Below are 72089 nucleotides of genomic sequence, written 5' to 3'. Positions count from 1 at the left end.
CAGGGAGAGACCCTCTCCTCCTCGCAAAAAAATAAAGTTATGGACAAGATCCCTCCTCGTAGACATCAACATCCTCGACGAGACTACACCCGTCACTAGTCGAGAGCGACTCCCTCCTTGGACCTTTACGATGGAACGACCGATCTTGACGAACACATCCTTAACATCGAGACCAGGTATCAACTATCGCATTGTTCAAGGAGCTATCAAATCATGCATCTTTCCCACTACTCTAAGGAAATGCATGATTATTTGGTATAAGATCCTGCCACCAAACTCTATCCACTCTTGGGCAGAGATGAAGGCACAATTCTCCAACCACTTCAGTGTATCTCACCAGCATCTAAAATCAGAGGCATCCCTGGAAGCTATCGTTTACGGGGCCGATAAGCCACTTCATGCATACCTCGATAATTCCAATCGGGAGGCCATCTAAATCTCCACCACCGACGAGTTGAAAAGGTATCTCCTCTACCGGGAACTGAATCTTGGTAGTGATTTCTAAAAGGCCATTGGAATCGAAAAATCCCAATCTATGGACGCTGTCCTCCTCAAAGCACAGTCATACATTGTTTAGAAGAAAAAGAAGTAGCGACCAAGCGGCGACCAAAGACCCAAGTTATTTTGAGGGGTACGAAATACGAAGATTTTAATCCTCCTCGGCGTGGTGGGGAAAAAAAATAAGGGATGACATGGCTCATGAACGGAAAAAATAGATGGGACCCTTAGGTCGCTATACCGAGTATGCCGCACAGATCTCTTCCCGCGAGCGTATCTTTGTAAATTTCCAGAACACTTAGTTTAAAGACTTTAAGGTAAGCTTCTCTAAGGCCACAACGACCAAACCTAGAGTCGAAAAAACCAAATATTTTTGGTTCCACAAAAGTCATGACCACGTAACCGAGGATTGTGTCCACCTTAAGGATGCAATCGAGATATAAGCATGTCATTTGGGCCAACAGTGTGTAATTACACGTGAATTTGGAGTGCTAAGGGAACTAAAAATTAAGTGTTTGTAACAGAAAACAAAAACATATTATTGAAGCTACCTAGGAAACATTCATAGAGATTTAGTTGGAGGATAACACGTCATGTTTATATAAAAGGTTAGCTATTCCCAAGATGAAATGGAGTGTATGAAAAGCCACTATAAAATAAGGCTTGGAGTAATGGTATTTACATGATGTGTTAAATTTACTACTTGTACTACCATGGTTTTTACAAGATGTGTTAATTTAATTCGACAGTTTTTGTAGTGTGTTGACAGGTTCATTTTCTTCACAAATGTAAGCTATGGGCAACCTATATGTACTTGTGTTTACAGGGTTTGAAAGGTCAACCCGACTGAACAAATATATGCAGTATATCATGTAAGTGCTGCACATGTGGTGTCAATCATTATTTTCTATGATGCAGATTTATTTTCTATGAAAGCATCTAGGTAATGCACATGTGGTGTCAATCATTATTTTCTATGGGCAGTTCAGTATATGTATATATTCCAAAACAGTGTGATCCATTCAATGTGACGAAAATTCAAACCAACCATTATGCTTACATCAGTTCAAAGTACACAGTCATGGAAAAATGCATACAGGGGCATATAGAGGAGGATATTCCAATCACATATATAGTAATATTATTGCTGTCCAAATCACTAAGCATAACAGTCCAATGTTGCTGCCCTACCATGTCCTTTGCTATCCAAGAATTGACTAAAATGGCACAACAATAAAATTGCATCAGATAGTTATGATACTTCTCATCGAAGAAGGCATGGTTTGGTTGCTTTTGATCCAAATGAACAAAACTATCGAAAATTTGTTTTGCAAGAAAACATAATATGGTTGGAACAAACTATTTATAGGGACAGTTTGGTTTTTCCTAATGAACCCTCAAATCAAACATGTTCTCATTCTTTTTTCGGTTCCCTTAAGAAAATGTTGCTCAGATTTTCACACACCATCTTGAGTCGTTTCGCTTGTAATGCTACCTCTAGGATGATGTTGTGAATCAACAAAAAGAATCGCGAGGTTGAACGTGACAAAATCACCCTTGTCAAATCCAACAAAGATCATTATATCGATCAAAGAGAAGTGAGAGGATAATTGTTAGGTTGATGACCTTGTGATGACGTCTGGATCAGAGATCTTCATCTTCTTTCAAGCAAAATTGTTTTTGTTGATACATGATTTTAGAATCAGAAGGATCTGATCAAGGTAGTTCGTGTGAATTAGAAATCAATTTTCACATACGATGCCACTATTCCATTCTAGAACTAAAAATGGTAGAAACTAAGTGTCATACCCCAAATTTTGACCCTAAGATCATACATCATTTGCATGTCAATCATCAATCAAGATCACAGTCTTGAGGTATCATTTTTTTTATACTCACTTTGTCTCTGAGGGGAACCACCGTATATTTATATTTGTCTAATTTATTTTATACTAACCAAAATCCAGAAATATGCATTTTGTTTATTTTTTTATATTTTACAAGTAAAAGATCGGGCAAAAATCAAAACAGTGCAAGAAAAGGAATTTTTGAAAATTTCACTATGGAAATCGATTTACCCATATAGGAAATCGACTTCCAAGGACGAAATTTGAAAAAAAAAAAAAAGGGAAGCATGACTTCATTTTGGTACCAAACACATTTTTCTTGATTATTCTTTGTCATTTACCAATATTCCACCTCACCACAAATTAATTTCTTTCATTAACCTCACTTTAACCCCACTTTATCAAATTAAACACAAATTAATTATCAAATTAACAATTACCAAATTGCCCACACCTCCACCTCCAATTCTATAAATAGAGGCCTTCACCTCTTCATTTGACAAGCTTGGAAAGCCAATAAAACTCTTGCAATTTCTCTCTTCATCCCTACAAAATTCACCAAAGCTCTTTTTCTTTCATAAAGTTAGTGAGTCACATCTTGAACCTCACTAACATTAAGTTAAACCACCATCCATTTCACTCTTTTTTCTTCAATTGTTGAGAGATCGAGATTTGTGTTGGTGATTCTTGAAGTGCATCTAAGTTTTGTTCAAGATTTGGTAATTTTCTTCATCCTTTGATTTTTTTTTGCTTGTGTGTGATGCATCATTGATGTTATATTGGTGACAGTTCGTGAAGATTTGATGGAAAATTTGTGTACATTGATGTATGGGAATATAAGGTGTTTGTATTTTTGCCTAAATAAGGTTTTATACTTCATAATGCTGTTTTTTTTTTAAAACTGTGCGCAGGAAATCGATTTCCACTAATATGTGTTTTGCGCCAGATTTGAAATCTGCACTCAGGAAATCGATTTCCTATAGAGGTAAATCGATTTCCACTGAAGCAGGATGTTTTTTTTTGCTTTTTTTTATGCTTATTTTGCCTTCCTTCTTCCTCAACTTCATTCATATCATTGGATCTAAGATGTTGATAGGTTTGAAATGACCAAATCCATAATATTAGATGAATGATATTAATGATAATATGAGTAGATTTTACTTTATGCATTTTATTCTTCTTCTCCTTCCTTTTTCTTTTGATCGATGAAAGTCTCAATACCTTGAGAATTCTTATGGATTCTTGGTAAAGACTAGATCGCTACCTATTTTCTTTTCGTGTGGTATTGTTTTTGGAGAGCGATCTATATATCGCTTCTCTCGCATGCATTAGCACACAAAGTTTTGACCGACCTTCGTTGTAGGGTGATTTCTATATAAATCACTTGTTGATCTGCTTAAAATAGCGCAATATTTCAGGTCCTGAATAAAGAACAGATCAAACATGGAAGAGAATTGTATGCGGTTGATTTAAGACTTATGGAAGTTTATCGTGTAGTCGCTATGATTTTATCAAACTTCTGATAATTTTCTGTTGAATTTAAATCCGAGAACATCATTCACTCACCATCGATCTTTATTACTAACTTTGATAACATACTTGACAAGTTTCAAGATGGGTTATCTTTATCATCTAACATTTAACTTTAATTTCCGCACTTTATTATATTGCTCATTATATTTCACGCTTTATCGCTTTATTTTATCAATTCGTCATGTTTATGTTTCCGCCATTTTCGCTTTGTCCATTTGGACGTTTACATTCCGCTTTTTTCTTTTTGTCCATTTGGACGCTTTGTTTATGCTTCCCCTATTTTCTTTTTTTCCACTTGGACCATACTCTATTTTTGTGCTAAAACACTAATAAATAACAAAAATCTAAAAAACACACTACAACATTTTTGGCTTTAGGCAACGGAACAACAGTCAACGGCTTAAAAACGATTGCTTAAAAGGTAATAGGCCGCGGTTTTTACGCGTTGTTAACTTTCTAGATATTTTGTTGAAAACCGTAGTATATTCACCTTAAACTACAGATTTAAAAGTGTGGGTAAATTAAACCGTCGCTTATGTACATTAAGCTACGGTTTTCAGCCGTGGTCATTTGTTGTTTCAGAAGGCAACAATTGCCAAGCGCCACCTAATATTAATGACTACGGTTTGCATAAACAAAATCTTGTGAATTTAAATAAAAGGTTTTATAAAAAGTTCACACAACAAGATTCGAACCGTGTAAGTAGCCCATTGTATTTCTCTTATATTTTAATGATTTTTTTATTTCTCTTATATATTTGTAATATAACTACTATTATTATTTTATTTTTTTTATAATACATTAATTGTTACGTATCTTTCCAGCAAAAATAAATTTTCCACACTGTTACAAATCACAATTATTCTAATGTATAACTTTGAATGTATTTTGATAAATCAAGTATATTTAAAAAATTAAATGTTTGTGATTGTTTATAAGTATAAAAAAATCAACTTTTTAATTTAACAAAATTTATGAAACAAAAAATTATTAGAAACTTGTTCTAAAATAAATAAAAATTGAATAGAGAGAATTTTTGTCCTATCTTTTTAAAATAAACAAAAATTATGATTAAATAATAATTTCTTGTAAAATCAATAAATTTTATAAATAATATCTATAATATCTTTTTATATGCTCATAAATATAAAAAAGTTGCACAAAATTAAAATAAAATGAGAAATTAGAGATTTTGTTCAATGAGATGTATTTTATATCTTTTCAAAAGATGTGTTTCTTTTATAGGAAAATAGAAAAAAATTAGTTTACAATAATATCTAAAATAACATTTTAAAATAAATAAATCTTATAACAAAATAAAAATTTGTTGTAAAATTGATAATTATGTAAATACTAATATTCGTAATATCTTAAAAATTCTTAATATAAAACATCTGAAATATTTAAATGATTTTGATTTGAAAATATGTAGCAACTTATGATATTTTATTTAATATAATTAAAAAATAGTTTTATTAAAATTAGTTTTAAAAATTTTTCATCACCGTGTAAAGTACTTTTTTCCTTTTCAATTATTTTTCTCTTCTAAGCTCAAAAACGATCCTCTCCTGCCAAACCAAGTTCTTCATCTTGTATCTCTTCTCACAGCCAAACCCTAAATTTCAAATTGCTTTTTTCTAACATACCTGCAACAAAGATTAAAGTTAATCGAAGGATAGATCCTCTCGTTTCTATCTCCGTCTCCCATCTATTGCACAATTAGGTCGATCTATCATACGCTTTAATGAAGATTGAAAGGCAAACGAAAAACATATTGTTGTTGTCTTTGTCTCTTGCCATTGAAGAACCATAAGGGCTCACACACTTTCGTGGTCCTTCAATTGAAGGGTAATTTCTCCCTCTTCAATTAAAGGTACTTTTCATTTTCAATTTATCTTTTCAAAGCTTTCGATTTTAATTTTTTGGTCTTTTCATGTTCCCCATTCTGAATAAATTATCTCTCTATTCGTAGATTTCAAAGTTGTAGAAAGTTGTAGAAATTATCTCTCTATTCGGCCATATCATTCACCAGGTCTCTAGTTCTTTTTGCTTCTATATTTAATTTGTTGAACAAGCTTCTAACTTATGACATTGAAAAGGTTAAAGTTGTTTGAGCTTCATGAATTAATTTGCTAATAATTTGGTCTCAAAGTATTAAGAATAACAAATCTAATGAGAGCATAACTATATAATGTATATGTTATCAGTAAGTTTAATTTCTAAAGATTAAGTGCAATATTTGTTAGTCTCCTAACTTGTTTTTTTGTCATATTTATTTGTCTTGAAACTAATCTTATTATTGTGTTTTCAGGACAGGAAGGGGGGAGTCAAATGAATGATAATGAAATTAAATTGTGCTCTTTTTATAAGTTATGGCAGGTACTTCAAACAAAATTGTGTTTGAATATGGAAATTTTAACTCAATGATATTTTAAAAATAATGAAAATGTTTTTTAATATGTGAAGTTTTATGTATGGTTATCAATAGGATATTGAGTATGCAAATTGTATCTTGATTCAATACAAAAATAAACAACCTTGAGATGGATCTCTAGTGTGTAACTATTTATCTATTTTATACATGAATCTTATATTGAATCTCAATTCATTTTAATGAATTACTATCAAGGTTTTTGATGTAGTCTAACTGATGTCTATTTCTTGTATTCATTGGGTGTTGTCCACTTGTAAGGTTTGATCGAGAAATCGAGAAATTAAATAAGTGTTATAGTATTGTTGACTAAGGGTATTGTTATCTTCATTACTTCTAATGTTGTGTTGAAATTTTAATTGCAGGGACAATTTCTACTTTCTCTATTCTTGGAACAATTGAAAATAAGGGTGGTATTTTATACTCAAATGAAATTGAGGACTAGCTCCAATAACAAAGCACCTGTAATTTTTTATATTTTGTTGACCAAGTGTATATGGGAATACAACAAATCTTTAGCTTTATATTCTATATTTTTTGTAGTGGAATTTTTTAATATAAATAATAAAATTGAATTTGTTCATTAAATTGTAAGTCATTATTTAAACAAATCATTTCTGGTTAAAAAAATGAATTGCATTAAAAATGTTGTAGTATTAAAAATAGGCAACACTTTACAAGGATGGCCTAAAAAAAACCGTGGACTAAAACTTTGAAAGAAAAATTTGATCTAATGAATAGACTGCGGTTTAAAGGTGTAGCTTAATCAAACCGCGGTCTAAAGCTATTTAAAGAACCGCACCTTATTTACACACTATAGGCGATGCTTTTTGGTTTTTGTGGGCGAAAGTGCAAAAACCGCAGCCTATGAGAATAGGCAACGGGCGCATATTCCACGCCTGGATAACCGTAGCCTCAAGTCTTACGCTACGCTTTTTATACATATGGCCACGATTTTTCAGTCATTGCCTAAACCAATTTTTGTTGTAGTGACACCTAAGACCATATGGACTTTGGTTACAATCCCGAGCATCTTGGAGGAATGGACTTATGGACTTAGTACCTCTGGACCCTGTTATTTTGTTGTTACTCAGTCGTGATTCTGTCTGTCTAGTATTGGATTGTTGTTTGTTTATGTATGCAGGTATTTTCCCGAAAGCCCTTGATGGTTAATTCCAAGGCGCCGTTATAAGGATTTTACCCGAAAACAGCCATTACTCTGCCCGATTTTCGTCAGAATTTTAATGTGCTTAATGCAAAGTGGTGCTAAAGTTAATAAGTTCATCTGGATCCCCAAGTGGTAATTTGTTAGTATTGATAGTCCAAAGGATGGGAAATCTACCTTGACTCTTAATGTCAAGTGTTGCCTTCTTATTTCGGTTAGACCGTTCTTTCCTTAGCTTTTACTTTACGCATTAAGATAGCCTCTTCATCTCCTCCCCTTCTTAGATTTTCAAAATCTTCTCCCTTTTTCAAAAATCTTTTTATGTTTGCAAAACCTCTTTAAAAATCTTTCTTTAAAAAATATCTTTTGCCCTTAGTGGTTTTTCTTTCAAAGTTTGGACTCGATTTATTGTTGTAACGAGTGGCGATACCCCACGATTTTGAAATTGATTAATATGATGAGATCTTTTCCGCGTTAGAGAGATAATGTCATACTCGTTGATTTCCATCCGAATTGGATCCCTTCTTTCATTTGCGATGCAAATGACTCGTTTGTTCTCATGCTTAAGATGATTGGCTGAGTTTTTCTCTCCGACGACGATAAAGTGTCTATTCGGTTTTTTTAAAACGCTTCTCCCTTTTAAGTGGAACTACATTAGCTCTGACTTCTCCATTACACCGAGGAGGTATGTAGGCACAAGGCCTAGCGCTTTGCCAAGCTTATTTTAAAATTTCAAACAAACCCTTTTTTTAGCACACACAACACAAACTTCAAAAAGGTTCCTACGGTATTGCTTTCGGAGAGTGATCTATATACCGCTTCTCTCGTATGCATTAGCACATAAAATTTTGACTGGCCTCGTTGTAGGGTGATTTCTATATAAGTCACTTGGCTATCTACTTAACATAGCACAATTTTTTCTTTGTCCATTTGAACGTTTTGTTTATGTTTCCACTATTTTCTTTTGTCCACTTGGACCATACTCTATTTTTGTGCTAAAACACTAATAAACAATAAAAATCTAAAAAATGTTTAAGGCCGTATGGACTATTGGTTATTATCCTGAGCATTTTGGAGACTTGGACTTTTGGACTTAGTAGCTCTGGACCCTATTATTCTGTTGTTACTCTATCGTTATTCTGTCTGTCTAGTGTAACACCCCATATTTTATATTTATTAATTTAATTGGAGTTTAAATTAAACTCTTGGATTATTGGTATGTTAAATTGGACTTAAACTGGAATTTTTGTAAAATAAGATTATTGGGCCAAGTTGTGGTTAGTAATGGAGGGGGTGTGATTTATTAGCTTTGAAGGAATCTTTCAAAGATTGTGAATGGATTATGTGAGGCGATTTTAATGCTACTAAAAATGGTAGAGAAAGAAAAGGAAGGACGGTTGCGGTGAATAATAGAGAAGAAAACTTATTAATTAAAGTGAGTTGGTGGACATTCCTTTTAAAGGGAAAACATTTTCTTGGTATAGTGGAGATGTGAAATCAATGAGTAGAATTTATCATTTTCTTTTATCAAGCAATGTAACTGATCGGTGGGAAGTTACCAGTCAATTAATTAGAGACAGGGATATTTCAGATCATTGTCCAATTGGGTTAATGAAGGATAACTCAAATTGGGATCCTAAACCTTTTAGGTTTAATAATGAATGGTTTTCTTTTGGCTCTTTCATTCCTTTTGTGGAGAAAGAGTGGAAAAACATGAAAGTGGAAAGAAGAGGAGATTTTGCCTTAAAAGAGAAACTAAGACTTGTAAAAGACAAACTTAGAAGATGGAATGAAGAAGTGTTTGGGAAGATTGATCTAGAAATGGAGGAAGGAGCCCACGATATGAACAAGGCCGATGAGAGGTCAGTGTACGTTTCCAATTCTTCTTCTTCTGATGAAAATCTCGTTTTTAGAAAGGAATCTTGTAGTAAATTTTGGAGGAATTTGAGGATTAAGGAGAATATGATTCTTCAAAAGTCTAGTTTGTCTTGTCTTAGAGAGAGAGATGCAAATAGTTGTTTTTTCATAAGGTGATGAAGCAAAGAAGAAGACATTATCATATTGGTCCGATTATTTCATCAGAATATATAGTAGAGTCGGTGGAAGAAGTTAAAGAGGCTGTTTTTAATCGCTTCGGGAAAAATTTTACTGAAATGGAGGAGGTTAGACCTTTGTTGGAAGGTATACCTTTTAAATCAATTAGTAAGGAGGAGGCAGTTGGGCTTGAGAGACCTTTTCTTGAAAGAGAAATTAAGGAGGCGGTTTAAGAGTGTGGTGGTAATAAAAGTCTGGGACCAGATGGTTACTCTTTTCTCTTTACTAAGAAATGTTGGAATTTTCTTAAAGAAGATTTTATCCGCTACTTCCACTACTTTTTTGTTGGAAGATCCATCTCTAAGGTCATTACTTCTTCTTTTTTGACTTTAGATCCGAAGTCTTCTAATCCTAGTTGTTTGGATGATTATAGGCCCATTTGTTTAGTGGGTTGTATGTATAAGGTAGTCGCGAAACCTTTGGCGGGGAGACTAACAGTTCTGCTTAATTCCTTTATTTTCTCTTGTCAAAGCGCATTTGTTTCCGGTAAGCAATTGCTTGACAACATGTTAGTGGCAAATAAAGTGGTGGATTATGCTAGAAAAAAAGGTAGTAAGTGTATTATTTTAAAAGTGAATTTTGAAAAGGCATATGGTTAGTTGGATTTTTTTGAAATATATGCTTAAAAGGATGGTTTTTGGGAAAAAATGGATGAAGTGGAAAGAGTCTTTAGTATTTACTAGTGGTATGTCACTGCTTGTCAACGGCAGTCCCGCGAAGGAGTTTAGTGTTTATAGAGGTTTGAGTCAAGGTGATCCTCTCTCTCATTTCCTTTTTGTTATTGTAGCGGAAGGTCTTTCGGGTCTAGTTAGACAATCTATCGAAGTGGGGGAATTTCAAAGTTTGCTACTAAGGGTTCGTGTTGTATGGAGATTTTTCAATTCACGGATGATACCTTAATAGTGGGAGATGGTAGTTGGAAACATGTTTGGGCGACAAAAGCAATGCTTTGGGCTTTTGAAATTGTCTCGGTGCTTGGTATCAATTATCATAAAAGCAAGTTGGTTGGCATTAATACTAATATAGGCTTTTTGAAGGCGGTTTCCCTCTTACTTTCTTGCAAGGTGGAGGATTGTAACTTTTATTTTCTTGGTATTCCTATAGGTTTCAATCCGAGGAAGGAAGCCACATGGAATCCTTTTTTGTTGAAAATGAAGAATCGGTTGGAAGGATGGACGAACCGCTCCTTGAATTTGGGAGGTAGAATTATTCTTTTGAAGTATGTGCTTAGTTCCTTGACCGTTTTCACTATTTTTTTTTTATAAATTGCCTAAAAAAGTGATAAAAAGGATTAATGCTATGCAAAGTAAGTTGTTATGGGGGGAGTGGAGGAAAAGAGGAGAATTCATTGGGTGAAGTGGGAGGAAGTTACTTTATCTTTTGAAAAGGGAGGATTAGGAGTCAAAAATATTGCTTTGTTTAATTTGTCTCTTCTAAACAAGTGGAGATGACGAATTATTTAAGGGCATGACACTTTGTGGTACGACCTGTTGAAAACACGTTATGGAGACTTATCTTTAAATGCATTTGTGTTAGCAAGGAATTTAAAGTCCATCCCTCTTGTTCATTTTGGTGGAAGGACATGATAAAAGTTAGTTTATCTTCTTCTTTGGATCCTATTGTGGACAGTAGTAGTCAAGTATGTCTCTGGATCCTATTTTAAAGGTTAGTTTATCTCCAGCAACTGCAATTGTCATAAATTTTATTATAAGATTTACAAGAATATAGCATTTATTAAAACAACTATTGAGAATTCATCCAACAGAAACACAAAATTAATTTTAATGGACATTCTTTTAAAAAACTTATTTTATAAAGATAGTACATAGTAATTTTTAACCTGGACGTGCTTAAGCCCCATCTTATTATATCATTCAATTATCTCCTGAATATGCAACTTAAGTTTGTCAAGTAGTTTTAATTAATTAGTGTTGAGCCTTATAAACAAGAAAATGATACTGGTGTATGAAGTATGAACACTTTTTTTCATTCAGAAGAAATTATTGATTAGAGATGATGTGCGCTATAAAGTTTTCTCTACTGATATTTGATCGCGGTGGAACGTAGATACTTACTATCACACCCTCTATTACGATGGACCTTTAATTGTGGTAAAATATTTGTCCCAACTGTGGAAAACAAATATATTTTGTAGTAGTATTGTCTACCTTTTCCTCTCAAAAAGATCCATCATCAATGAAAAAGATTGTGAAGTGAGAGGATAATTGTTAGGTTGATAAACTTGTGATCACGTTTGGATCAGAGATTCTTATCTTATTTCTAGCAAGATTGTTTTTGTTGATACATGATTTTAGAATCAGAAGGATCTGATCAGGATCTGATCAGGGTAGTTCGTGTGAATTAGAAATCAATTTCCACATACGATGTCACTGTTCCATATTAGAACTAGAAATGATAGATACTATGGAGTGATTTCACTTGGAACAACAACGGTATACGATATAATATGGTGGACCTCCAATGTTAGCACTCTAATGCACAAGTCCGTGAAATGTAATAAAAAGTGATTATGCAAATAATTGCGAAGGCATACCAAATATCAATGTGTTATGGACTTTATTTACGGAAGAAGGTAAAAATCGTCTCTTGTTCCACGAAATGAGATGTAAGGAATCATCTGATTGAATTTTCCGATATATGATCTTCGAGTTATAGGGATTAAGTATTTGGTTCCGTAGTTATTTTGTGGATGTGTCTTTAATTGAGTTTTTCCGTCTTTTTGGCCTATGAGCGGTCCACAATACTTCTTATAACATTCAAATTCAATATTTTTAATTATATTTTATAATAGAAATAAGTACACTAATATGTAATAATATTTTTTAATAATTTTTTAAATATGTATAAATGAAAGGGTCACAAATTTTAAAATGGATGAAGTATTTACTATTTAAACAAAAATTTGATCCAACAAATAACATTATAAACATATCTTTAAATTAGTTAAATGATATAATTGTGGAATAATAGCTTTAATTATGATATAAATTGAGAGCCTAATTAAAAAAATATATTAGTTACAAACTGGCGAGTATATTGTGGGCTCGGGGTACGATTGTTACAGGTCTGGGGATGTTTTGGATCAGCAAAATGCAAACATCCCTAATCCCATGGGAACTGTCTGGAAAACCACCGTCAAAGATTTAAGTGTTTGGATGGCGGTGTATAAGGAATAGGATTGCGACTAAAGATCAATTAGTTAAAAGGGGTATTTGTCATACCCTAATTTTTGACCCCCCTGAGATGACATATCTTCAGGATTTTCATCAGGTCAAAACAAGTACCCAGAGCAGTCACTTTTTCATCTAGCATTAATCAAGGATGTTCAAAGACAAGAAAACTCAGGCAAAGGATCAATCAATAGAAGGATGGGTCTCTAACACAATCATAGGACTCAAAAGCGTCACTTTTATATTTACCTATGATTGATTAGACACCCAGTCATCTGAGTACATGTTTACTCAGGTCACCAGACTAGGTTTTTGAGCCTATCAAGGACTGAAATCAGGGATCACCTTTGGGAAACCCTAAAAAGCTCCAAGACATCTATTAAAGACTTCAATCATCTTAAAATGATCCATACAATAAGATCCACTGGACATCACACCTCAATTCAAGATCCACAGTCACCAATTTCATCTGGTCGACAATTAGGGTTTTTAACCTAATTCATCTGGATAGTTGACTTTTAATCAGGGCATGGATCCAAAACTCAAGACATGATTCAAGGAATTCTACTTCCTCAATATAATCCATTTACATCACTCATTTGAGGAGAAGATTTTAATTCCACACAAAAGTCCAAAATCTCACTTTACCTGAAAAAAGTCAACCGTATGGGATCACCTTTGACTTTTAAGATTTTTGGTCAAACCATGACTTTCAAAGATAAATATCATCAATATATGGATATTAAAGTCATTTGACCAAAGAAATTCAAAGAGAATCATCAAGGAGCAAAAAGTCGAGAATTAGGGTTTTTGAGGGCATTGTGGGAACTCAAAATTTCACCTACACAACTCAAAAAACTTCCAACATGAAAGTTGTAGATCTTGCAAAATAAAACAACATCTTACAATGCAACTTTTTTCAAGAAATCAATCATTTAAGAGATTTGGAAATTTTGAAGTTTTAGGTCATAAAAACTTAGAAAATTTTCTAAGTGTTTTTAACCTAGTTTTCTTCCAACTTTGGCCTCAATTTTCACAAATTTGCCAAAGGATTCTGAAGGAACCATAAACTAATGATTTGAAGTAGATGCTTAGGGCTTTCCAAATTGTGTTCAACCTTCTCCAAATTCATTTTGAGCTAAGAGTTATGCTTGTTCAAAGTTGGCCTCATGAAGTGAAATTATAGGTCATGTACAATTTGAAACTTTGCAATTTTGTGCATTTTGCTTCACTAAGTGATGCTACACGACCTCTAATACATCTGCAAGCATGCCATACATCAATTCCCATCATTGCATAAAGATCGGAACATATTCCCAAAAACAAAGACATGTGATTATGTAATGATTACATTTGAGAATTTATGGCAAATTGATGAATCACCAAAGGAATCTCTTCCCAACCAATTGGAGCTCATTTCTGCAGCAAATTTGTCCCCTAAGATCAAGCAAAACCGATGGCTAGGGAGTGGTATCAAAGAACTCATCATTGCATATGGATCTTACTCACATTTCTTCATGGCCAAGGAAACCAAACTCACTTCACTAAGCAAGCTTACTAAGTTCAATTGCTCTGAATCAATTGCCTTTAAATAGAGGACTCTTCCTCATTCAAGAAACACACCAAAGCAACCTTATTCCTTGCTTTCTCTTTCTCTTCTCATGCGTATGGTTTTTCAAAGTTCTTTGGCAAAAAGAATCGTTTTCTTCAAACCAGAGCTCTTCTTTGGAAAGTAAGCATTCTAACATCTCAAGGAGGTTCATTTGAGGTGATCCAAACACCTGGATCACTTCTGTAAGTGGAAGAACACCATTGTTGCTTTCGTTTTGGAGCATTTGCAGTTGGAGGTCCATGGAGTAATTCAGAAGGTGTCAAGCAAATCTAAGTGTTCAAGCACGTTCCTTAGGGTGTGGTGAAGCTATCCAGATGGCTGCAGCTCATCTGTAACTGCAAATTCATCAACCTCCATGTTCACTTGAAGCTCAATTTGAAGGAGTCGATTTGGGCGATTCAGAGGGATTCAAGTCATAATAAGTGTTCAGTTAGCATCACTGAGTCCCAAGGAAGCTTTTAGGATCACTCACACAAGCCCAGGTGTTCCTCATCATCCTCACGACCTCCATTTTCAGAGGTATTTTTTCAAACTCCAACCCACTTATTTGAGTATTCTTTCTCATATAGCTCGATACTATCTGGTTCAGCATCATAAGAGGATTGAAAACCCTCTATCATCATTCATTTTTCTTTCAGTATAGCCATTTAATTTGATTTTCAAATTTTAGGGTTCTTCATGTTTTCTAGTAAATTAGTTAGATGTAGTTAATATAAATTCATGTTAGTTACATATTTGAAATCGTGAGAGAATTTAGAGCAAGTTTGGTCTTTACATCTTTGCAAATGGTTGAGAGTTGAGAGAGTTCAGAATTTCAAAAATCCAAAAGCTAGAGGTTGAAGATGACAATGGTGGTGGCGCGCAAAATTCAAATCCAGGGCTAAAGTTTATTTTATTTTGAATGGTAGTTGTTTCATAAACGACTAAATCGTTATAGCCCAGTGGTAAAGAGTGTTTGTGTGTTGCGCGTGCCCAAGGTCTAGGGTTCGAATCCCCCTCGCCCCAGACCTTTTGATTTATTTTCTTTTTTTGCTTCTATGCACTTGAGTAATATATGAATTGCAATGGAACCATTCATTTGTCACCAAGCGCGCGTTGGCTCAGTGGTGTTGTTTTGGACTAGTAACATAAAGGGCGTGGGTTCAAACCTGGTTGGTCACAAAACCCTATTTTTTATCACTTTTTCCACTTGATTTCTTCACAACTTTAACCAATTATTTAACCTATCAAATTAAATCATTTTCACTTCATTTTTCACACACTTGTCATTTAATATATCTATTTTGTGAATAATCAAAAAAATCATAAAAATATTATTTATTTCATGTGTTTTTATTAGGTTTAAAATAGTATGTTTTAAGTGTTTTCTTAAATACTTTAAATATATATACTCATTTTGTTTTAACCTAATTATTTTGTGAATAATTTTATGATAAAACCCTAATTGTTTAGGTCTTAATTAGGTATAGATCTTTATCTTTACCTTAATTAAGTTGACTTTTGTCAGTTTTCAAAACTGTTTTCAATCTCCGATTAAACAGATGATTAAGGTTTTCAAACAACAAAACCTTATATCATTCCAATCATTTCCAACCATTTCTCATAAAACAGTAAATAAATCTTTTGGGCCTCTAATAGAGTGTAAGTCCCAACCCCCTTTTATTTTATACAGTCAATAAAATTGTTTCAAATAGTACTTCATTTTCAACTGTTTCACAAATGGAAAATAAGTATTGGGCCTCTAATAGAGTGTAAGTCCCAACCCCTCTTTATTTTTAATCAACTGTTTTCACAACAGTAATCATTCAAAAAACACAAATCATTTTCAACTGTTTTTATAGCCAGTATTATAAAGTATTGGGCCTCTATTAGAGTGTAAGACCCAACACCTTCTTTCTTTTCATAGTTTGTTTTCATATACCTATGTGACCTTTGTCCATCATTCTTCTGGTATTTGAAGGGCGTTATTCTCGGTGAAACTCTTCAGATACCTATGTGACCTTTGTCCATCTTCACTTCTTCTGTTTTCAAAACTCTTAACTGTTTATAATAAACATTCATCTGTTATCAACAAAACAACAAAAAAATCACTGGTAAGGCTTTGTACATACTTCTTCAAAGGCCTCCACTCCATCCAGGTTAGGCTTTACAAGCTTTCAATTTACGGTCTTTGTTTAAATTACTGTCAAATATAAATTGTACATATATATTTGTTTAGAACTACGTCTGAGTATAAACCTTAGGACAGTTAAACTATATATATATATATTATAGGAATATGACCTAGGATTGAGAATGTCTTCCCGGTTAAGGCTCTTTCCTAATTAGAGATCTGTAGTTCAAACCCCCCAAGATGAATTATTCGTGGTGAAACATCTTGGCAAAAACCTTAGAACCCAAAATAGGACACATCCACCCAAAGAGGAATTATTCCCGGTGAAACCTCTTACCCATTAGCTTAGAGCCAAAATAAGTTCAAAAACTACATAGCCTCCTCTTGGGCTTTGTACAAGGACCCACAGGCTTCTTAAAAGCATTCCTAGCTTCCTCTTGAGCTTGTATACAAGGACCCATCAGGTTTCTTACAAACATAGGAACAGGTCTTTAGTTACCTTTTAGCCTATCCTGGTGAGTTTCTTCCAATTTAAACCAAACTTTAAACAAGCTAAGTTTGTCTCAATTTTACATTGAGTACACCTTTTGGAATGAGAGACATGGACAGTCTTTGTCACCTTTATCTTCATCAATTTTCCTTAGCAGAGTCTAGGATCCATATTTTCTCATCACCAGCAAGAGTCAGCCTTAATCTTGGGCTTTAAAACAAGAGGTCTCCACTAGATAATCTTTCTGCTATTCATTTTAACAAAAACCCCTCGAAAGGGTTAGCCTCAAAAAATCCAGTCTTTTACTAGACAACTTCTCCAGCTGAGATAAATTCCCTAGAAAGAGTCAGCCTCCAAAATCACTCCTTCAAATTCAAAGACTCATTCCTTTAAAAGATAAATTCCCTGGAAAGGGTCAGCCTCCAAAATCACTCCTTCAAATTCAAAGACTCATTCCTTTAAAAGATAAATTCCCTAAAAAGAGTCAGCCTCAATTATGGGCTTTGTACAGAACACCAAAAACTCCTTAGTTTAAATTCTCCCCCAGTAGAGTTATCATTTCTATAAGTCAATAAATCAATAAAAAAGCCTCAAGCTTGGGCCTCATGCAAGCCAACTAAAGTCAAATCTTTTATACAGTAGATAGACATAGCTTATCTCTATAGAGAGATATTTTTACTACTCTACCACATTCAAACAAACAAGCATTACATTTCATTTTAATTTCAATCAAAGTCTCCCATTTAGGACTCTGAAAGACATGCTCTGGCACATCCCCAGACTTGTACACTTTCCCTAATTTGGACGAGCATCTTTCTTTCATTCAAGAGATACTAGCATACTTGCAAACACACAAGTAAGGTCACTCTCTTAATGAAATAAATCCAGTTATTCTGTCACTCTTTTAAATGTTTGTGGTAGAATAGTATAAATACCTCTCTGTAAAGATGATTTCATGCCTCTTTACTGTAAACAGATATTTAATTCAAGCTTCAACCTTGAGCTTCAAGCAAGGCACCCAAAAATAATTAATTTCCCTAGTTAGTTCCCTGAACTACATTAAGCTCTGACTTCCACTAGGGATATGTAGGCATGAGGTTCACAAGGAATCTCAGCGAGCTAATAAAATACCAAAAATAGTCAGTTTGTCTATCTGTCTGTCTGTCTTTTTAAATCAATTCAATTCTCTCCCTAACACAAAGGAGAAACTTTCCCAATCATTAGCAGCAAACACAATCACAATGACACAGAGAAGGTTCCTGTAGAGTACTACAGATATGTAGGGTGTTTAAACACTTCCCTATGTATAACCGATCCCCCGGACTCCAGAATTTCTAGTCTAGGTGAATCCCCACACTTAGCAAACTTTTAGGGTTTAGTTGAGATCTTTTTTTCCCTTTCCTACTCGTAGGACAATAAGAAAGTTCGTGTGATATCGTAGGAAGAACTGAAATAAAATTCATCCCATCCCGGGCGCATTCTCCTTCCAAATTTCGCGTGAAGGGTCTAGCGTGCCGTCCTCCCAAGTGAAACGGGGAGGTAAAAAAACGACACCACAGTATTCTAGAAGACGATAATGACAAGGTATGTCTGTTTTATCAAACTAATATAGAACCGCTAAATCATTTGATGGTTCAATGCTTTTATTCGAAACTGGTTTGGCAAGAGATAGTTGTTTGGTTAGGGTGCGTAATAGAAAGTTCTGTTGAGGTTGTGGAGCATTTGTTAGCTTTTTCTAGTGGGTTGCTCGGGGTGGTTTGTGCGAGAAAACGCCTGATTACGTGGCTAGCCACTTGTTGGACAATATAGAGCATGCAGAATGATATGTATTTTAATGCATGGTATTTCAAGTTGCCGAAGTGGTTCATAGGGTAAAAATATTCTCGTGGCTATGGAACATTGTAGGAATTCCAGGGAATGTTTATTATAATTATACTCTATGGTGCAATCGGCCCATCCACTTTCTTAATTGTTGATTTTGTATGTGTCAGAGGAGTATGTTTTTTACTCAACCGTTTCTAACGAATCTCATTGCTTATCAAAAAAAAAAAAAACTAAAATTCTAACCAAATCAAACCGGAATTTTTTTTGCTGTGGTTTGGTTCAAAATTTCAACCAAATCAATAAAAGTAGAACTTGTTGGGTTGAGTTTCTAGTTTTCATTATTAAAAATTGTAAAATCGATGTGTATAACTATCACACTTTAAAAGCTCATGAATAATTAATTCAACACAACGCAACATGTTTGTGTTGATTCACTTTAATGCTTCCCTTCACAAATTACAACACACCATAGATTATGATCTTCGTCCACCACGAAACCCAAGTTTCATTGCTCACTATCTCTATTTCGAGAATCGCAATTGTTTCATTCAACAACACCATTTTGTGTTTTTTAATAGGCAAATAATCCATTAAAAAGGGAGTAGAAGAGATACTCCGCCCTACATTCTAAAACAATAAAAGGACTTCCACATATAAAAGTTGCTATTACATTTCGGTCGGTTGATGTATTTGTGTTACATTTTTTATTGGTTAATTTTCTCTCTTTTATCTCTTCCCTTCTCAATTTTTTCATCATTAGAAATTAATTAAAGTTTTAGTTTGGTTGTATTTTTAATTTTAAAATTATAGTATTTGTAATCAACGTTAAACTATCATCATATTGAACATATAGTATAAATTTATTTGTATTTGATTATAAACCATCAATATTTTGTATTTACAAGTCTGTCAGTAATGCTATTAGCTCAATCACACAGCAATATGCAAAGCCGGAAGGAAACGGAAAATAGATTCCATTTTCATTCTCATTAGTAATGAGTCATTATAGACATCCAATTATTTTTGAGATTCCAACATAGCTTTCTCTATCAAATTACCAAATAAAACCATACCTATCACTTGCTGCTGCATGAATTCAGTTTACACAAACATAGCAAGATTCTTCTACTCCAATGCCAAACAATGAACATACATTAAATAATTTTGACAATTACTTGGAAGCATCCATCCGCGTGTGGTGTCCTAGTACACGTATATTTGAAGCTAGCCACAAACCAACCAAACAAATCTTACATTCAAGGCAAATTTGTGGAAAAGAGGGGATTTGCATGGCTAGATAGAAAATGCACTAACTTTAAGTCGGGACCATATAGCATCAATATGAAACAGCATCTCTTAGCATAACAACACCTTTAAGTGCCTTTATTTTTTACTCTTGTGAAATTTCCATTTCTCGTGACAGCTTGTGATGTACTATAAGAAATATGAATTCATTCACATTCACATGTTATTTTCTATGAAAGCATCTAAATATGAATTCATTCACATTCACATGTTATTTTCTATGAAAGCATCTAGGTACTCAACTGCTGCACATGTGGTGTCAATCACAAATTTAAATTAGGCTTAATAGACATTTGTCCCCTGCCATATAGGCGAGTTTCGATTTACCCCCTATTAATTTATTTTTTTGGATTATCCCCTATATTTTTAGGGTACCCCATAAGCGTGTAAAAAACAGTGAAAAACCAGGGGGGTAAATAAAAAAAACAAGTTTACAGGGGGTCCTAGGGGATAAATCATAGAGCTTTCATATTTCAAGGGGACAATCCAAAAAAAAAATTAATAGGGGGTAAACCGAATCTCGCCTATATGGCAGGGGGCAAATGTCTATTAACCCTAATTTAAATTATTATAGTCTGCGTACCACTGGCTAGTTTGAATTCTTGTTATGTATGTTGCTTTCATATGATTTATTATTTAGTCTTGTGCTTCTTGTCCAATCAATGTGTTGTTTTATCTAATCTAAATCCAAAAGTTTTTGCTGGTTAGAGGGTCTAATTCTTAGTGATTACTTCATGCATTATGTATTATGATTTTAGATTTTAGATTTGATTTGTTTGTGGCTAGTTGGGAATTTCTTATCTTATTTTTAGTGTGTTTGGCTAATTTTGTCAAAGTTGTATACTATTTGTGTCCCAAAATTTTATATTTTATTATTTTTTATTAATTTTATTATAATTCCTTTCTAAAATTAATAAACTAAGTTTGATTCCTATAAATTTTTTTCTTTCATATTTTGAATATTTTGCGGCGTTAAAAACCTCCATTAAACAACCTCCTAGTTTAGTGAGTAAAATACCAGCGGTCGTTATAAATCTCCGTATATAAATTGTGGGAATCTCCGTATATATCTATCAACTAAAAAATTTGGGTAAAAATTTTCTTTAATGTAAAACTAGTAGAAGACCTGTGCGTCCGCACGAGTAAGTTCATTCGTGTCTTAGATCATTCGATTAGTTTTGATTGTTGTTGATATATAATTGTTATTATAAAATAGGTTATATATGTTTTTGATTCCTATAAATATCTCAACTTTCATTTTTAGTCCGTATTAAAAAAAGTAATATATTTTAATCCCTACAAAAAATTTATACATATATTTTTAGTCCTTGCTATTTTCTAAAAATTTGAAAAACTTTTTAATTACCCGTAAATCTTTAAATTTTTTAATAATTTTTTCATACATATTTAAAATACAATAAAACATTTCTTTAACAAATTTTAAAATATTTTAAAATAAGAAGAATTAAATATGAATTTTTTCTGGCACTATTGAAGAGGAAATATGGCATGCTGTGAAGAGTCTGGGGGATAACAGAGCACCTGGTGCTGATGGCTACACTGCTAAATTCTTCAAGGCTAGCTGGATATATAATGATCAAAACTGATTTTGTCAAGGCATTCCAAGATTTCTTTACTAATAACAGACTGCATAGAGAAGTAAATTGTGATGTTGTGACTTTGATTCCCAAGTCCAAAGATGCTAAAACTATGAAGGAGATGAGACCAATATCAGCCTCTAATCAATAGGATGTTGGAGAAAATTCATCATTGATCTTCAAATTTGCTGAGTTATGCTGGAAGGCAACAATTGATCAAAAGCACACTGATGTCAATAACTGGATACTAGATGCAGGTATTTCCCCTACCTAAGAGTGTGATTAAAAGAATTGAAACAATCTGTAAAAACTTTATGTGGTCTGGATAGAATATCATTAATCATTTAAAAAAAATTATTCATTTTACAATTGATTACTCACTTAGAGTGTATGTCGGAGATTCTTATTATTTCGTGGAATTGGTTGGGCTCTTTTTATAAGAAGGTGCCTCTATGTAATTATTTTGGTTGGAATAACCAACCTCTCTTGTGTTTCACTTTGTAATTCTCCCTTTTGGGTGGAGCATCCCTTTTGCTCCTTTAATTCCATTGCCTATTAAAAAAAAACAATTGATTACTCACAATAAAAGTGAAAATAGTAATTTTTATTATGTTCATTAAACTAAACATTCCATTAGCTGGCAGCATCTTGAATTTAATGAAAAAGTAGTTGTTTCATTCTCTCACTCTCCCTATGCACATTCCCAAAACTCTAACTCATTCCATTATAAATTCAACCAACACTCTAACAGTTAGAAGCCACTTCTCTCACTCTCCCTCTGCATATTCCCAAAACTTAAAAGTAAAATTTTAATCATATATTAATTTGTGTCTTAAAAAAATTACACTCTAATTGAAATTTATGATAAATAAAACAAAGAGATTTTGTTAAATTTATAGAAATTATAAATGGGTTGAGAAATTTTTCCTATAAAATTCCACCTCCAAATATTTATTTCTTTTAAATTAATGAAGTCTAGCAAAAGACATTTTGTTGGGAACTACGGAAGAATTTTGATAAATTATACAAGGTAAAAGAATGAAAAAAATTACATTAATTATTCTAAAAAAATGATTTAAAATATCTTATTTAAAACAAACAAACGTGTAGCATGTATGCTTTAATTCCTAACAAATTTCTCACCCAAACTCACACACTTTTCTATCCTATTTCTACTATTATAAAGAGACGGAGTAGAGAGCTACAAACACACAAAATTAAAGCAGCATAAGCACCAAATATCTCACAAGAGTCTATATCCCTCTCTTTTCACACGGAAGCATCCGAACCAGCTTTCTACAAACAATTCAAAGTAAAACTTATCTCGACCCTCTGCATATTCCCAACACTTGAAACTAAAACTCATCACCCTTATCTCCTTCACCCACCTTTTGCTCACTCAAGTTTGCTTTCGGGTCTAAGAATTTCGGTAAATTACTGGTGATTTTCTAAAATATTTGTTTGTGTTGTTTTTCTGTTTGTATTTACCGGCAGCTTTAACATTTTTCAGCCCCTTCTGCAAGCTATCTACCTAACAACACCAGCCGAATCGACGTTCAGAAGATAGAGTAATCATATTGGACAAGAGGTATTTTTTACTGCATTTTTTCCCTTCTTGTTAGTTGTTATTAAGTTATTTTGCTCATCTTGCTCTTTATTCCCAACCTTTAAGACAAAAACAAGAATGCCGGACTGAACAAATATAAGTGCTGCACATGTGGTGTCTCTATGATGCAGATTTATTTTCAATGAAAGCATGCACATGTAGTGTCAATCATTATTTTCTATGATGCATTTGGGAATTTCTTAACTTATTTTTAGTGTGTTTGGCTAATTTTGTCAAAGTTGTATACTATTTGTGTCCCAAAATTTTATACTGTATTATTTTTTTTCTAATTTTATTATAATTCCTTTCTCTACGTCCAATTATTTTTTACCAACTAGTTATGAGTCATTATAGACGTTCAATTATTTTTGAGATTCCAACATAGCTTTCTCTATCAAATTACCAAATAAAACCATACCTATCACTTGCTGCTGCATGAATTCAGTTTACACAAACATAGCAATATTCTTCTACTCCAATGCCAAACAATGAACATACATTAAATAATTTTGACAATTACTTGGAAGCATCCGCATGTGGTGTCCAATTAAAATCTATGATAAATAAAATAAAGAATTTTTTTAGTTGGATAATTTTCTCTATAAAGTTTCTCTTCTAAATATTTATTTCTTTAAAGTTTCTCTATAAAGTTTCTCCATAACCATTGTTCATCAATACAACACCCCTGCGATTTCTTTGTGTCAACTTCACTTTTTCCTCAAACAACCATCTTCATCTAACAAATATTCACAAACACGTGCAATAATTCCTTCATATCTCATTTCACCCACACATACCTGACCATATTTGTGTTCTTCACTTGACTCAAAAAAACAGGTTTGTTTGAAATATTTTATTGTTTACAAGTTTAAAAATTTATTCAAGTTTAAACGAATTTGTGACTTTTCTTTTCTCCCTATTTACAGAAATCGTAAGAGGACAGTTGTTGGAAGAGTTTCAGATTCTCTTCTTCTTCTCATCAAGTAAGTTCAATGTTATGTGTTTTTAAGTATATATTCTGTTTAGAATTAAGAAGCAATAGAAAAATGAGAAAAAGAAAGGAGAGGAAGAAAATCGGTGGCCTCTAGAAAAGATTACAGCGGAAGCCGCTGCAGAAACAAACAGATTGAAGCTAGTAAAGTTGGATTAAATAATAACAATATAAACATTCGATTATTATAATTATTATTACTTTTTTAACTAACATTTTATTTATAATAAATTTGTGTTTCAACTTTTTTTACTAACATTAATTTAAAGGAATAATGTTTCAACTTGTTTATTGGAGAAATAGAACCATTCATCTGTTCTTTATACTTGTATGGTTTAATTCATTCCTTCCATTATAGATAGAAATATGAAATTTGTGTGTACTATGTATTGTCACCAACGTTAATAAATTAAATATCAATATGAAAGATGAAATTATGCAAGTGACAATCCTGCTTTTCTTAATATAAGAGAATATGGTTGCAAGTAACAACCACACACATTTCAATACTTGACTCACTTAAATCAATATCTTATATCTTGTAGTATATTGACAAACGCAATTGAATTTCAGGTTGGTTGCTGAAAGTCATTATGGACAAATATTCTTCTCAAATATTGCTACCATTTTCTTTCATCATAACCACCTTTCTTTTCACTCAGGTCTTAAGTCAATTCCATGTTGTTGCGGATAAAATGTACAATTCTTGTGCTCCTTTCAATTGCGGTAATTTTTTAAATATATCATATCCTTTCTGGAATCTTAACACTCAACCCAACTATTGTGGCCGTCCGGAATTTACACTTGACTGCCAAAATGGCCTTTTGACTATGGAAATTCTGTCCCAGAAATTTCGCATTCTTGATATAAATCAATCCTCTCAAGTTTTGAGAATTGCAAGAGACGATTTATGGAGTTTTGTTCCTGGAAAAGAGTTTCCTTGTCCCAAACATTATATTAATGTGGAAATAGATTCTCATTTCTTTCATTACACTTCCAACAATGAAATGTATACTATATTGTATGAGTGTGGCGATCTTCCAAATTCATACTTCACTCCCTCGTTTCAAATTCCTTTTGAAGTAATGGGTTGTTATATTGAGGGAAAATTTCAGAGTACATACGTAGTTTCAAGTTCTAAATTGACTGATTTTAATGCGGTGAACTGCAAGAATAATATCACAGTACCTGGAAAAAAGAACTCTTTGCCAAACAAATCACGCATTACGAAGGGTATTTTAATCCAAGGATTTGAGGTGAGATGGAATGGTGTTGGGGAAGACAGGTGCCGTGCTTGTACAAAATATGGAGGGAGATGTGGATACAAAAGAGTAGAAAATTCATTTTTGTGTCTCTCGAAGAGATCTTCCGCCTCAAAAGGTCCATGAAGTAAAATATTCTATTTGAATACTAAATATTCTCTTTAAATCATCACAACTCTAACTCATATTTGCTTTTATAACTAATTGTTGCAGGAACATGGAATTTGAAAAAGAAAATCATCACTGGTAATAAATTCTACTTTCATTAATATATTTCATCTTTTTTTCCATATAATTACTTACACTTCCTATGTTTTATCGAAGGTGTTATTTCAACTGTGTTGGCAACACTCGCTGTCATCACATCCATATACTTTTATAAGCGTTATAATATACACTCTCGCAACCTCTCCTTACAACCTTTTAGACTTGATAGTCAACGCATTAGTAAAAGTCAAAACTTTGGGGTCGAGCACTTCATCTTTAAAGATCTTTACAAGGCGACAAACCACTTCGACAAAAAACTAGGAAATGGAGGCAGTGCAGAAGTGTTTTATGGTAACACATTCATTTTTGTAGTCAATATATAGTCCTTAAGGTCAACAGTCATTGCAATCATTGATTTCAGCCATTCATCGTGATCGAATGGCTAAGACTCCAAAATCTCAAATGGACAACTTGTGATGTTAGTTGTTTGGTGTATATCCAACAACTTATATAAAATGGCTGCAATGACTATGGAAAACCTTGAATGCAAGAAATTGAGTCTATTTTGTTTACTGCATCTATTGGCTATTTTTTTTTTAAACTTTTAATAGTCTTAACAAATATTTTCTATCATTTGATTATTTTTAGGAAAACTACCAGATGGGCGTGAAGTGGCAGTGAAAAGGCTTTTTAACGGCGTCAATAATGAACAACATTTTCTTAACGAGATAAATATACTAGCAGGAGCTCGTCATTCTAATCTCATCTTGTTACATGGTTGCACATCACCCGATAGTCGTCGAGCTTTGATTGTCTACGAGTATGTTCCTAATGGATCTTTGAGTGATCATCTTCATGGTGACAAAGCAACACCGAATAAACTTCCTTGGGACATTAGGATGAGGATTGCCATGGAGACAGCAGATGCATTGAGCTATCTTCATCTTTCTCATATCATTCATAGGGATATTAAAACGAGTAATATTCTCTTAGATGCCGAATACCATGTTAAAGTAGCTGATTTTGGACTTTCGCGCCTTTTTCCTAATAATCAAAGTCGTGTTTTAACAATTCCAAAAGGGACATTAGGCTATGTAGATCCCGAGTACAGTCAAACTAATGCACTTACTTACAAAAGTGATGTGTTCAGCTTTGGAGTGGTGTTGATTGAACTCATAACATCTTTGCGTGCTTATGATCGCAACAGAAAGGATGATGGTGTCAATCTGTACGACATGGCTATTAAACGAAGTCAAGATCAAACTTTGCATGATATTGTGGATCATACCCTCGGTTTTGATACAGATTCCATGATAACCCAAATGATTAATGGGGTTGCCGAGTTAGCATTTCGCTGTCTCCAAAGTTCCAGTGATATGAGACCAACAATGGAAGATGTGCTCAAGGAATTGAAAGAAATCCAACCTCAAGTAGCCGGCAGTTCTACGCCAAATGATGAAATAGTGTTGCTGAATAATGATCTAGCTTGACTCTCACCTAGTTAAAACAATACAAAAGTCTAGTTCAGTAAGTATTTAACTACAATATGTTGTTAAGTAGTTTGCTTATTTCAATTATTTTGGCTAACTTTATGTAAATATATACTATGGATTGATTTCAATGTATCATTCAGTGCATTCAATGTATCATTGAGTGCAGTTTTACTATGAAATGAGCATTACAAAATATTACTTATCTCTCATTATATTTATTCTGGATATCATTTAAGACTCATTTGTCACTTTCGCAACATTCAATCTCAGATTTAATTTCTTCAATTTTTATTGTAGTAAATATACACAAAGAAACAATGATTTGAAACTGTAATGTAAACATCAAAAAGTATTTTTGTTAATTAATGAAGTGTTGGAAGGATAGTTGAAAAAAAAATGAAGAATTTATTATGAATAAAAAAAAACTCATAGAATAAAACCTTCTTTTCATTAGGGACAAAACATACTGCAATTTATACTATGAATTTGATTATAAGTTTATAATTATACTATTATGAGAATGTAACATAGAGTACTATTGAGAAGGTCACCTATCCTAATATGATAATACTGTGGGTGAAAATGGGGCAACATATACATTATTTATCAAGCTCGTTTGCACCAAGTCCTTAGTTTTGGCATATGACTAGGTGTGGATTTTCCAACAAATTTCAAAGGTATATTCCGCTTTGCATGTTTGTGTATGATGTATCTCATTGCAAAAATAACAGTCTTGTTGCAACATGATTCTAACAAGGTACTGATTAGTAGTTTAACTGTTAGATTCAACTCCATCCTAATATATAGTCCATCCTAAAATTATATATTTTCTTATCTTTTGAATGGAGATATAAACTTACATTTACAGAAAATTGAATATGGAATTCATAATCACCCTCGGTTCTGTTTGAATGCTAAAGTTACTACTGCTATAAAATCACTTGGATCTGTGATTAAGTTTGCTCTTCGCAGTGAGTAAGTTTGCTCTTTGCAGTGAGTTTGTTTGCTCTTCGCAGTGAGTAAGTTTGATCAATTTATAGGAACTAGTTTGCTCTTCGCAGTGAGTAAGTTTGCTCTTTGCAGTGAGTTTGTTTAGTTTATGGGGTCTGTGATTTAGCAAATGTTTTGGCAGGCCAGTTATGATTGGCTCGGGTGTAGAATAATTTGTGGCATATTTTATGCCTTGCTTTTAATTATATAGTAGTTCTTGTTGCTCTTTAAAAAAAAAACCACTAAAGTAACAGTTAGGTGAGTTAGAAAATCCAAACTCAATTCAGGCTGTGAGGGATGTTGAAACCTTCAAAAGCAATTGCAAGTCTTAATAGAATTATACTATGATCTTCTAAGTAATACTAACATCTTGGAACAAAATTTAAACATGTGGCAGATTATTCTGCATCACATTGATAAAAGGGTACATACAGCTAAAAAACAACCATTATCAAATTCAAAATTCAAGAACAAGGTTAGTGCAAAAACTATGTTATATATCTATCCTCCATGTTCAAAAGGAGTCATCAACATCATCAACCACTTCTCCATACTAATATTGTGTTGTACTAAAATTTTATACTTTATTATTTTTTACTAATTTTATTATAATTCCTTTCTCTATTATAGACGTCCAATTATTTTTTACCAACTAGTAATGAGTCATTATAGACGTTCAATTATTTTTGAGATTCCAACATAGCTTTCTCTATCAAATTACCAAATAAAACCATACATATCACTTGCTGCTGCATGAATTCAGTTTACACAAATATAGCAAGAATCTTCTATTCCAATGCCAAACAATGAACATACATTAAATAATTTTGACTTGGAAGCACCCGCATGTGATGTCCTATAGTGTTGGGCATACTTCTCTCTTTCAAATTACCAAATAAAATCATACCTCTCACTTGTAAGACATGAATTTATTCCTTTAAATACAACCATCACCACAGACGTTCAGAGTTTTTCTTTCTAATAATATAACCAACCAAACATGCATTCATGAAATCTTACATTAAAATTATTTTTATTTGTTTTGGATTGTGTTAACAGACTTAAAAAAATTTCTATTTCTAAATAAAAAAAAAGTAATTTTATTAACACATGCACAACACTTCAAAGTAAAACTTCACCCACTTTCGGCTAACTCAAGCCGAGCCGACATTCAGAAGATTTATTTTGATTCTTCAAGAGGTATTTTCTACTGTGTTTTTTCCCTTCTTGTTAGTTGTTATTAAGTTTTTTTTTATAAGCAAGAAATATATTAAAAAAGAGAACCTATGTTCTCGGAACAAGATACAACGACTCTCGGTTCAAAAATCCGGGGAGAAAAATTATACGCCAAATGCCTCTTACGACAAGTAGTAAAGAGGGCACCTACTAAACTCGTAAAAATTACTATTGGGTTGTATAATTTTACCCACAAAAGCCCAACGACAAACCAACGCTTTTATCCCCCAAACTATATCATAAATACTCCAAATATCTCCTCTTAAAACAATGGCATTCCTAACCGTCCACAAAGACCAAATCACCGCCAACCAGACCACATTCTCCTTACCCTTTCTAATTTTTACCTTCCTACCCAAATAAAACCATTCGAGAAAACTCTCCTTCAAATTCGTCGCTTTGTAATTATCAAAACCAATCCATTCCGCAATGTCTCTCCATACTAACCCCGCAATTTGACAAAACATAACCAGATGGGCCGAAGTTTCTTCCCTTATGCTACAAAAAACACAAGAATAATTAGCACAAAAAATGATACCTCTTTTAACTAGAGTCCCTTTAGTTGTTATTAAGTTATTTTGCTCTTTTTTTTTATTACATCTATAAATATATTTATTCCTTTAATAAAACAATTTCCATTTACATTGATTAGATAGAGACAAAAATTTGATAATCGAATTTTATGTAGATTAAAAGAGATTATGAATGATTGTTAACCTCTACTTAATAAATCTTGGAAAAATACCTTTTGATTGTAAATTCTTAAGAAATTTCATTTTTGAAAAATTAGGTTATTGAACTCTTCTTTGTGGATGTTAGAGTTTTCATTAGATTTATTACCAATATTTTTAGTGTGTTTGGCTAATTTTGTCAAAGTTGTATACTATTTGTATCCGAAAAATTTATATTTTATTATTTTTTTCTAATTTTATTATAATTTCTTTCTAAAATTAATAAACTAAGTTTGATTCCTATATTTTTTTTCTTTCGTATTTTGAATATTTTGCGGAGTTAAAAACCTCCATTAAACAACCTCCTAGTTTAGTAAGTAAAATACCAGCGGCCGTTATAAATCTCCGTATATAATTTGTGGGAATCTCCGTATATATCTATCAACTCAAAAGTTTGGGAATCTCCGTTATTTAACTTTATTTATAAAATAAAAAATATCAACTTTAATTGGAAAAAAAAAAGAAAAAGAAAGACTTATGTCTTAAAATAAGCAATTTATGTAGTTATAAGATTAAAAGCATTTTACTATTATTTTCTCATTAACAATAAACAAAATTAAAAAGTTTATTATTATTATTATTATTATTATTATTATTATTATTATTATTCTTATAAAATATAACAATTATACTAAATATTAATTTTATATCATAATAAATTTTTATTAATATTTAACTTTTAATTCTTTAAAAAACACAACGTTCATAAAACACTAATAATAACTTCTTCTTAATAATAATATAACTGACAATTAAATATAATTTAATTTTTTTCATTATGATTTAATAGATATTACTTATATTATAACTGAAATGCTTAATTACTTTTTAAAAAGAATTTAAAAAGTTAAATTGGAATTTACTATTTGTGCAAAAAAAATTCTACCATCAATATATGTCAATATATATATATATATATATATATATATATATATATATATATATATATATATATATATATATATATATATATATATATATATATATATATATATATATATATATATATATATATTAATTACTTTAAAAAAATTATATTTCCTAAATATTAGATTTTAAACTAATATCTTGAAAGACATATACTATTTAAATTCTGAAAAATATCAATATTGCAGATATTATTAAAGAATAAAAAACAAATTATTATGGAGATTTTAGAAATAATTTATGGTGTGATAATTCACTCAAAATTAGTTTCACTTTTCTACATAAATTATAAACTAAAAAAAATAACTTTAATGCATGTTCAAAATTTATTTTTATCTAAAATTATCACTTTGCTTGCCGTTTCACTTTGTGATAGTCATTTTATGTTAGTAAGCCTTTGCATTATCTTGTGTTTGGTTGTTTGCCTAATTTGAGAAATGAAGAATAAGTCAACTTAATACACATTTTATTGGTTTGTATTAACAGTGAGTTAATTCTGCAAGAGTAAGTTGTTAAAACAAAAATGAGTTAATTCTAATTCGAAGAGAATATTTTACTTGTGTATAACAAACATAGATATGTACATTTTGAGGAACTATATTTGAACATAAAAGAGAAAAAGAAAGGAAATTTCTTAACCCACCTCCTAACCTTCTTATCCACCTCTGGCGAATTTACCAAAATACTCCTTATTTCGGAAATACATTTTCGAAAACGAACTTTTATTAAAAAAAAAGGTGTTTTCAGAAATGTACTTCCGAAAACACGAAAAAAAGGTATTTTCGGAGATGCATTTCTGAAAACAACCCTTTTTTGAGTTTTCGGAGATACATTTCCGAAAACACCCCTTTTTAGAAGAGGGGGTGTGTTCGGAGATGCATATCCGAAATATTCCAAGACCAAATTAGTCTTGGAATGTTTCGGATATACACTTCCGAAAGAATTTAATAATTATTAAAATATTAAAATCAAGGTGAACCAATACAATTAATAGGTATAAAATGAAAGTCAATCAATAAAATGAAAGTGAATCAATAAAATCAAGGTGAATCAAAATTTCCAAAACAATTTTAAAGTTAAAAATTACTTTACTAACTTAAATAAATCAAAAACATCTTAATTTCATAAGTAAATTTTGAATTATATAAAATTAAATCTAAAATTTATTCATTAAATAAAATTAAGACAAAATCTTTTTTTAATTTTTTAAAACTTAATAAAAAATTATAACTCATTTTTAATTATGAATCAGAATAGAAATATATAAATATATAATCTTAATTATAAATTTTGTAAGTAAAATATATAAATATATAATATATAAATATATAATAATTATTATATAAATATGTAAATATATAATAATTATTATAAATTAAAACACTCATTTTTTTAATTTTTTTAATTATTATATAAATATATAATAATTTTTATAAATATATAATAATTATTATAATTATTATATAAATATATAAATTAAAACACTCATTTTTTTAATTTTTTTTATAAATATATAACAATTATTATAAATATATAAATAAAAAATTATAACTTATTTTTTAATTGAAATTATTTTAATTTTTTTAATTAAAATTATTTTAAATTTTAAAATATGAATCAAAATATATAATAACTATTATTCATAACTTATAAATTATATCAAAATATATAATTATTATTATTCATTACTCATAAATTATATCAAATTTATGATATGTGAATTAATTAATATCCTAAAATTAATTTTTGAAATTTTTTAGATTTTTTTGTTGTTTCGGAGATTCATCTCCGAATTAGTCAAAATCCTAATTTTTGGAATTTTTTCGGAAATGCACTTCTGAAGTATGGAAAAATTTAGAAAAAAAAAATTCGGAAATACATTTTCGAAGCAGGATAAAATGGGTTTTTCGCTGGGGGTGACCCCATTTCGAAGCAGGATAAAATGGGTTTTTCGCTGAGGGTGACCCCATAGAGAGGTGGGTAAAGAAATTTTCAAAAGAAATTAAAAGAAACTTCACACTAAATGATAAAAATATTTCCAAAAGTGTTATAATCAGCACCACAAATTTTGAGGTAAAACTAGGGGTGGCAAAACGGGCCCGGCCCGTTGGGCATGCCCGTTTTACCCGCACTTTAGTGCGGGGCGGGCCAAGGTTTTAGGCCCTCACCCTCTAATGTGACCGCCCCGCCCCGCCCCGTTTTCAACGCGGGCTTTTGCGGGCATGTGCATTTTCATAAATTTTTATGTTTTTAGGCTTAAAAGGTGCAATGCCCGCGGGCTTTGCCCGCCCCGCCCTCACTTTTTTGCGGGGCGGGGCTAGATTTTAGGCCCGCATCTTCAACTATGCCCGCCCCGCCCCGCCCCGTTTATTTGCGGGCTTTTGCGGGGCGGGCTAAACGGGCGCGGGCATGCCCGTTTGCCACCCCTAGGTAAAACTAATCTCGTTGCAATAGTCGGTGACGGAGGCAGATACCAAGTTTTTAAATTTTTTTTGTTACCACAATAGAAGTATGTAGGCTCCACTTTGAATATAAATTTTACGCAATTTTGACTAGAAGCTATTTGAATAGTAAACAAACGTGTTGAATTTAAACTTATTATTAGTCCTTTTTTTTTATGGAAAATACGATTCATTACTAAGAAGAAGAGAACAACAAAGAGGAATGATCCTCCACTACTGGGCATGCTCCCAGCCAAGTTTTTGATCCTACTGATTTTGCTAATTGAGCTAGATCATGGGCAACAGAATTAAACTTCCTAGGAATAAACATAACATCAGCATTTGTAAAGAACTTCAATAAGTTACGGCAATCATCAGCTACCACACCCAAACAAACATCTTTGGTGACTGCATTGACACAGTCCACCATTGCTTTCGCGTCTGACTGAAAGAGCACATTGCGAAGGTTTAGCTTAATGGTTGTTTCCATACTCCATCGTAGAGCCATGCATTCTGCTAACCCAGGGCTGGTGCTGAAAGCTTCCTTCTTGCATAGAGACAGCAGCGGCATTTCCTCCTTGTCTAAAATCACACAACCAAAGGTCACCAAGGCATTGTCATCTAAGCCAGCATCTACCTTTACAGTGTGAAAGTCAGCATCTGATCTCCTCTGGTTGTCCATGTTAACAAGACTCTTGTCCTTAGACCACGTCGGGTTGTGTTGATTGAGCTCCATGACAGCATCCCCAGCGTCCATAGCCACTTTAACAGGGTCCTCTTCCTTCTGTTGATAGAGCTTGAGATTGCGCGCTTTCCATATTTGATGGAGAAGGTAACACGACACCTGCACAAAGAACACGTTTCTATTTGACAGCAATTCCACCAACCAAACATTAATGTCAACCTCTCCATTGCAGTGGTAGCCTGTAACAGAAGCAAAGAAAGCCCGCCGAGTAAAGTCACATTGAGTGAACAAATGGTTAGCCGATTCGATTCCCTGTTGACACAATCCACAAGTTTCTTCAAGAATCACCCCTCTATGCCTCAATTTCGCTTTGGTAGGAAGAATGTTGTTAGCAAGCCTCCACAAAAAGTGTTTAATTCTGGTATGAATTGGAGCATTCCAGATCTTCTTCCAAAGCTCCTGGGAAGGTGTAGCAGAAGGCCCACGTGCTTTCGCCGCCTTATCCTGCATGCACAAATGGTATGCTGTTCTCACAGAATATTCTCCCGATTCTTCGTAGTGCCATACTTGTGAGTCTTCAACACGCCTTCTTGAAAGGGGAATTCCCAGTATATGTTTTGCATCGCCTGCCTCAAAAGTATCTTCCACCAAATCAGTCCGCCATATGCTCAGCTCATGATCAATAAAATGGCTCACTCTAACTTCTGGCCCCGAATTCATCATCTGTCCTACTACTTTAAAACCCGCTATCGTAGGAATCCAGTTGTCTTTCTTTGCCACCACCTTGTCTCCATTACCAATACACCACCTTGTGCCACTTAATACTAATTCTCGCGATGAAAAAATGCTTCTCCAAGCGTAGCTAGTATTAAATCCTAATTTGCTATCTTGGATGGATCGGTTGGGGTAGTACCTGCTCTTGAAAACTCTTTCAAAAAGGGATCCCTCCTCCTTCATTAATCTCCAGAAATGCTTGCCCAGTAAGCTTTTATTGAACTCGCTGAATCCTCTGAAACCCAGCCCACCAGCTTTCTTTGCTATAGCCATTCTCTCCCTTCGCATCCAATGAATTTTACGCTCACCCTCCTTACTTCCCCACCAGAATTTTGACACAATGCTCTCAATCTCGTGACAAACAGCTTCCGGCATTTTGTAGCACCCCATGATGTAGTTTGGGATTGCTTGAGCTACAGCTTTAATGAGGACCTCTTTTCCCACTTTAGATAAGACTTTTTCCTTCCACCCTTTGACTTTTTTCTGCACTCTATCCACCACTAACTTGAATATATCTTTCTTTGATCTGCCAAAAATAAGCGGTATCCCCAAATACTTCGTATGTCTCTGAACCGTGTTGACTCTCATTATGTTTTGTATGTTGGCTTTATCTGCATTGCTGACATTAGAGCTGAAGGAAGCCTCTGATTTTTCAAAATTAACAATCTGGCCCGAGGCTGTCTGGTATTGATGCAGGATGTCCAGAAGTTTCCTAGCCTCATTGGAATTGGCTCTGGAAAATAGGAGGCTGTCATCTGCAAAGAAAAGGTGAGATATCACCGGAGCACTTCTGGCAACCTTCACTCCATGGATCTGCTTGTCCGCCACTCCTTTCTTAAGCAAACCTGAAAAGACATTAGCACACAGTATGAATAAGTATGGGGAGAGAGGATCTCCTTGTCGGAGACCTCTTCCCGGAATAAAACTCATGGTGGGTTGGCCATTGAGGAGGATCTTATAGGACACTGTGGAGACACAATTGACAATCAGCTTCACGAACTTTTCAGGGAAACCCATTGAGTACAGAACTTTGAAAATAAAATCCCATTCCACTCGATCATACGCCTTAGACATGTCGAGCTTAAGGGCCATGAAACCACGCTTCCCTTTCTTTTTCTTCTTCATCCAGTGGAAGCACTCTAAAGCCACAAGAGCATTGTCGGTAATGAGACGGCCTTTTACAAAAGCACTTTGTTCCTCATCGATAATGTCAGGGAGGAAAGACTTAATCCTATTGGCAATAGTTTTTGTAATGATTTTCATGAGAACATTGCAGAGGCTTATTGGTCGGTAATCTTTCGGGCTTTTTGGGTGTTTACACTTGGGGATAAGGGCAATGAAGGTGTTGTTAATGGAGCTGGGATCCATATTGTTATTAAGGACTTCCAAGGCTAAATGGGTGATTTCCGGCCCTACAATATTCCAATACTTTTGGTAGAAAAGAGAAGGGAGGCCATCCGGTCCCGGAGCTTTGAGTGGATGCATTTGAAAGAGTGCTTCCTTGACTTCCTCCCCCGTAAACGTATCCTCGCAGTGTGCTATATGCTCTGGCCTTAATCTATCTTTCACCACCTCCAGAACGTCTTCCTCAATCAGCGGACAATAAGTTTCAAAAAGTTCAGAGAAGTATGATACCAGGATTCGTTCACAATGGAATTCTCCTCTCCACAACTTCCCATTTTCATCTGTCATCTTGTAGATCTTGTTCGTTCTTCGCCTTTGCTCCGCCTTCCCATGAAAGAATTATTATTAGTCCTTTCTAAGGAGAAAATGAGTGGATGAATGATTTTAATTTGTGATGAAGTGCATGATTGTGAAAGACAAAGAAGGAAGACAAAGACTTTTGATTGTACATGCATACATAATGCAATTCAACAACTTGTTTAAAAAGTGAAATCTCTAATATATCCCTAAGATGTAGTAGTTGTTTCCAGAAAGCTGATTAGGTCAAGTAAATTGAAGGACAAGTCCCATTTCCTAATTCCTTCATTTATTATTTCCTTGATTGAGTCAGTGAAAATTTTAACCTAGGAGTCTTATGAAAAAAATTGTGATCCTAATTAAATGTGTATGTAGAAAAGCTTGAACCAATTCATTGACCTATTCCACTAAACATATGGTCAACTTATCAATCAACTAAACACTAATTAAAATATTTTTTCTAATAAGTTGTGGTGTCATAATTCACTCAAAATTAGTTTCACTTTTCTACATAAATTATAAACTAAAAAAAAAAAACTTTAATGCATGTTCAAAATTTATTTTTATCCAAAATTATCACTTTGCTTGCCGTTTCACTTTGTGATAGTCATTTTATGTTAGTAAGCCATTGCATTATCTTGTGTTTGGTTGTTTGCCTAATTTGGGAAATGAAGAATAAGCCAACTTAATACACATTTTATTGGTTTGTATTAACAGCACCTTTGTGTTTTATGCTGTTGGAATTTATACTAAGTAGATGGTGGTCCTATAGTTATATGTTGGAATTTACACTAAATAGAAAAAAGGTCTAGGGGTGACAAACTCAGCAGTTTGGTGAGACAAGCATATGAGCTGGTGAGCACCACAATTCCTTTTTATTTAATAGAGAATAACATTTCTATAATATGAAACTTCTCCATCAATTTTTAGTATACATTATTTACAATACTCAATTTATAAAATTGACATTTCATTATAAGTTTTTTTATATTCCAACAAACTACAATTTTTAGTATACATTATTTATAATACTCAATTTCTTTATTAAAAAATAGAAATATTTGAACACTCAACAATAGTTTATTGCATTATTGATCTTATATCTGGGTGTACTCGTAAGCTTTTTGAATATAAAACATAAATTTTGGATTTAACACTTTCTCTATATGACTTGAACTATACAAAGTGTTTACCACTAATATTATAGTCTCCCACAAGATCAATGAATTATTTCTTAACTCTTGACGAGTAATTGTATGTAGAAAGTTGGTTCGGATGCTTTCGTGTGAAAAGAGAGGGACATTCCACTTTGTGAGAGAGAGTATACATCAAAAGCAATGGAAATAATTAATAGACTATTTTAAACATTACATATGATTTGAGAAGTTACCACCACACAAATTGTCCGGGACTCGTTTGAGCAAGCCCAATCCAATATCTAGGCCCAAACGCTTTTGCTTACTTAGTTGACCGTTGGAGTTTCAGTTTCACGTGCTCCACGAAGAACACGTGGTTACCCAGTAGCAGGAAATCTGGTCAACTTCCTCTCTGAATCCTACGGACGGTTCAACTAAAACGTGAGTCACCTGCTGACTTTTTCCTACGATGTAGCATCCTAGCAACTTCCTTTGTTTCGGGCCTCCAACGATCCAGCCCAAAATAGAGAAATATTGGCCCCGCGCTGGAGGCTATAAATACCCTATTTCACTAGAGGGTCGGGTAACTCATTCATGCTCATTTAATCTCTGTACTTGCTCTCCCTCGCTCGTATTCTCACTTTGGCTCGGAGTTCCTTGCTGCTACACCCCGCCATTCACTCAAAGTCCAACAGTTAAAGGCTAGTGACGATCCAGTCTGATCAAGTACGGTCAGTGGCGCCGTCTGTGAGAATCTTTGCTTCCCGATATTCTCCTAGCATAAGATCAAATCAACTCCATCATTCTTTCTATCGTTATGGCCAGCAACACCAACAACTACTACAACGACGTCAACAAAAACAACAACGACGATCCTTACCATCTAGTCGACCTAATCACAGATGCTACTGTGACCAACATCCAAACTGACCCGAGGGACGTGCAAGACGCCTCCTCCTCGACCCAAGTGTCCTTACGCCTGCACGATCATCAAAATGACCATCAGTCCACCTATGTGGACATTTATGTGCCAGCCAACGCTGACCTTGTCACGGCAACCCTCCTCTGAGCCATCAACGAGACGAACCTCTTGTTGTTCCAACAAAACTAGTGGATCATCACGCTCGAGAAGAGACAACGGTCACGCTCTTCCCCACAAAGACGCCGCCGATCTTGATCTTCCACAAGATCCCCAACTACTCCTCGGAGGGTTCGACGACCCACATACCACACACATTCACCTCGAAAGGATGTCATGCTTATACGGGAGCGAAAGTACCATGATTTCCTTAACGTCTCTCCTCGTCCTAGCATCAAATGACCTCAGCTAGAGAAAAATGTGTGGGCGGACACCAAGGGAAGAGAGATCACTCTCCCCGCAGGGAGAGGCCCTCTCCTCCTCGCAAAAAAATAAAGTTATGGACAAGATCCCTCCTCGTAGACATCAACATCCTCGACGAGACTACACCCGTCACTAGTCGAGAGCGACTCCCTCCTTGGACCTTTACGATGGAACGACCGATCTTGACGAACACATCCTTAACATCGAGACCAGACATCAACTATCGCATTGTTCAAGGAGCTATCAAATCATGCATCTTTCCCACTACTCTAAGGAAATGCACGATTATTTGGTATAAGAGCCTGCCACCAAACTCTATCCACTCTTGGGCAGAGATGAAGGCACAATTCTCCAACCACTTCAGTGCATCTCGCCAGCATCTAAAATCAGAGGCATCCCTGAAAGCTATCATTTACGGGGCCGATGAGCCACTGCATGCATACCTCGATAATTCCAATCGGGATGCCATCTAAATCTCCACCACCAACGAGATGAAAAGGTATCTCCTCTATCGGGAACTGAATCTTGGTAGTGATTTCTAAAAGTCCATTGGAATCGAAAAATCCCAATCTATGGACGTTGTCCTCCTCAAAGCACAGTCATACATTGTTTAGAAGAAAAAGAAGCAGCGACCAAGCGGCGACCAAAGACCCAAGGTATTTTGAGGGGTACGAAATACGAAGATTTTAATCCTCCTCGGCGTGTTGGGGAAAAAATAAGGGATGACATGGCTCATGAACGGCAAAAACAGATGGGACCCTTAGGTCGCTATACCGAGTATGCCGCACTGATCTCTTCCCGCGAGCGTATCTTTGTAAATTTCCAGAATACTTAGTTTAAAGACTTTAAGGTAAGCTTCTCTAAGGCCACAACGACCAAACCTGGAGTCGAAAAAACCAAATATTTTTGGTTCCACAAAAGTCATGACCACGTAACCGAGGATTGTGTCCACCTTAAGGATGCAATCGAGATGCTGATTAGAGAGTGTCGCATGTTATAGTATACCAAGAGAAATGATGCCCCCCGACAAGACGTCCATGAGAAAACTTGAGCTGAAGAACATAGGTCACCCGTCCCTGGACTTGTTTAAGTTTCCCTTTGCATATCCCAGGCAGAAGATTTCCTCGCCTCTGGCAAAATTACTGCGTTTAGCCCCTGGGAGAAGTTCCCCACTGCAATGATCATCTCAGGGGGAAGCCTCACCGATCAGTTATCATCCAGATCAGTCAAAAGAAAGTTCGAAGAACTGATCAAAACCCACTTGAACCTGAGCCCTACTCTCATCAAATTCAAAGGCAGGTCCAAGTCAATCACGTTCTACGTTGAAGAATTTCTCGGGGGAGCCCCCAATTCTCAAAACCCTCTCCTCGTCCGTGCAAAAATGGATAACTTCGACGTTTGGTGAATCATGGTCGATCAAGGAAGTTCCGTCGACATCGTGTACTCCCAGCTGGGATACGACCTCCAAGGCTTCAACGACACCACTACCAAACCTTAGGGTTACGTTGAGCTGCTCGTCACCTTAGGGGGAGTGGAAACATCAAGTCAATAATAAGGTTTCTGGTGATCAATTTCCCATCTCTGTAAATATGCATCTTAGGCCGACCAAATTTAGCTGAGATGACGGCGGTACCCTCAACGGTCCACCTCAAGATGAAATATTACAACAAGAGGGGTAACGTCGTCACCGTGCATGGCGACATAGAAGCTGCTTTGATGCAACGATGAAAGGGACCCGATTCAGTCTCCATCAACAAACAGTTTGGATTCTAGCTATAAGTAGTTTTGGTATTTTTTTTATCAAATAACTAATTATAAGTATAAAAAAAAGTCCTACAAGTCTCGAACAATTCAGTTGATCATGTATGTACTTTCAAGGTAGAGCTTGGATTCTTGCTATGTATAAGTAGTTTTAGTATTTATTTTATCAAATAACTAATAAGTGTATAAAAAATAGGCCTACAAGTCTTGAATAGAAGACCTCAGCCTTAAAGGTAAAGATGTTTGTCGCTACATTATTTAGACAATTTGTTACAATCTACCATATTAGAAGATTTATACCTCTAGAAAACTCTAATATACCCTTTATTCCATTTTTGCCACATCACTAAAATGCTGATTTTTTGGTCTTTATACACAAAAATCTTAACTTTTAATATTATAATATTACTACCCCTCAATATTATACAAACTAAAATAACAATTTTCTTTCATTTTATTTATTTTCTTCACTCTCTCTCTCTCTCACGATAAATACCCTTTCTCTCTTTCTCATTCTGCTTTCTTCTTCCTTCTTCGTCTCCTTCCTTCTCCCTAATCTTCTTCCTCATTCCTATTTTTTTCCTTCTCCATCAACTTCTTCCCTGTTATTAATGAGTTTCACACATGTTCGATTTTGATTTTGATTTGGTGTTTGTTCACTACAAGAAAACTCCTCCCCAACGACATATTTAGCGACATGGAAAACACGTGGCTTCAAAATGCTTGTTGCGACGTGAGTTTAACATCGCAACTTATATTTTAATATTAAACCACTTTACAGCCTTAAAGTAATTAGAAGTGAGACATGGGGTAATGTGAAAAACAGTTGCGACGTGGGATACACGTCGCTACATTAAATACATAAATTAATTCATTAAAATCCATAACGTTCAAATGGGGGGGATATTCAAATTTTTGAAAAATTTTGGTTGTGACGTAAGTAACACGTCGCTACCTTTAGAAATAAAAAACAACGCTCCACTGAAGTGACACAGTGGCAGCTTTGTAGGCAGAGGCATTGACGAATGTTATCGTTGCCATGTTGCGACGTGTATCTCACATGGCAAATAGGGATGTGCTATCCACGTCGCTACATTGTCTATTAATCTAACCATTTCACTTCCCTCCACCACCATTCACGAACAACATTTTTTCTTCTGCAAACTCTTTCTCTCCCAAAATCCAGAAAGCTTTCTCTCCCAAAATCCCCTCTTAAAATCCAATCCTTCTCTCCCAAGATCAATTCAATCCCAATTTTTTTTCTATATCAAAGGTAGTTAAGGTTACATTTGATATTTTGTTTATTTTCTTATAATTTTATTATATATTTATTTTTTGTATAGATTTAGTAGATTGAAGAAGGAGGAGTAGATTGAAGAAGAGGTAAGTTATTTTTGTCTATTGTAGTATATTTTAAATAGATTTATTAGATATATTTTTTAATAGATTTATTAGGTATGTTTGTTGAAAATAAAATTTGTATTGTTTATTGGATATGTTTGTTTATTAGATATGTTTATTTGATATGTTTATTAGATATGTTTGTTTATTAGGTATATTATAAAGTTTTAATTTTTAATTTTTATTATATATATTATTTATTATAATGAGTAATATTATACTATATTTAAAAAAACAGAATATATATTATATTTATATATTTGTTTATTAGATATGTTTGTTTATTAGGTATATTATAAAGTTTTTATTTTTAATTTTTATTATATATATTATTTATTATAATGAGTAATATTATACTATATTTTAAAAAACAGAATATATATTATATTTATATATTTGTTTATTAGATATGTTTATTAGATATGTTTGTTTATTAGGTATATTATACTATATTTTAAAAAAACAGAATATATATTATATTTTTATATAGAATTTAATATTTATTATAAATTTAATTTTTGCATATATAGAAATGAAATTTTTTTTGTTTATAATAAAAAGATAATACTTTTATATTATGAATTATGAAAATAAAATATTAAAAAGAGAATATTTTTATACATATAAGTTATGAAATTTTTATGTTTATATAAAATAAGTTATTTTTTTGAAAAATAGAAATATAAACAAACTATAATTAAAAATACATCATATATATATATATATATATATATATATATATATATATATATATATATATATATATATATATATATATATGATAAAAATATTTATTGTTTTTAAAAATAGAAATTATTATTAAAAATAGTATACATATTAATCTTAATGAGTGTAGAAGTTATGTTTACAATATATTATTCAAATATTTAAAAATAAAATGTTATAAATTTACATTTTGTAAATAGAGTGTATTATATATTTAATAAAAAATTATATTTATTATCTTTATAAACTATGGTGTTATATGAGTAGTACTTATAAATTTACATTTTGTAAATAGAGTATATTATATATTTAATAAAAAATTATATTTATTATATTTATTATCTTTATATAAACTATGGTATTTAATATGTAATATATATTTATATGGTACATGTTTAATAGTTGAATCAAAAGTAATATTTTTAATAATAGTAAATATTTAACAGTAGTATTTTTATTAAATAATATTTTCAATATGTGTAGCTTAAAATGTGTAGTTAATAAAATAGTAACTTTATGGTTAACATATGTTCAATATAACATGTGTAGTTAAAAATACTAGTAGTATTGTTATTAAATAATATTTTTAAGAATAGTAAATATTAACTAGTATACGTCTAAGAATAATACTAAGTTGATTAATATTACTAACTCAAAATGACAATGATTGTATAAATATGCAGTATGAAATATTATCGGTATTATCGTAGATGGATGTACGATAGAACATTTCCAGGAAGAATGGGACTTAAACCCAATTTTATAGTTGGAGTTGAAGGGTTTATCAGTTGGGCGTTTGCTCAGGAATTATGTCGAAGAGAAGGAGGAGTTAGGTGTCCCTGTCTTAAATGTGAATGTTGACCAATAATTAGTGACCCACAGGAAATAACATCTCATTTTCATAGAAGGGGTTTCATTGCAAATTATTAGGTTTGGACGTTTAACGGTGAAGAACTGCCTAGTAACATACCAGAGACTAGAAACTCACATGCTTCAAGTAGTTGGTCGCCTATGGAATATGAGGAAAACTTTAATCTGATTGGTGACATGGTTGAGGATGCTTTTGGTGTAAACGTGACCTATGATGAACCTGAAGATTTTGGTGGGGAAGAGAGTTGGGGTTGAAGCCTCTACCGAATGGAAAGTTATTAAAACCCAAGGCTTGTTTCACTCTGACTTCCCAAGAAGCTAAAGATGTTTGTCGATGGCTAAAAGATTTGAGAATGCCCGATGGGTATTCATCGAATTTATCAAGGTGTGCTGACCCTAACACTGGGAAGTTGCATGGAATGAAAAGTCACGATTGTCACATTTTTATGGAACAATTGTTACCAATTGCATCTGTCTCGCTATCCAAACATGTTCTTGATCCACTAACTGAAATTAGTCAGTTTTTTAGAGATATTTGTGCTTCAGCTTTAAAAGTGGAAGACATCATGAAGATGGACCAAAACATTGCAATCATTCTTTGTAAGTTGGAACAAGTATTTCCGCCTGGTTTCTTTGACTCTATGGAACGTTTACCTGTGCATCTTGCATATGAAGCTTTTCTTGGTGTACCAGTTCAATATAGGTGGATGTATCCGTTTGAAAGGTTCATGGGTGATTCAAAGCGGTCAGTGAAGAATAAAGCAAGAGTTGAAGGTTTTATATGTGCACATTACCTGCATCGAGAAACATCACATTTTTGCAGTCATTATTTCAATCACTTAATGTTAACTCCTAGAACCATACGGAATCCGGTAATTGTCAACCAGAGGAGTCAATTCACCTTATCAGTATTTGGTCTTCCAGGTCGACCTTCTAGAAAGAAGGGTGTGCATTGGTTGACCCAGAAAGAAATGCAATCTGCACATGTCCATGTCTTGATCAACTGCATTGAAGTTAAACAATATCTGGAGTAAGTTTACCCAAAAAATTTTACCTTTGTTGACAATGTCTGTATACCAAACTTATTAAACTTATGGTGTATATTTTGTAGGGAATTTAACAATGCCTATTTTGATAGTACTGGTGTACAATCAACATCCGGCGTCATTCATGCTCAATTTCCCTTATGGTTCAAACAAAGATTGTCTAGCGTGTTTCCACTAACTCCAGAAATACTCCATTTGAGAAACTTGGCAAAAGGTCCTATCCAAAGCGCAAATGATTGGCACACATACTTCGTGAACGGATATAAGTTTCACACTGAGGCATGGACCGAAGGGAAAAAACCATAAATTGTGGTGTATTTGTAAAAGGAGTTACAGATGGTGGTGAAGACAACTTTTATGGAGTTATTAAACATATCTACGAGTTGGTTTACCATTACTTAGATTCAGAAAATAAAGTTGTCTTGTTTTATTGTGAATGGTATGATCCAAGTAGAGGCACAAAAATAGACAAGTCATACGGTACTGTTGAGATTCAGATGAACCGGAAATACAAAGAGTATGACCCTTTCATAATGTCAAATATTGTTAGGAAAGTTTATTATGTACCTTATCCTTCATTTGTAACATGTAAAAGAGGATGGTGTGTTGTAATAAAAACAAAACCGCAAGGTCATATTGAAAATGGCGATTGTCATACCCTAATTTTTGACCCCCTGAGATGTCATATTTTCAAACTTTTCATCAGATCAAAACAAATACCCAGAGCAGTCACTTGTTCATCTAGTATTTAATCAAGGATGGTCATAAACAAAAGAACTCAGGCAAAGGATCAATCAATAGAAGGATTAGTCTCTAACACAATCATAGGACTCAAAAGCTTCATTGCTATTCACCTATGATTTATTAGACACCCAGTCATCAGAGCTTAGGATTGCTCAAGTCACCAGACTAGGGTTTTGAGCCCATCAAGGACTATAATCAGGGATCACATTTGGGAAACCCTAAAAAGCTCCAGGATATCTATCAAAGGCTTAAATCATCTTCAAATGATCCATATAACAAGATACATTGGGCATTACACTCCAATTCAAGATCCACAGTCATCAATTTCATCTGGTCGACAATTAGGGTTTTTGACCTAATTCACCTGGATAGTTGACTTTTAATCAGGACATGGATCTAAAACTCAATACATGGTTCAAGGACTTCTACTACCTCAATATAATCCATTCACATCACTCATTTGAGGAGGAGATCTTGATTCCACACAAAAGTCCAAAATCTCACTTTATTTGAAAAAGTCAACTGTACAGGATCACCTTTGACTTTTAAGATTTTTGGTCAAAACATGACTTTTAAAGATCAATATCATTAATATATTGTTATTAAAGTCATTTGACCAAAGAAATTCAAGAAAATTCATCAAGTAGCAAAAAGTCGGGAATTAGGGTTTTTGAGGGCATTGTGGGAACTCAAAATTTCACCTACACAACTCAAAAAACTTCCAACATGAAAGTTGTAGATCTTGCAAAATAAAAACAACATCTGACAATGCAACGTTTTTCAAGAAATCAATCATTTAAGAGATTTGGAATTTGGAAGCTTTAGGTCATAAAAACTTAGAAAATTTTCCAAGTGTTTTTAACCTAGTTTTCATCCAACTTTGGGCTCATTTTTCACAATTTTCCCAAATGATTCTGAAGAAACCCCAAAATAATGATTTGAAGTAGATGTTTAGGGCTTTCCAAATTGTGCTCAACCTTCTCCAAAATCATTTTGAGCTAGGAGTTATGCTTGTTCAAAGTTGGCCGTAAAATTATAGGTCATGCATCATTTTGAAACTTTGCAATTTTGTGCATATGGCCTCACTTATGGATGCTACACGACCCATAACACATATGCAAACATGCCATGCATTCATTTTCACCGTGGCATAAGGATTGAGGAAGATTCCCAAAACAAGAACATCTGATTATGTAATGATTACATTTGGGAATTTATGACAAATGGATGAATCATCAAAGGAATCTTCTCAACAACCAATTAGAGCTTATTTTGCATCAGAAATGTTCCCTAAGATCAGATGGAATCAATGGATAGGGAGCTAGCTCGAAAATGCAATGATCACACTTGGATATTCTTTGAAATTTCTTCATGCTTAAGGAACCAAGTTAACCTCACTAAGCAAGCTCACTATATCCAATTGCTCTGCATTCATTTGCCTATAAATACAAGTGCATTCCTCAGTATTAGACACATCAAAGCAAACATATTCCTTGCTTTCTCCTTCTCTCTCTCATGCTTATGGTTTTTCAAAGTTCTTTGGCAAGAAGAATCGTTTTCTTCAAACCAGAGCTTCTCATTGGAAAGTAAGCATTCTAACATCTCAATGGGGTTCATTTGAGGTGATCCAAGCACCTGGATCACTTTTGTAGGTGGAGGAACACCATTGTTGCTTTCACTTTGGAGCTCGTGCAGTTGGAGGTCCATAGAGCAATTCAGAAGGTTTCAAGCAAGGCCAAGCATTCAGACACGTTCCTTAGGGTGTAGTGAAGCTGTTCAGATGGTCACAGCTCATATGTAACTGCAGATTCATCATCCTCCATGTTCACTTGAAGCTCAAATCGAAGGGGTCGGGTAGAACTATTCAGAAGGATTGAAGTCACAATAAGCTTTCAGTTAGCATCATTGAGTCCCAAGGAAGCTTTTAGGATCATTCACACAAGCCCAGAAGCTCTCCATCATTCGTACGACCTTCAGTTTCAGAGGTAAGTTTTTGAACTCCACCTCTTTAATTTAAGTACTCTTTGTGATAAAGCTTGATACTATCTTGTTCAGCATCATCATAAGATTGAAAACCCTCTATCATCATTCATTTATTCATCTTGTTCATCATTTAATTTTAAATTTAGGGTTCATATGTTCTTCGTGTTTTTTGAGAAATTAGATAGTTATAGTTAATATAAATAAATGTTAGTTACATATCTGGATTCGTGAGGAAATTTGGAGCAAGATTGATGTTTACATCATACCATTTAGTTGAGAAACCAAAGAGTTAGAAATTTAAAAATCTTTGAGCTCGAGGAAGAAGAAGAACATGGCGCGCGCAAATTTGAATCTTCTGGCTTGTTTTTAAATATAATAAGTTTGACGCATATGAATAACAAGCTGCGCGCGCAACTCAGTTGGTTAAGTTTTGAAAGGTGATCATGAAGGCGTGGGTTCGAACCTCCCTAGGGCCAAAACCAATTTTTTATCACTTTTTCCACTTATTTTCTTCACAACTTTAACCAATTATTTCACCTATTAAACTAAATCATTTTCACTTCATTTTTCACACACTTGTTAATTAATATATATATATATATATATATATATATATATATATATATATATATATATATATATATATATATATATATATATATATATATATATATTATGAATAATAAAAAAAAATCACAAAAAATATTATTCATTTTATATATTTTTACTAGGTTAAAATGGTGTTATTTTAAGTGTTTTAAGTATATTTTAATACATGTTTTCATTAAAATTTCAAAACCTAATATTTCATAAATATTTTAGTGATAAAAACCCTAATCACTTAGGTCTTAATTAGGTATAGACACTATCTTTACTCTGATTAAGTTGACTTTTGTTAAAATTCAAACTGTTTTCAAACTTGAAAAATAAACACACGATCGAGGTTCTCAAACAATAGAACCTCACATCTTCTTAACTGTTTCTCATAAACAGTATTTCATTTTCAATGGGCCTCTAATAGAGTGTAAGTCCCACCACCTTATTCTTTTCTTAGTTTGTTTTCAAAATTGTATTTACAAAATCTTCTTTTTGTTTTTCAAAACATTCTTCTGGTATTTGAAGGGCATTATTCTCGGTGAAACTCTTTAGATACCTATGTGACCTATGTCCATCTCCACTTCTTCTGTTTTCAAAACCTTTAATTGTTTATCATATATATATATATATATATATATATATATTCAACTGTTATCCATCAATTGCTGGTAAGGCTTTGTACATACTTCTTCAAAGGCCTCCACTCCATTCAGGTTAGGCTTTATAGCTTTCAATTTACAATCTTTATTTAAATTACTGTCAAATATAAACTGTTTATATATTGTTTAGAACTACGTCTGAGTGTAAACCATAGGACAGTTAAACTATATATATTATAGGAATATGGCCTAGGATTGAGAATGTCTTCCCGGTGAAGGCTCTTTCCTAATTAGAGATCTGTAGTTCAAACCCCCAAGATGAATTATTCCCGGTGAAACATCTTGGCAAAAACCTTAGAATCCAAAAACTAGGACACATCCACCCAAGAGGAATTATTCCCGGTGAAACCTCTTACCCATTTGCTTAGAGCCAAAATAAGTTCAAAACCACATAGCTTTCTCTTGTGCTATAACAAGGACCCTCGATTAGCCTCCTCTTGGGCTTTGTACAAGGACCCACAGGCTTCTTAAAAGCATTTCCAGCTTCCTCTTGAGCTTGTATACAAGGATCCATCAGGTTTCTTATAAACATAGGAACAGGTTTTTACTCACCTTTCAACCTACCCTGGTGAGTGTCTTCCAATTTAAACCAGACTTTAAACAAGCTAAGATTGTCTCAATCTCATATTGAGCACACCTTTTGGAATGAGAGACATAGACATTCTCTGTCACCCTTATCTTCATTAATCTTCCTTAGCAGAATCTAGGATCCATATTTGTTTATCCTCAGCAAGAATCAGTCTTAATCTTGGGCTTTAAACAAGAAGTCTCCATTAGATAATATTCCTGCTATCCCTAGAAAGGGCCAGCCTCCAAAAATTCATTCTTTAAAAAGATAATTTCACCAGTTAAGGGTCAAATTCCCTGGAAAGGGTCAGCCTCCAAAAATTCATTCTTTCAAAAGATAATTTCACCAGTTAAGGGTCAAATTCCCTGGAAAGGGTCAGCCTCCAAAAATTCATTCTTTCAAAAGATAATTTCACCAGTTAAGGGTCAAATTCCTTGGAAAGGGTCAGCCTCCAAAAATTCATTCTTTAAAAATATAATTTCACTAGTTAAGAGTCAAATTCCCTGGAAAGGGTTAGCTTCCAAAAAATCAGTCTTTTAATAAATAAATCCTCCAGTAGAGTAAAACTCCCCAAAAAAGAGTCAGCCTCAACCTTGGGCTTCATACAAGACATGAAACAATAACTACCCCATCTTCATCTCCATATTCATCTTCATATTCTTTGCAACACTACACACGAACATCAACATAATATTCATCGACTTCGTCCCTATTCCTTTGAGATTGTCCCATTCAATTGCTCACCAAACATATCAAGATAAAAATCTGACTGTGTTCGTATAGAGCACACGGTTTCTAAAGTAAATTAAAAAATGTTTGTTATATTTGTTTGAAATTAATGATTAAGATTAATTGATTTCAAATAAAGTATAAATGGAATCGTTAAACTCGATTTCAAACTGGAAATTATGATTTATGCCTGAATTTGTTTTATTTATATGAATTTAATATTTGATGATTTCAAATTTTCAACTTTGGTGGTTACCTTTGAATCAGGTCCCTGGATTGAATCAACTGAGGTTGATGTTAAGTTTTGTTGTGTTAAAAATTGTGATAATTCAGATTTGGTATTAAATTTGATTTAAATTTTATGTTTGATTGAATAGGAAAGTAGGTATTGTGGTTTATGTTGGGTTTTGGTGTGTTAACAAATGTGTTAGTTCAGGTTTACTAAGGAAAACCACAACGATTATGATTTCAACGACGACAAATATGTTGAAGAATCAAATTATGCTAAGGATGACAGCAATTCGATGTTCAGTGCGTTCCAAAATTTAGATGATGGTGATGGCGATTTAATAGTCACAATGGAGATTTTGGTGAATTAGATGCGGCTATAGGTGATAGAAAGGTGAATATTAATGCCTTACTGCAGATGAAATTCGTGCTATGGAATTCGGTATGGTTGATGAAGCATATGAATTTTATTTTAAGTATGGTAAATGCAATGGGTTTGTCATTAGGAAAATTGATGTTAGGACAAGAGGGACTGTGGGTGGTAAAATAACAGTAATGACACAGTTTGTATGCAATAAACACGATCTAAGAGAGATGAAACACTTTAAGAGGGTTGATAGGAAAAGAGAAAACAGACCTACGACCCACTCGAAATGTCCCGTTAGGCTTCGTGTGCATTACATAGCCGACAAGAATAGATATGTAGTGACGTTTTTTGAAGAGGCTCACAACAATGAATTAATCCCAACTAGATTAATATACTTACACCCCATTTGAGCCAGTATCATTACATAACATTTTATGTGATATTGCGTAATCTTGTTGATGAATTTGTGTTGTGATGAAGATTAAGCCGATAAGTGTATATGTGTTGTGATGAATATATAATATTTATATATTCTTTTGTTTTATTTTATTTGTGTATGTGTTAATAAAATTACTTTTTTTATTTATAAATTGAAACTTTGCATAGACCGTGAACACAATCCAAAAGAAATAAAAATAATTTAATGTAAGATTTCATGAATACATGTTTGGTTGGTTTTGTGGCTTCAAATATAAGTTTACTTTTATATATATATATATATATATATATATATATATATATATATATATATATATATATATATATATATATAAGCGGCCGTCTCAAGTTTTTGGAAACCCAATGTTGTTTAATCGTGACCATAACAAAATAATTAGAGTTTCTGTTTAATCCCATTTTAATAGAGACAAAGATTTATGAGGTCTTATTTAATTACGGTTTAACCGTAAACAATTTGAGGCCCCGTGCGGTAGTTCACCTTGTACGCTCTCAAAATTATAATATAGGACACCACACGCGGATGTTTCCAAGTAATTGTCAAAATTATTTAATGTATCTTCATTGTTTGGCATTGGAGTAGAAGAATCTTGCTATGTTTGTGTAAATTGAATTCATGCAGCAGCAAGTGATAGGTATAGTTTTATTTGGTAATTTGATAGAGAAAGCTATGTTGGAAATAATTGGAAGTCTATAATGACTCATAGCTAATGAGAATGAAAATGAAATCTATTTTCCGTTTCCTTCCGGTTTGCATATTGCTGTGTGATTGAGCTAATGGCATTATAGTGACATGCTTGTAAATACAAAATATTGATGGTTTATATTCAAATACAAATAAATTACTCATCCTCTCATTTATTTTGAGTAGTTGAGGTTCTTCGTATGTATCGGAAGGAGTATCCCTTATACTCTCATTCAAATATAATTGTCTATTGAAAAAAATAAATATAATATGATAGTTTAACGTTGATTCCAAATACTATAATTTTAAACTTAAATTCATTGTAAAATTAAAAATACAACTAAACTAAAACTTTAATTAATATCTAATGATGAAAAAATTGAAAAGGGAAGAGATAAAAGAAAGAAAATTAACCAATAAAAAATGTAACACAAATACATTAACCGACCTAAACGTAATAGCAACTTTTATATATGGAATACCCTTTCTCTTTTCTTTTTTAGAATGTAGGGATTGTTTGGTTTGTAAAAGAGTGGAGTATCTCTTATACTCTCTTCAACTATCTACCCAATACTAAGAAATTGCCCAAACTGTCTATTTTGCCCTTCCCTTATAATTTCTTTACCCATACAAAAGGTTATTCATGTAATTAACAAAATAAAAAATACAACATGCCAAACGTTGTGTTCTCATAGGTCAGTTTTCCTACTCCCCACATTCGTTTCTATTTCTTCTTTCTTTGGCTTACAGAAGCATTCTCTTTCTCTCTTCCATTTTCTCCCTTATCCTCTCTCTTTTCCATTAAACCCTAACACCGGCTGTCGCCTCTTCTTCATCCTCACTTTCGTTCTCTCTCCTTGTCTTCTCTTCTCTCTCTTTTCCATGAAACCCTAATCTGTCGTGAGTCACAAAAATTCAAGCAAAGAAAGAACCGAAGAAGAGAACAAGAAATTCCATTAGGGTTACATCGATAACCAGAGATCCAGCAAGTGATGCAAGTCCAAAATTCCAAGAACCAATCACCATCTTTATCACACAAAAACCTGGAAAACCCAGAATTTCATAAACACCTTCCAAGATTCATATACTTTATCCAGAAACTCTTAAGATCCTCATATAAAAATTCCAGTTCTTCATATTTTCCAGATCTTCATCCTATTTCCATATTTTCATCGCAACAAACCCATATTAGTGTTTGAATTGTTGTTTATTAACTTCTTTAAATCTATACTATATATTATACATGTTTTTTCACTATTTTCCTTTTTAATGGTTGTCTTAGCTATTTCAGGTTGATTTAGTTAGTTGAGTTTGTTACGTTTCTGTTATAGTTAGCCATGGCGTTGGAGCATCCAACGACGACGTTTCACAACAACTCCGCTACGACCTTCGATGAAGTTTCCATGGAACGCATCCCTGATGATTCTCACTTTTTTCTCTCTGTTTTTTTGCTGTGAGTTTTTTTTGTTATATATTTATAAATATTTTTAGGTTCAGATCTGTGTTTGTTTTGATTTGTTTGGTGGTGTTTGTATCAGGTATATTTTGCTGTTTTAGATCCCACACTGATAGGAGGAAGTGTGACCCTCTACAGCGTATCAGGTTTTCTTAGAATTGTGATGAAAATTTGTTAAATTTAAATGCTAAAAGTTTTTTGTTTGATTGTTTTTCTATTTTGTGTGTAGGTTTTCTTAGAATTGTGAAGAAAATTTGTTAAATTTAAATGCTAGAAGTTGATTGCATGATGCTTATTTTTTTTGTCTCTAAATCAATGTTGTAAGTGACAAAATTATCATATGTAAGTTATGAAACTGGAATTTTTGTATAGCTGCAATTGTGAAGGATTCATCTATATCTGTCACCCGTGTATCATGGAGTCTCGACGAAAATCTTCTTCGTATGTATTGTAGGGAAGCTTAAATTCAGTTAGATGCATTATACTACTTTTTAATGAATTTCCCCTTCTTTTTCAGGGGCTGCTTTCAGAAAACATTTGGTTCATATGTATGCTTATCAAGGATCTAATGATCTAAGGCAGACTTTGGAAGCATGATTGAATCATTCTCTAATTTAAAGTTTTTGTAATTGGTACAACATGTCTATTACTTTTATTTTTAGTGACAATGGATTATGTCTAGACCTTATTACAGATTGATGCTGATGTCTGTGTGGTTAATGATTTGGCATTTTCTTATCCAAACAAACAAATTTGCATTGTAACTTTTGTTTCTGTAATAATCTCTTTTCCTATACTTGCAGATTTTATCATCCAAGTTCTAGATTTCTGCAACAGTTCAAGTAGAGAGATTGGAATCTGGAAAATCAGATTAATCTATTTCATCTAGAATAGAATATGCAATTGGTAGCGATGGAAGACATTTGGACTTTTATGTGAATGTTTGATTAGAACACGCACTTAATAGCAAATACAGACTCTTTAATTGGAATTGACATACTTTCTTTAATTACTTAAGAAACCCAACGATATTAGTCAAGAACATCAACTGAAGCAGCCTCCACAATATGCTGAAATGTTTCCTTGAACTGGTCTTATATATAGTTATAACTAATGTTTCAATAGGTAGCAAGTCAATTGAAATCTTTGAACACAAGTTCAGCATTCCACGTTGTCGTAATTAACATGTCTAGAAGTGTCTGCGAATGCATGATGAGTGGCTTAGTTCGACACTTCTAGATAAACAACACAATTGTACATTGTAATATTTAGCCTCTCTGCTTTGACATGTATAGTGCACAATCTGAATGATATGCAGTTACATGTATATAAATTTCCAATGGGTCTAATCCCGGACAAACTGTAAATCCAATGGAGTGTGTATAGAATAGAGTATCATGTATGCTCAAAGCAATTTATATTAGACATGTGACAATATAAAAGTTTTGTTTGTGACTTGGGATTTTATTTGGGTTTTGTTGATGCTTCTCAATTGTAAGGTGTACTTAATTTAATTTAGTCTCTCATTCTTGTGGTTTACGGTTCAGGCCAAACCCATTCATTCCCTTTCCTTGCTTGGTGTTGTACGACGGCGTTCTTCTCCTTTAAGATGCACATATGTTTCATCTTGATTTGCACTGTATCTTGAAAATCAGATTATAGTCTATGTTTGTTAGTAATAAGCATGGGAGTGAAATAAGTATTCAAGAAAATCACCTATTTTTATTTGAGGAATCAAATTCTAATTTTTAAAAATTAAATTTTTCTTTCTTACTCAATCTCATGTTTTTTTTATAATCTTTTTTAATGCTCGTTTAATAATTAAATAACTCATTTCGATTTTTCATGTGTATTTAAAGATATTTTATATTATAATAAATTAGATAATACTCAATAATCGTGCAAACAACTAACTTTCTATTTTACGGGTCACTATCAGTACAATACATATTTTATTTTAATAGAAAATCAAATCTTATTTTCTAATTGTCAAAAAAAAAACTCCATCTTACAATTTTATTTATTTATTTTGTATGATTATTTAATATAATTGAATTTATATGATTATTGTAAATTTTATCAACTCCTGTAAATTTTATCACCGGAATTCAATATTTTCACGGGTCACTATCACCACAATACCTTTTTTATTTTAGTTAACAAAGTATTTGTAAATATTTGACGTTATTAGTGATATTTGTAAATATTTATAGTTATTAGACATATTAAATTTAACATATTGGTGATATGCTACATATTTATTTTTAAATATTTTCAGTTATTAATGATTTTATAATAACAATTATATATCAGCAACAATCAAGTCTTATCAAATAATCTAAGTTATAAATTAACTTACCCGTGCGGACGCACGGGTCTTCTACTAGTTTTAATAAATTATTTGCCAATTAAAAAAAAAACAAAATGGTGTTGGTGAATGAAACAATTGCGGTTTTCAAAATAGAGATAGTGAGCAATAAAACTTGGGTTTCGTGGTGGGCGAAGATCGTAATCTATGGTATGCTGTAATTTGTGAAGGGAAAGAAGCATTAAAGTGAATCAATACAAACATGTTGCGTTGTGTTGAATCAATTTTTCATGAGCTTTTAAAGTTTGATAGTTATACACATCATTTTTACAATTTTTAATAATGAAAACTAGAAACTCAATCCAACAAGTTCGACTTTTATAGATTTGGTTTAAATTTTGAACCAAACCACAACACGTAATTTTTTTTCAGTTTGATTTAGTTGGAATTTTAGTTTAGTTTGACTTGTTTAATAGGCTTACGACTGTAACTAATATTTTTTTTAATTAGGTTCTTAATTTATATCATATTTAAAGCTATCATTCCATAATTATATCATTCAATAAATACTTCATCCATTTTCAAATTTGTGACCCGTTCATTTATACATATTTAAAAAAGTATTAAAAGATATTATTACAATTTTCCTCTCACTTCCCAATCTCTTTGATCGATGATGGATCTTTTTGCGAGGAAAAGGTAGACAACACTACTACAAAATATATTTGTTTACCACAGTTGGGACAAATATTTTACCACAATTAAAAATTATTATGTACTATCTTTATAAATAAGTTTTTTAAAAGAATGTCCATTAAATTAAATTTTGTGTTTCTGTTGGATTAATTCTCAATAGTTGTTTTAATAAATGCTATTTTGATCTATATTCTTGTAAATCTTATAACAAAAATTATGACAATTGCAGTTGCTGGATTTGTATCTAAGAGGAAGTATATATGATTTGAAAAAGTCATGATATTGCATTACATTAAAATTACAAACCAATTGCACAGGTTGATTGCAACTTCTTATAAGAAAAAAGAAATATACTCTTACTTCACTAACAACATGGTTTGATTTGATATAATAATTCCACAAAGTCAATACGTAGCATTGCACCATTGATGATCTTTGTTGGATTTGACAAGGGTGATTTTGTCAGTGATTCTTTTTGTTGATTCACAACCTCATCCTAGATGTAGCATTACAAGCGAAACGACTCAAGATGATGTGTGAAAATCTGAGCAACATTTTCTTAAGGGAACCGGAAAAAGAATGAGAACATGTTTGATTTGAGGGTTCATTAGGAAAAACCAAACTGTCCCTGTAAATAGTTTGTTCCAACCATATTGTGTTTTCTTCCAAAACAAATCCTCGATAGTTTTGTTCATTTGGATCAAAAGCAACCAAACCATGCCTTCTTCCATGAAAAGTATCATAACTAAGAATTCTTATCAGTAGTTCTCCATATTCATTGAAACACAAAGGAACATAATAAAGTGCTGGATCCCTGAGATTAGGCTCAGGGATGTTTGAAACAGTGATGAGTTTTACCCAATTGATATCATCCCGTGTAGACCATATATGAAAGTAGTTCTTATTACTAAAGTAACGCATGCAGAGAGATTGGTTGATATCACCAATCCAATATATATTTAGTCCAGTATCATTTGGTGGTGGTGACACGAGTGAAACCCTCTCTTGACATAAATCAAAACGCATAATCACATGGAATACTGCGCCCAACAACTCATAGGATGCCTTATCAGACGCAATCCAATACATGGCATCATTTATTGATACAGGTCGTTGACTAAACATTTCCATGTTATAAGGAGCATATTCGGCATCGGGAAGCTGCTTCCAAGAATTGGAATTTAAAGATAGAAGTTCCAAATAATTAGTGCGATTAAAATAAGTATAGGTGATAATTTTATAATCATTTTCAGAAGAATTATAACCAATTGCACAAAAATTCCTATGAAACCCACGAGAACACTGATTTTCAAAGAATGGTGAGGGTGGTACCACCCTGTATTGTGAAATAGAAGGGTTCCAAAGAATGATAGCTTTTTCATGGAGTACTGTTATAAGCAATAAACCATTGCAATAAGCTTCGATGGAGAATTCACGTTCGCATGGAGGAGGGCGAAGTCGTTGAGTGTTGAGAACAGAGTTGGGGTTAGGGTTAAGAGGTAAAGATATAAATAAGGAATGTATATTGTGTTGCCTAAAGAGAATGAAGTGCGTGGGAGAATTGAAACGAATGTGCATATTTATGAAAATTGGATCTTTTAAGAGTCTGGCCATGATTTGCATACAGATTTACACTGGGCCAGCATTTTAACAGGTAATCTTTTTAGAATTTCAGCTATGATTTCTTCTGGTACTTGTTGAACCGGAACAGCTTTTGAAACATATCTACTTGAAAAACAAATATGTAACCTTTCCAGTAATTCTTGGTAGAAACTACAAATAACAACAAAATATTTGATTAATATCCATGATTTGCTATCAAAAAAATCAACTACTTAGCTTATTAAACATAAATATTCACATACTTCAAAATAAATGAAGATAAAATATTTATTTACTAAACAACATATGGACCTTACTACCTTGTACACTTTCCTGCCATTATTAAGAAGACGTTGCTCAGATGTAGGAAGATTGAGAAAGAGAGAGGATAGGAGAGTGAGAAAGATAGCAAAATGTAAGCTTAATAAAGAGAGAAAAAGTGAGTGGCAATTTAAGAACAACACATTCATTCAATGATCATGGACATATAGTCAGAATTTGTTTATGTATGCTAGTGGAATCACATGCTAATTAAAAGTAGTAGCTTCTAATGATAAAAAGTTGTACGACCGGATTTGATGTTAGCCGAATATGTTCCATTCAGTACTATTGCTTTGCTTGGTTTCTTTGAACCAAAACACAACAAAGCTAGGAAGAGAGTAAAATGAGTTGTCAAGTACATATGCTGAATAGTACGATAAAAGATGAAACTAAATTTTGTTATAATAGATGAAAAAAATGAGCATCAATGTTGCCACATAAGCTAAATATTTGTATAAAGTTAAACTAAATTTATTTTTATGTTTTATTTAAGGACAAAACAATTGATTGACCTTTTTCTATTCGGATTGTATAATTCACCTTAATTACCTTAATAACTATATCTGAGAGTGTTTTATCCATGGGATGGCACCTCCTTTTTTTTTTTATCAGTTACATGCGAATTAACTATTACCTACGGATTTGTCTACAGACCAAATATTAAATTATTTTTCAGGTAAATCTGCAGGTAATTGGAAAAAAAATTAAAAAAATAAGAGCGGCATGAGGAATGGTGTCTACCTGTAAAACACTCCAAACATAATTATTAAAATAATTTTTTGAAATATGAGTTTGTTTTGTATTTTTTTTTTTTTAAAAGATTGTTATTAAAATAAATCTTTCTCAAAATCACTCTAGTTGGGTGGGCTGTGAGATGAGACACCATTATTAATACTTGTCTTTAGAGTTAATAGAAAACCAGTTCTAGACCACTTAGTATGCAACTAAAGGTGCAATACCACTTTCTGGAATGATAATTAGGCACCAGCCAGCCACTAAGAAATTGAGTATCATAAATTTCGTAATATACAAATGAGTTAAATTGTAAAGAAGAATTTGGGCTTGATAATTAGGCACCAGCCAGCTACTAATAAAATGGGTATCATAAATTCCTAATATACAAATGTGTTAAATTTTAACTAATAACAAACTTTTAGCCTTATGCCTTGAGAATGAATATTTCGTGCATTGTAATTGACATTCATGTTTTATTAGATTTAATAATAAACTTGAGGTTGCATGCAAAAGGAATAATGTTTCAACTTATTTATTGGAGAAATAGAAACTTTCATCTGTTCTTTATATTTGTATGGTTTAATACATTTCTTCCACTATAGATAGAAATATGAAATTTGTGTGTATTATGTATTGTCACCAACGTTAATAAATTAAATATCAATATGAAAGATGAAATTATGCAAGTGACAATCCTGCTTTTCTTAATATAAGAGAATATGGTTGCATTTCTTCAAGTACACTTCAAACAATGAAGTCTACACAATGTTGTTTGAGTGTGGTCCTCTGCCATCTTCATACTTTTCTCACTAATATCCATATGCTTTTGATGTAACATACTGTCTACTAGAGGGAAAATTTAATTATGGATACATAGTATCAAGTGCAGAATTGGCCCACTTTAGTGTTTTGAAGTGTAAGAATAGTATCACTGTTCTTGGAAAAAAGAATGGTTTGCCAAACAACTCAACTGTTAAGGAGAGTGTGATAGTTGGAGGATTTGAGGTGAAATGGAATGGCGTCGAGGAAGACAGGTGTCATGCTTGCATAAAATCTGGAGGGAGATGTGGATACAAAAGAGATGAAAATAGAGTTATGTGTCTCTTCAAGAGTTCTATGACACCAAAAGGTCCCTCAAGTACAATATTCTCTTTGAGTATATACTCAAGTGTTATATTCTTTTTGAATTATCGCAATGCTAACTCATATTTGCTTTCATAAATAACTTTGGTAGGAACCTGAAATTGGAAAAAGAAACTCAGTGTTGGTAATAAATTCAAGGTTCCTATACTTAATATACACAAGATAATGACTTACACATCCTTCGTATGTTTTTTGAAAGGTGTTATTTCTAATGATCTTTACCAAACCACAAGTTGTTTTGGCGATGACCAGCAAACTAAGAGATGAAGCTAGTGGAGAAGTGTTTTATATATGATAAAACCTAGCACTACTTCTAGCCTAAGTGATGAAATAATGATGCTGAATAACGATTTAGAATTACTATCCCCTAGTCTATATCATTAGTTTTTAGTATCGTCTAAATGTTTTACATGTGGGTTTATGCTACTCGCTCTTGTTTTTGAACTTCAATGCTTATTGTATAATAAATTAATTTTATCGTAAAATTCAAATTTTTCCTCTTTGAATTCACATGATTATAATTTTGGTTATGAACAAAATCTAGAGTGAGGATGGAAGATGAGTTAAAACTGATCGGATGATCTAACCTTTTATTGATTTATTATTTAGGTATATATCATGAGAACCTCTTATTGGATCTAACTTCTCACTTGTAATTAAAGTCATTGAAGCATTAGTATAACACTATCAAAACTTTTCTGGTTAATCAGAGTTATTTAGCCACAGTTAAAGATAGTGGTTACATTTTTTTTTTGTTTGCTGCAGTGTAATAGTGGCCAACTTAAAAATTCTGGAAAAAAAATTGTTGTTTAACCACTGTTTTTTTAATAAGCGGTTATTCAAATAAAATAAAATAAAACACAAAGGATACTCAAACCCAATTATAAAAACTAAATTCGACCTTATCGCATGTGCCTAGGTACAAAGGCACTGTGTACAAATCATAAAAATTGCACATAAAAGGAGAAATACATCTGACAATTATCCATTTATGGGATAAAAACTTAATAGTCGTTAAACAATCTTAAAAAATTAGATCTCTACCTTGAAAAATAACATTCTGCGTTAATCAGATGCTCCACGACGTTGGCGATTAAATGACATAAACAGTACTACGTTCTATCTTATCCTTCACCAGCTTGTGATACGAGAAAAAACTTGCAAGCTCCTGAACGTTTTCCACGTGCTCATCACCCGAGGAGAACGTTGTCAACTTCCTCTCGTATCTTGCACAACATGCACAACGATTTTGCCCCTATAACGGGCGACTTCGCCCACATCTCCGAGGATAATGGGGAAATTGATCTAGGATGGTGAGCATGAGCTTCTCATTTCCACGTACACGGGAAATCCTAGCATTCATCCATTACGGGCTTGGACTGTTAGCCCGTAATGGAGACCATTGGCCCTTTGCTGGGGGCTCACTATAAATACCCTCCTTTGAAGGAGGGTCAGTTGTTCACACTTTCTAACCCAAATCCTTGTATCTGCAACTGATATTTACTTTAGCATCGGAGTATCTGCAGATACACCCCTCCCCCATGGATTGCTTCCAGTCCACGAAAATCGTTGGTCGTGCCTTTCTTTTTTATCGCGGTAAGATCAGTGGCTCCGACTATGTGTTTACGGTGATTTCCGGTAAACAACCGCTAGTCCTCCAAACTATGAATATACTTTGGTTACTTGCATGATCGACTAGATTGATCCTAGGACATGTGTCGAAATGTTGTCTTTTATGATGATTTGGTTCATACTTTCTTAGTTTTGGTTTTTTATAACGTGACGATACGAATCTATGAATAACTACACAATAAAACTAAATGAAAATGCAATGAGACAAAAATTGGTTAAACAATAATCATAAATGACTTCGACGGAAATGTAAAGGAATTTAAACTACAAATATGAAAAGACTCGACGAGAAAGTAAAGGAAAGTAAAAATACTGTGTTCTTATAACAGAAAGATAAATATATATAAGGTATTGGTGTTACACGTACATTTCTCAGCGAAAACTCTTTCTCTAAAGCTTGATACTTGAGTGATTTGTGGGTAATTTGCACAAAATGAACATACTGGGTCCTACCGCTAAGACCCTTATTTATACTAATTCGATCCTAACGGTCCTATACTAACGAAATTCCACATTGCCCATGTAACACCTGTGTATTTTAATTTTTAATTTAATTAAGAAATTGAATTAATAATTAGAATTATTTTGGATTTTATGAAAATAATGGGAAAAATGATGGTTTATGGCATTTGTGCCATGTGGGAGGTTGGTAAGTAAAATAGGTGTGGTGTGGTAAAGCCTTTTACTAATCTTAATATTATTTTTCATAAAATAATAAGGAATTTGGGAGAAGAAAGAACGTGAAAGAACAGAGCAGTTGGGACACGGAGAACTGAAAGGAGAGCTGCAGAGGGAGAGACCGTCCAAGAACTCTTGACTAAGGTAAGGGGGGACTCTCCAATTAATCTCTATTATTGTATGATTGAATGATAATATTGATTAGGAATGTTGTTTAGATCAATAGGTTATGTATTCTGATTTTACTGTGTGTTCATCATTAGATTGAAATATATGAATATGAATCCTAATAAACTGAGTAGAATTAGGTTGTGATGAGTAAAATCCTTAAGTGTCCTTCATGATAATATATCTAAATATCTTTAGTCTCAATCGGTCTTTATGCTTTGAAGACTACTTAAGGTTCCGAAGGTCACCTATTTCCATTCAGCTTCGATTTAGGAACCTTCATGATATATAATAATCTCAAAAATAACCATTCAAAGCCATTCTTCCTCCGAAACTTATATCTTCGAAGAATATACACATTATTAAAAATCTCTAGATAACAAATTGCCCCTAATAAATTCCTGTTTCGAAAAACAAATAGAAATAGGCATTTCTTGACATTTTGAGATTTCGATCTTCTTAAAACCTTTTGAGTTCCAAGACTCTGAATAACGTCATAAACATTTATGACCTTTCTTTCAAAGACGTCTTGTCATTTTAAAAAATGTCTCTTCAAGATGTGCGTTCCCACGTCTTAACATTATTCATGATTATTGCTCCTAAATACTAGGAGTAAGGCTAACAACTGTTCGACCGTCAGATGCATAAATCAGTTGCTGACATCTGTCTCATTAATTCCACTAATTAAAATAAAATAGAGAATTGAAAGGTTTTTTACTAAACCTTTAAATAAAAGGGTCTCCACGTTTAGAATACCTTCTTCTCCATTCAAAATCGCTTCTTCCATTAACAACTCTAAAACGTAGAAACAAAACCCTTTTCATTACCTCTCTATTTCTGAAGCAATTCATCCATGGCTTCCTCCACTGATCAGAACCGAACGAAGGAATAATGAACGCTTCTCAAACTGTTCATCAACTTCAACATCCTTTCCAAGTGGGAAATCAACAATACATTCATGAGCCAAATATTGAAGAAACTTGTGCTATTTACGCCTCCCAGGTAATTATCTATTCTTGCTTTCTGGAAAAAATCATGCTTTCGTGGGCCCTTTACCTGGTCGTGATACTCACCTTCAAAATAAATTCTTTCCTACTTACTATAAGACCATACCTTTAGTTAGTAGAAACAGGATAGACAAAAAGGGTAAACTACTTCTTGCTGACAACACTGTCGCTTAAGGTTCTTTGACTAAAGCTTATGTAGTCCCAGAATCAATTAGGTTAGAATATATGACCAACATCCTTAGGGTTTTTCCGGCAATTCCTTTAGTAAAAGATTTCGAGATTTATTACGTTTGGTTGGCTAAAGTTGAAGCCAAAAAGGCTTCATTTTGGAAAGAATTAGGGATTTATGACTTGATCCAATTATCAAAAAATGGTTTAGAATACAACCAACCCATGTTAGTAGCAGCCATGTATTTCTGGGACGCTTACCACAATACTTTCCATCTCCCATGTGGGATGGTTACCCGAACGCTCTTCGACATAGTCGCTATCATAGGGCTTCGACTAACAGGAGAAGATTTTGACCTTAACTACATGGATATTGATACCATAAAGTTCGGTGAGATCAAAGCCACCTATACTATATTCACTACAAAACATCATGACAAAACGAACGATGAAGTGTCAGATGAAGAGCATATTGCATTCTTAGTACTCTGGCTTTCGAGATGCGTCTTCTGCTCAAGGTCTCTTCAAGTAGCTAAAGATATCTCTGCATGGCTAATCAACTCAATGCTGGGAAAAGTTGAACTTGAGCCAACTAAATCTAGGGTATCTTTACAAAAGTCTTAGTTAATCCGTAGACTTCTTAAAAGCATATGAAACTGAGTCTTCTTTACTTTTCGGGGGGACTTTTTGGTTATTTCAATTGTGGCTTAACGCTACTTTCGAATCTTTTCTCCCAAAGAAAGGCATTGTTGATGAAGAAGATACAACCATTCAAAACTGGAAAGTCGGAGGAACAAGACTTGCTCACTTAACTCCCCCAAAAGAAAGAGGCAGACTGCCTGAAGAATTTCGAGCATATATCATGATGTTTTCTAAATGTTACCAATTAAGTCCCTCGATGGCTCCATTTGTAAAAAGAGAAGTAGGCCCTGAATGGTTCACACGAAAACTTCCCGCTGCTTCTCTAGATCAACAGGCTGAATCAATGACTATTTGGGAAGCTTTCTTAACTCCTAAAATGTTATATCATCGACTGCGGATGACAAAAATCCATTGTTGCCTTCTCAGCTATCAACCTAATCTTGTGTCAAGGAAATTTGGGCTTGTTCAGCTTAAACCCAAGTGTATGTATAACAAGAAGAGACATATGTGTCTGCATACCATGCATTCGACTGAAGAAAACTTTACATCAAAAATCTCCAGATATGTTGGCATTACAATCCTTTCTCCTATCTCTTTCAAACCAACATTCTACTCCACTATAGAATTTTATCAGTGGTGGGCGGAATATTCTGACAACCAGATCTTCGATGTCGCTAGTCTTTCACAAGAACTAAATGAGGCTTTTGCTGTCGTGCAGGAGCGCTTCCAAAAATGTACTTCGACGCATATTTAAGAAATCCAAGCTTTCCAAAAATTCTTTAAAACTATCTATAGACCCAATGATCTTAGTCGGACCGTTTGTGAAGCTGCAATCACTTTACACGAAAACTTTCCTAACAAACTGGATAAGTTGAAACTGACCACGTATGTTCGTCTTGAACAACGTTATGAAGTGGCTTTCAAACTATATCCTCCCAAATTTCCTTCACTACCCAGTGGTGACTTTGGTGTGGCTTTAAGCCCTCCTCTTTCAGACTGGTTTGTGTGTGGGAATGTCCCCAAAATTCTTCGTGAACAATCCAAAAAACACGTTAAACGAGTGGTTCCGACTAAGCATTCCTTGGATAATTTCAAAGGACATCTTCACATTAGTCTCGAGCACGTTAGTGTTTTGAATCCAATACTTGAAGTTTTGGAACAGGATAACCTTTCATTTAAATTTCTTCTCTTGGTCTTTATATTAACTCATTCTTTATTTTGGGATTTATGTGCTGCATGTTGAAAATAGGACAAGTGTCAATAATATTCAGAGACAAAAGTCTCCTCAAGGATGGATTTTGTATAACTTTCTCTCATTTTTCACATCTTATCTTTCTTTTCAGGTGATACAATAAAAAACACAAGATTCCAATATCTAAGGTTCTAATCAAATAGGATGTTAACTCCTCAAACTAGAAATAGCACGCATTGAACCAACTAGAAATAGCCTTAAAGTGCAAGGTTAAAGAGCCCCTGACAACCAGCTCTCTTACTAATTGGTAAATATCCAAATACTTGGTTAATTTTCTTGTGATTTTTACTTAAATACTTGCTGGAAGTGTAAGGGTTCTGGAATTCTATATGCTAATCTAATTTAGGAGAGAAGGTTTAACACGATGTTAGGGTCACTGTTTGTATGTTGCTGCATAAGAGTGCACAATATATCTTGTAGTTTGGATTTGTTTATAGTTTGAGATTCAATATAAACATTGGTTCCTTCTATTTGTTCTTTTTATTTGTTGTCTTTGATTAATTTCTAATCCTATGTAACAAGTAAATAATTTGTTGTGGGCAATTTATTGCAGTGTTTATTATTCTTGAACCTTGAAAATATGATGGAATATACTACACCAAGTGCGACTGAGCTATTAATGACTGGACTAGCAGCTACTAAGGTGAAAAGTCGATTCATTGTAACATCATGCGATGATTCTATGGTGAATATTTGGAAATGAACAAGTTCTAGAACTTCTAGTCAATGTCTCTTATTTTAGATAACCTTTATCTATGTATGTGCAACTTGTTATCTTGTTGCAAGTCACAAAAGTGAACAAATTTCAAGCTCTGTAGTTTTGTTTTACACTTTTACTTTTACATATAATTGAGGAATGGATGAACCATTTTTGTTGGAAAATCAGTTGCTTGGTTATATATAATGTTATGTGGAGGAATAATGTGAAATATGATACTTGAAGAGTGTAGTAATCAGGTTAGATAGTTTTGTTTATATTTATCTAAAATAACCTTTTGATGCCATGGCATGAAAAACACAAATGTCAAAACTATGTGGCACAAAAAGAAACCGTGGCAAAAGACTGTGTATAAAAGTAGCCGCGGTTTTAATTAGCGGCCATACCTAGGCAACTAAATCGCGTGCAACTTTAATTATGAATCGTGGCTACATTCAGCCACTATTAATAACTGGGGCGCAATATAAACCGCGGTTGTAATTTAGATGCCTAAACTGTGGCCTGCTCATGCCACAAATGTAAATAAAACGTGGCACAAACATGAAAACCGCGACTAATACTTTAGGTCACGGCCACATATCCCACAGTTACATATTCATGGTCAAACCATTGCAAAAACGTATTGTCACAGTTATTTTATATCTAGATGCGGTTTTTTGGTCGTGGGTTGTAACACCCTTCCAAACCCCGCGACAATTAAATAAAAATGGGTTAATACCTATTTTGCCCCCTGCCATATGGGGTGTAGTTGAAAAACCCCCCTACCAAAAAAAAAGTTTCAAGAAGTGCCTCGTAAAATTTCAAAAATTTGATTTTGAACCCTTTTCACGCCACCTCATTAAAAAGTCTGATGTGGCAATTTTTTTTAATTTTTTTTTGTGACGTGGTTGGCTTAGGTGGCATTTTTATTATTTTTTATTTGTTTTAATAACACGTGGCATTTTTATTATTATTTTATTATTTGGTTTTAGAAATGGTAAATATGAAAGCTTAAAAAATGGTTCCAAGGGGTGTTGAACCCAGGACACAAAGTATACAAGACCAACACCAATACCACCAGGCTGCACGTTTCTGTTTGTCATACGGTTGCCTTAGTTTACTTATAATTATTACTGCTATTGTTTATTGTTTATTAGCATTAATAGTTATTGTTTTCATAATTAATTAATATAAATATTATTAGTTAATAATTAAAGTATTATTTATTAGTGAATATTTTTAGTTAATGTTATTAATTAATATTACTTAAATTATAAAATAATAATTAATATTTATTATAAACTATTAATTAAGAAATGCATTATAAAATAATAAAATGATATTTGTTTACTAATTAACGCTAATATTAATATATTTATATAAAATAAAATATATAAATATTAGTTAAATTAGTAAAATAATATTTGTTTAATAATTACGCTAATTCTTATGCCCACGTATTTTCTCTATTAATTAAACTATATTTTACAATTAGTTAAATTATAAAATAATATTTATATTTAATTTAAAATATAAGTAATATTAATTATTAATGCTTAACATTAACATTAACTAAAGAAATATTTAATTTACAATATTTATATTATTTAATTAATATTTGTTTAATTAATATTAAATTATAATTATTAATGCTAATATAAATATTAATACTAATAACTTAAATTATAATCTACAATGATATTAATTGTTAATAGTTAAATTATAAAGACTTATTTTTACAATAACAATAACTATTTGTAAAACATTTTTATAATATTAACGTTAGTAATAATATTTGTTTACAGTTAATTATTAATCCTAATTATTATGAAAACAATAACAATTAGTTAAATTATAAAATAATAATTAATATTTATATTAGTTTAGTTTAATTTAGTTTATATTTTGTAATTTAATTAACATTAACAGTAAAATAAATATTAATTATTATTTGATAATTTAAGTAATATTAATTAATAACATTAACTAAAAATATTAACTAATAAATAATACTTTAATTATTAACTAATAATATTTATATTAATTAATTATGAAAACAATAACTATTAATGCTAATAAACAATAAACAATAGCAGTAACAATTATAAGTAAGCTAAGGCAACCACATTACCAACAGAAACGTGCAGCCTGGTGGTAGTGGTGTTGGACTTGTATGCTTTGTGTCCTGGGTTCAACACCCCTTAGGACCATTTTTTAAGCTTTCATATTTACCATTTCTAAAACCAAATAATAAAATAATAATAAAAATGCCACATGTTATTAAAACAAATAAAAAATAATAAAAATACCACCTAAGCCAACCACGTCATTAAAAAAAATTTAAAAAAATTGCCACATCAGACTTTTATATGAGGTGGCGTGAAAAGGGTTCAAAATCAAACTTTTGAAATTTTACGAGGCACTTCTTGAAACTTTTTTTTTGGCAGGGGGGTTTTTCAACTACACCCCATATGGCAGGGGGCAAAATAGGTATTAACCCAATAAAAATCTTAGAGTAAACATGCAGACAAGGGTGCCACAATTCAATTTAAGCCAATTTGTCATCAATCAATTGTAATGCTTCACTTATGAACGAATCATCCATTTAACAAAAATCATGTTTCTACACAGCAGAACACTGATCAACGGATAAGGATAACATCATCTATGCAATATCTCATAAAAATTAATTCGATAACAAAATAGAGTATCATCATAAACTCTAAACTAGCGTTCCCCCAGTGTTACAATATCAGAGCATGACACCTGACGCTATACTAACACACTGACTTATAAGCTAATCCTCACCAAGTCGAAATCCGCTACTCTTCAATCTGAAAATGTTCAACAGTAAGGGTGAGTTTCATTCACAATTAATAAGCATTATATAATTTTCAACAACAAAATATTATAGCTTATAATTCACCCAATCATACATACATTCAGATATCCAGGTTATCAAACATCATCAATCACATAATAACACCAAGGCATTACACTGGATTTCATCCAATCATGTTATGACAAATGCATATGATTCAACTGACACTATGCATGTGGTACCAATAAACTGTAGAATTAATCCACCTGACCGATCTACGCCTCACCGAGATACGGCCCCACCGACACAATTTCCGCACAATGGGAAATATGTCCACCATCGATCCAAACCTCATCGGGATCCATCACCGAATGCACATGAGTGAATGAAACACACATAACATACTTAAAACATCACCGAATCACGATGAACAACTCATCTCAACACCACATCACCGAATAAGTATGTACATGTTTTCAACATCATTCAAATAGTCATGCATTCATCACAATCATCATATTAATATTCACAACATATTAATATTCACAAGTCATCAATCATTCACCACAGTCATACATTATTACATTTATCATCATTGCACACAATGTAATAAATCACCAAAATGATTCAAAAGTATAACTACGAATACATGTATCATCTACGACATGCTATATACCAACATTTCTCAATGGATATCATAATCAACTCAGTAACACAAATACTTGCATCGAATAGTCATTCACAATTAATATTATTCACAACCGCATAACATATATTTATTACACAAACACATTGTCATATGTATAAACACAATATACACAATGTCTCAATCCACCAAAGCAATTAAATCGAGTTTTTTTAAAATAAAGTAGGCATTTCCCATTTTATCACTTTATCAAATAAAACATCTAATTAGCCCACAATGCCCAAAACGGCTCATAAAACGGACAAACGGATCAAAAGTTATGACCTTCAAAATATTTCTCAAAAATTACAGGCAGTGCGACACACAGTGTAACTCGGTGAACTGACTTTTATTTTTAATATGCAACAATGTTGCGGTGAGCATGAGTCGCCACCGACTTTTATTTTGTCCAATGTTAGGAAAGTTAAAAAGTACAGAAAAAGACCTTTTGAAAAGAAAACGGGCTCGGGGGGTAAGTTATGAAAAGGGAAGGTGTAAGCACCCTTTTCATCTGTAGTTATCTACGGGCTCTTAACTTGCTTAGCTCATGTTTGTTTGTTTTGAGTTTAAAAGAAGCATAAGGACTTTAGCGTAAATGCGTAGCTTTAGTTTTTGAAAGAATTTTGGAAAGATGTTTTTTTAATTGAGCTAGGCAGATTAAGAGCACTACCCTAAATAGTTGGTCTTTTTCTATGCTTTTTAACGTTCCTAGGACTATCCATACTATATAGAAGTAGGTAGTCCTTGTTTATATTGGACGTGCGGGTCATCGAAGGGGCATCGAGGTCGTTGAAGGCAACAGGTAGAGGTACCTTTAGCAATATTTGAAGGGACAATCATTGTTTCGTAGGCAACCATCCGAGGGACTAGATCATATTACCGAGGCAACATCGTGGGTCATCGAGGGACTTATGATCTTTACAATGATTTTTAATCGAGGGACTTTGCTAATTGGTACCTCTATATTTCGAGGGACTCGACCTTTTTAATCGAAGGCAACCAAGAGTGGCGTACCCTAAGGGGTGAGTGAGTGCGAGTGTATTGGATTCAATTATATTTATCTTGTAATTTTTAATGAGCTATCGTTCGATTCGTTCTTGCCATACACACCCTAATTTAAACATACATCTAACACAATATATATATATATATAATAATAATAAAAATAGCGAAATTTAAAAATGCGGGAAAGTAAAGAGATTCTCTTTAGACATTTACATTTGGACCTATATACATTCTAATGACAAAATAAAATCAATAAGACAAAACAAAACACGCGTCATACAAAGGATTTCAAGATGAGAAAAGAATCGGGATGATTTTGAGTTCGAAAAAAAAACACGTTTAGCATTAATTTAATTATTATCCTAATCCTAAATTTGAATTTTAATTAAACCCATATAATTAAAATTAGATTAATTTATATTAAAATCACCTACTTAAAAAAAAACTAATCCTATTTTAAAAATTAAATTTAGTTATCAAATTAATTATTTAATCAAAAAGATTAATCCTAACTAAAACTAATTCTAAGTTTTAAAAGATTTTTTTTGGTATATTTTTAATTTGGTTAAAGAAAAAACCATTAAATTAATTAAAAAAAAGAAAAGAAAAAAAACTAATTAAATCAAAGGCGTTGGATCAGGTGTGGCAAGATTCTGGATGAGGCACCATAGGGCCGCATCCCTTAGCCCTTGGATCTAAGATGTGAGAGCTCAGATGGTTTAGCGCGCAGGTACATGGAGAGTTCCCACTGGACGCACACACCGGATCTGCAAATAAACTTTGTGAAAAAACAAATTTGTGGACGCTGGGTGTTGAACCCACGTCCTGAAGGTCATAGCTGCATCTCTTTTACCAACCGGGCTACACTTGTTAATCGTTATTATAATCAACATTAATTATTAAATATAAAAACGTGAGCTGAATGTAAAAATCAAAAGCAGTCAACGCCTGGGTCCCAGCACAGTGGAACGAACGAATCAAATGAAGGAAGAGAGAATCCCTTCGTTGACTGGCGAATGAAATCACGCAA

General features: G+C 33.0%; 3 protein-coding genes across 5 annotated transcripts; 1 reads left to right on the top strand and 2 right to left on the bottom strand.

The window, feature by feature from the left end:
- Positions 1-22683: 22683 nt before the first annotated feature.
- On the top strand, positions 22684-27462 carry LOC131594356 (LEAF RUST 10 DISEASE-RESISTANCE LOCUS RECEPTOR-LIKE PROTEIN KINASE-like 1.2). Of its 3 annotated transcripts, none has more exons than XM_058866462.1 (7): positions 22684-23130; positions 23212-23289; positions 24234-24290; positions 24961-25678; positions 25774-25806; positions 25885-26118; positions 26416-27462. In XM_058866462.1, exons 4-7 carry the CDS (start codon positions 24994-24996, stop codon positions 27255-27257), a joined length of 1794 nt encoding a protein of 597 aa, XP_058722445.1. In that variant the 5' UTR covers positions 22684-23130; positions 23212-23289; positions 24234-24290; positions 24961-24993; the 3' UTR covers positions 27258-27462. The 3 variants fall into 3 exon arrangements, with proteins under 3 accessions (XP_058722445.1, XP_058722443.1, XP_058722444.1); XM_058866460.1 differs by having other exon boundaries at positions 24872-25678; XM_058866461.1 differs by having other exon boundaries at positions 23212-24144; positions 24872-25678.
- A 6319-nt stretch (positions 27463-33781) lies between these two features.
- LOC131594996 (uncharacterized) lies at positions 33782-36736 on the bottom strand. The gene has a single exon (XM_058867208.1). It carries the CDS (start codon positions 36734-36736, stop codon positions 33782-33784), a length of 2955 nt encoding a protein of 984 aa, XP_058723191.1.
- Positions 36737-56737: 20001 nt separating this feature from the next.
- Positions 56738-58520, bottom strand: LOC131598728 (putative F-box protein At3g16210). Its single transcript, XM_058871311.1, has 2 exons — positions 58426-58520; positions 56738-58276 (listed from the first exon to the last, which is right to left on the bottom strand). The coding sequence occupies exon 2, from the start codon at positions 58124-58126 to the stop codon at positions 56987-56989; it is 1140 nt and encodes a 379-aa protein (XP_058727294.1). The 5' UTR covers positions 58127-58276; positions 58426-58520; the 3' UTR covers positions 56738-56986.
- Between the last annotated feature and the right edge of the window lie 13569 nt (positions 58521-72089).

This window comes from Vicia villosa, linkage group LG4 (assembly GCF_029867415.1).
Source record: "Vicia villosa cultivar HV-30 ecotype Madison, WI linkage group LG4, Vvil1.0, whole genome shotgun sequence".
In the NCBI taxonomy this organism is placed as follows: Eukaryota; Viridiplantae; Streptophyta; class Magnoliopsida; order Fabales; family Fabaceae; genus Vicia; species Vicia villosa.
This window is presented reverse-complemented; position numbering and strand designations above follow the sequence as displayed.

What these genes read in the sequence shown, in the direction of transcription:
- LOC131594996 (XM_058867208.1), bottom strand. Translation starts at nt 36,736, where the DNA reads ATGACAGATGAAAATGGGAAGTTGTGGAGAGGAGAATTCCATTGTGAA.
- LOC131598728 (XM_058871311.1), bottom strand. Translation starts at nt 58,126, where the DNA reads ATGCAAATCATGGCCAGACTCTTAAAAGATCCAATTTTCATAAATATG.
- LOC131594356 (XM_058866460.1), top strand. Translation starts at nt 24,892, where the DNA reads ATGGACAAATATTCTTCTCAAATATTGCTACCATTTTCTTTCATCATA. An exon ending in GAGATCTTCCGCCTCAAAAG is followed by an intron (nt 25,679 to 25,773) that starts GTCCATGAAGTA and finishes TAATTGTTGCAG; the next exon opens with GAACATGGAATTTGAAAAAG. An exon ending in CAGTGCAGAAGTGTTTTATG is followed by an intron (nt 26,119 to 26,415) that starts GTAACACATTCA and finishes GATTATTTTTAG; the next exon opens with GAAAACTACCAGATGGGCGT.